The following is a 62,229-nucleotide window of genomic DNA, read 5'->3' on the forward strand; positions in this document are numbered from 1 at the left end:
CCTGTTAGACACTAATCCGAGGCATTTAGTTACGCTTTAATAAGATTTACCTTTTTTTAGATCTCTTTTCCAGCAGCGACTGCAGCAGCAGCAACAGCAACAGCAGCGCCTGTTGAGAATCAGCCTCTGGCGAAAGCAAAGCTCATGAGCCTCGCAGCTGCAGACAAAGCGACGCGACTTTTGCCTTCCTTCATGCCACAATCTGGTGGCAGCATCACTCATTCGCATCTAACTCAATGTGTGTGCTGCTAATAGAAATTCTATACCTAATGGATACTCAAACTCTGAGTCCAATTGTCATTGTCATTATCATTGTAGTTGTCATTGTCATTGTCATTGTCATTGTCATTGTCATTGTCATTGTCATTGTCATTGTCATTGTCATTGTCATTGTCATTGTCATTGTCATTGTCATTGTCATTGTCATTGTCATTGTCATTGTCATTGTCATTGTCATTGTCATTGTCATTGTCATTGTCATTGTCATTGTCATTGTCATTGTCATTGTCATTGTCATTGTCATTGTCATTGTCATTGTCATTGTCATTGTCATTGTCATTGTCATTGTCATTGTCATTGTCATTGTCATTGTCATTGCATTGTCATTGTCATTGTCATTGTCATTGTCATTGTCATTGTCATTGTCATTGTCATTGTCATTGTCATTGTCATTGTCATTGTCATTGTCATTGTCATTGTCATTGTCATTGTCATTGTCATTGTCATTGTCATTGTCATTGTCATTGTCATTGTCATTGTCATTGTCATTGTCATTGTCATTGTCATTGTCATTGTCATTGTCATTGTCATTGTCATTGTCATTGTCATTGTCATTGTCATTGTCATGTCATTGTCATTGTCATTGTCATTGTCATTGTCATTGTCATTGTCATTGTCATTGTCATTGTCATTGTCATTGTCATTGTCATTGTCATTGTCATTGTCATTGTCATTGTCATTGTCATTGTCATTGTCATTGTCATTGTCATTGTCATTGTCAGTTAGAAACTAACTCCAAACACAATCGAAGAGCTTTTCACACATACAAATTTTCCATGCAAATCTTTTCGCTTTTACAATCTTCTTTCACTAATATATTGATGCATGATTGTAGAGTGTGCAGTTAAGTCAACAACTTTCTCATTTCTCATTGGAATCTCGAGAATGCAGTGAAAGAGAGTCGTGGGTATTAAGTTCTGTTGAACGTGGGTCGTCGTTAGATTGGCAAATGCCAGAGAAATGCCTGTGGCTGGCTGGCAGAATGTATCTAGCGAGGAGTGCTGAACTAATTAATGCACAGCTCGAGGCATGCCTAGGGCTTCCACATACCACTTACCACTTACCACATGCCCCATGCCTCATTGAGGAGCAGCAAATTACACGAATTGCTTTTCGTAAAACAGTTGTTGAAACGAGACAAAGGCCAAAAAGCTGCAACTGCCCGAAGGGGGGCAGAGTCAGGAGAGGCGAAGCGCCTGCACTCAAGCTGTGCTCCACTCCAACAATGATTCGCCAAGATCCAGATCTTCACATTCATATCCACATCTATCCGCAGTCAGATGCGCAGCAATTCATTCATATTTGTATTTACTTAACCTGCCGATGATGATGATGTTGCCTGGAGATGCCTTGATGACTTGCAACTCGCACAGCACAGCAAGAGTTTTTTTTTTCTCCATATTATTATTATTATTATTCCCTTCTTCTTATGCTTTTTGTGTATGTGTGTGTGCGTGTGTATGAGTATGAAAGGCCAAGTCTCATATTTTATGGGACGCCCGTTGCAGTGTAAATGGAGTTTCGACAGCCTAATTGGAGATCAACGCAGTATAATTGTGTGGCGGCCTGGTTTGCGGCTTCATTTTCAGCCGCTGCCCGAGAACAGGTGAATGAATTTGTGACAGCAGCACAAAGGCAAATGATGTATTGATATCATCTGTTTGGGAGCACAAGCAGAAGCTGCAGCAGAAGCAGAAGCAGAAGCAGCCACCAGTCAGCAAAACCATCAGTCGAAACAGCGGCAGGACGTCTGCAACAACTTTTGACAGACATTTTCTGGTTGGCTTTGTTGCACGTCTGCCGGTTGCCCCTTGGGGAGACGACGCGTCGCAGCGGCAAAGCGGCACTGCGTCTGGCCATGCAAATTGAGCTACATACAATTGTTGCCTTTCTCTGGGTAGCCCATATAAATTAAAGTCAACTTTAAACCCATCAATGTTAAATGCGAACTATGATTAAATAATGCTAAATAAGAGATATGTATGTATACTTCACGCCCGACAAAACTGGAATTTCCATTTGATTTACTCACTCATTTAATGCACTAAAAATATACTGAAAAAAAATTAATAAAATTTAATTTGCTATATAAATACGCATAAAATATATTTTTGCCATACTTGCATTACTCATTCATTTAATTATAATTTTTAAAAATAAATAAAGCAAAAAATTTCACATGATCCTTCGAGCCGGATTTGAACCAGCGACCTATGGATGTCTACACTTTCAAGTATTACTCTCTCTACAGTCCACCGCTCTACCAACTGAGCTATCGAAGGTCGATGCGCAACGTGCGCCAAAACGCATAAATGAGCAAACGACGCGAATGGTGTTTATCAGCGAGCGAGTGAGTGAGCAAGCGAGCGAGCGTTGAATAAATCAAAACGTTTGCTAGTGTATGCTTGTGTGTGTGCGTGCGCTCTTGAGCGAAAGCTGGGCCAAGCGTGTGAGTGTGCGAGCGAGAGATAAGAGCTTTGCTGCGCAAGCAATGAACGTAGCAATGTTATTGTTGTTGCTGTTGCTTTTGCTGTTGCTATTGCTGCTGCTGTTGTTGTTTTCATTTTCGATTTGTCGTCTGTTATTTCGGTGGATCAAACAACGGCGCTTAGACGCGTAAACAAAGAGGGGTGCTGCATTGCTATCACGGCAACAATTAACGGGGCCACCTAGAAAAACGCTGTCCATGACTCATCCGCCACAGCGGCAGGCTGCGCCTGGGACTTCGCCTGTGGCCAAGCCAAAAAGTGAATCATGCAGCAAACACGCGCCCAAAGCAACAAGAAACTAAATCTTTAGAGCTGTGCCTTATCAGCAAGCAAGAGGCAGGTGGGCACGCACTTGGCTTCTTGGCCTGGCCTAGAACAAACTACCGCAGCGACAGAGGCAGCGGCGGCGCCTCGCAAAGTGTTCGCTGATAAGCGAGACGGCTCACACACGAGGCCCAGGCCCAGCAGAGGACAGCAGAGCTGAGCGGGACGGAGCGGGATACTTAACAAACCAATTAGGATGCCAAAAACACAAAAAGAGAAGGCAGCAAGTCATAAAACAAAGAACAAGTAGGCGTGAGCTGTGTGTGAATGGGACTGACCGCCAGATACCCTGTATGAGAGCGAAAGGAGACAGTCAACTACAATATGTATATATGTTGTTGGTCAATATATGTAGCTAGACAGATATCCTATATTACGTTACTACTAAGTGGGGTAAACTATAGTATTATTATAAGTACATACATTTATATTAATACATACAGATTAGTGGTAATCACTTAATTTATTCAAATATCAATACACACATAGAGACTAGAAAATACCCTGTATACAGATGTTAAGTATTTATTTTGTAGTTCGATAAATAGACACGATATTGCGTACCAAGTGAAACTCTGTATGTGAACTGGACTACACTCTGATATAAATTTGCAGCAACTCAGAATCTTCCTCCTTCAATATATAGTACAGGGTATCAAGTAACTAAGCATGCATTTGTGGCAATATCAGTTAATCTATATATGTATGTATATATAGAAGTATGGCCAGCGGAGCGAAAAAACTGACAGCTTACGGTTAATTACTGACAAAAACACACACACACATAGATATATATAAGGAAGAGGTACAGCTAAGCGCCTTGCGGCAATTTGTGTGATCCATTGAGCAAGGTATGAGAGCTAAAAATGAAGGAAATTCTATATACATACATATGTATGTACGTATATACATATATGTGTATATATGTGTGTGTGTATATGGCATATTGGATCGATTGCCCAAACTGTCTTGTTAGATAAGAAAATGATTGGCCCTTTCGAGCCGAGGGCGAGCGTGCCCGACGGGGGGCGCGTCCAGCGCATCGCCGGAGGAGAGCATAATTTCGGTCAGGTAACTAGTTATGTTCATAATTTTTTTAAGAATGACTCAAATAGTTTTGCCCTCGGCTTATCACGATGGAACGATCTAAAGAGTTTCTCTAGTTTTCCCTTCGGTTTAGCTCTCTTGATGTTGGTATCAATTTCCTGCGATGATTGAATGAATCTTTAGTTTTTGGTATGTGGGCGTCTTATCGCTTGGTCAAAATCTACAAAGAAAAAATTGCCAAGTTCCGGGAAATTTTCAAACACCTTCTCCTTCTTTTCTCTCTCTCTTTCTTTCATTTGCTGACAACATTTTGTACTTAGTTTTATTGTATTTAGCAACTAATCTGAAATTCCGGCTGCTGCGCCTCTTGCTCTGTTTGCAGCATCTCTTTAGCCGCTCGGGTGAGTCATTTAATTGAGCCGAAAATTGACTTTGTAGTGCACTACAGAGCCGGGATAAATTAATTTACCGAACCTTGATAAAAACGAAGAAGCAGCAACATAAGATGAAGAAGAAGAGCAGACGCAGTAAATAAATAAAATCCAATCATGACTCACACGGATTCAAAACTTGTCTTGGCTCATCTCTAGTCGACTCGAGCTGAGAATCTGTATACACGCTTATAAAGGGAGAAAAGTATATTAGCTTTGTGCGCGGTTCATCCTGACACATGTCCATAGAGCATCTAAAATACATATATGTATGTATATCTAGATATGCTAATATCGAAAGTTTGAAACTATTATTTATATTGATATTCTACAGGGTCCTAGGAAATCGAGACTAAATTAATTTCGTTTAGTTGCAGAAGGCGCTCCTCTAGCCTCTACGTTCCCCAGCTAGACCATTGAGTTACATATCCTTGAGGTATGTCGAAACGGGAATGCACCTACAATAACCACTTGGACACCGTGAGCAAGTATTATACAGTTGTTAATAGCCGGCAGAGACATTCCTACTTGTTGTTCTGAGATATTCTATAAATAGCTTCAAGTCGTTTTCCTTTCTATGCATACATACATACATACATACATACATACATATATATATGTGACAAAAACCTCAATTTACTTGTCTGGCACAATCCTCCTTATCAGCTTGCCATATATGTACGTATATATAGATAATCGAGTATACATAAATATAATAATCGCGTTCTTTTCTATAACAAATGTTGCATCATATTTAGATCGCCAGCTGATTGATTCGCGCCATTTGCCTTGATGTCTCTTTGTGCGTTGGTGTATTGGTGAATGCGTTTGTATTGGTGTGTTTGTCTATCGAGAGCTTTCATTGTTTACGAGGCGAGCTTTGAGCTTAACCGACTGCAGTGTGCATGTGATCCATGCGTGTGATCTATAATTAACTTATGGATTAACATATGGATTGAGTATGAGAAAGTAAACATGTCAATGGAACATGTAATATTATTTTCAAAGAACTTGAATTATGTTGTTTATATGTGTTTTTATATTTATTAAACATTTAAATTATAATTGATATACTACATTGAGTATTATAATGGAGTGTATATAAAAAATACTACAAATTAATTTTCGATTTTAAATTTAGTGCGAACTTCAAATATTCAAAATACTCTTATTGTTTTTCAACTTACACACATTTAAAGAAATTTCTTCAAAATAAATATATTATAAAATAAATATGTTACAAAAATACAATAATAAATTGCTAACTATTATTAACTATCTATTTATTATGCTCAACTTTTTAGGGGAAGCGAACATGCTTCTTGGCAACTGTTTGCGATTGAGCGGCACGCGTTGCGTTATTCGTCCGAATCCGAATATCAGTGCGAACATTTGGTGATTATTTGTGCATTCACAATAGTTTGTTTTTATTGTGTTTATCTGGAATGCCTGCGAGCACTCAAGTTCGCATGTACTCGCTATCATCTTATCGGCAGCACACGTAAAGCCCGCTGCTCCGGTAAGCGGTTAAGCGGGCAGCGGGCAGCGGGCAGCGGGCAGCGCTTAGCTTTTATGCTGCGATAAGCATTTGCATTCACTTTTGTTTAATCGAAATTGTTGTTGTTGTCTTGCTCTGATTGGTCTACAAATATTGTCTTCGAGGGCTATTTTTAAACCGAATTGGGTCGACCCCATATATAGACCTTCGATAGCTCAGTTGGTAGAGCGGTGGACTGTAGACAGTGAAGCACAGGTGATGTGTAGATATCCATAGGTCGCTGGTTCAAATCCGGCTCGAAGGATCGTGGTAATTTTTTTTTTTTTTTAAATTAAAAAGAGAAACGGAATAAAAGTAGTAAAGATAATGAGTAATTAGATGAAAGACATTTAAACAGGCGTACTAAATCACATAGCTACAGATATATATTATTATTTATAGCTGATATTGAAATCCCTTTTTACGGTTTACCATAAGATATACATACATACATATATTCTGTGTTTTATTGATATCTAATATCAATTATATAAATGTACTCGAATTTTACAACTAATTTAAATTGAATAAGCAAAGTAATATTTATTAATTATCTTAAACAAAATTTAACATTTCTAACAATAAATTAAAATTAAAAAAAAAAAATTAAATCCTTCGAGCCGGATTTGAACCAGCGACCTATGGATATCTACTTGTGTTTCGCCGTCTACAGTCCACCGCTCTACCAACTGAGCTATCGAAGGTACATAGCGAGGGGGGAATTTCGGCTATTGTTAAGCTACTCACCTCGACGCGCTACGAAAATTTTTCGATAACGCTGAACAGCGATTCGAAAAAATCTATTTATAGTAAATAAAAAGGCAGAGCGTTTAAATTGTTTTTATATGTTTTTTTAATACGATTTTTTCATTTATATTTTTTCAACTTTCTTCATCATGATCACCATCTTCATCATCATCATCAGCATTGTTTTTTAAATAAATAAAATAATAAAAATTTATAAGAAAATTACAAAATAAAATGGCGCGCTCCTCTATGCCAGGCGCAGTTACGTTTCGATATTTGCTTTTCGAGTACTTTCTTTTTTTCTGTTTTTGTTTCTTTTTTTTACTTCTTACTAATTTTTTTTTCCAACATGCTGCTTAAATTTAATAAATTAAATGCTAGATTAATTTATGTATATTTAACATACGATTATTATATTCGAGTTTAGCTTAAAACGCATAACAATAAACGATAGTTTTTTTTTCTTTTTCAATTGTTGTTTTTGTTTATATATTTAATTTAGTTTTTAGTTGTAGTTTAACTTTAGTTTTAACCTTTCATTTAGCTAATAAGTGTTTAGCTTTCTTTTATGATACAGTTTACTCTTAGTTTTGGGGAACGAACTTGAATACCTATATATGTATAACTATATATATAAACATATATATATTTATAATAATTTCAAGTTTTCTACTCTTTGCAGGACATTCTCGTTAGCCTGATTCGATCTTTACATACATACAAACATATATATTTATATATATTTAGCTTAGCATTAGCTTTTCTATACAATTTGTTCAATTCAGCGAGATACAAAAGTATCTCAGAGTGCGGTCTATGGCATTTTGTTTGTTGACTGCTGTGGGGCTGGGGCGTGAGGGCGTGGGGGCATGGTGGGGGCGGCTATTTACAGTTGTTGCTTGCGTCTCGGCGTTTGGCTCTGTGCAACATTTCCAAAGCCTGGCTGTGGAAAGTGACAGAGACGGCGGCGGCGGCGGCGGCTGTTGGGATCCTCGGAACCTCCGAGCCTCAGAGAACCTGGAGTCCTGGTAGGCCAGGAGGCTGGGGCTGGGGCTGGTCGGTCGCTGGTGGTGGCTGCATTTCGCTCTACATACAATTAAAGTCTACGATTTACACTTAAAATTCAAATATTCAGTCCATTTTGTTTGCGTTGTGTTTAAAGCATTGACGGCTTGGAACCAAACAGCATTTGATGCTCTCTCTCTCTCTCTTGCTCACTCACTTTCTCTCTCTCTCTCTCTTACTTTCTCGGCTTCTGCTCTGCGGCTTATCGACAGCCACAGCCAACAACTGTCATATCCTGATAGTTCTTGAGCACAACTGTCCTTTGGTCATTGAGATAGAGCATCGAGATGCCCTCCAGCTGCGTGGGTACACAGCACGCCTTTGGTACCTTCCCTGGATTGATATTATTGACTAAGGTCTGGACGACCGCGTGGTTTGTGGAGTTCAGATGGTCGGCCAGCGGAAACGGACACTTGCCGTGGCAGTAGTACGCATCGTAGCCGGGCGGCGCGACAATCCAGTCGCTCCAGCCCACATCCTGGAAGTCCACGTAGAGCGAATGCCGTCTGCAGGTCTCCTCGTGGTTCTTGCGTCGCGAGCGCCGCTGATGGCGCCGGTTGCGTCCGCCGCCGTTGCCGCCGCCGCCGCCCTCCCGCGCGCCCACGTCCCGGATCGAGCGCGACTTGTGCCGGCCGTCGTCCGTGTAGGTGAAGAGCAGCGGCTGCTTGTGCTGCCACTCCTCGTGCGCCTCGTCCGCACTGCGGCGTAGGCGCACGTGGTGGTGCGGCGCCGGCTTCAGGGAGCGCATCGTGCGCACCTCCACCAGCAGCCCGAAGTTCTTCTGAGGTGTTGCCAGCCACCGATCAACGGCCGGTTGGACATCGAGACTCACCGTCTCGGTGCTGTTCAGGCGCACGGTCTTCGTGTCCAACAGCAGGTAGCTCGGCTCCCGGTGGCCCCGCACGCCCACCCGCGTTATGTCGTAGACGAGCACCTGGTAGCGCGTCCGGTTCACCGCCTGGCTAACGCTCAGCGCTGATCGCTGCAGCTGCAGCTCGGCGGCCTTCAGCTTCTCCTCGGCGGGAATGCTCTTCACATCGAAGTGCAGCCGAAACCGATGATGATGTGGAAATCTATCGTCGATTTTACTATCTGCAAACGAAAGAAGAACGAAACGATGGAGCATTAGCAAATTTCAGTTATAGAGATATAGGCATAGATTAAAATTATTTTAGAAATATAATATATAATATATATAAGGCAAAATGTTATGAAAATTTATGGAAATAGAAGTAGAAAATTAGCATGGAAATTCAATATAGAAACTCAATTTTAAAGAAAAAAATATATAGATGTACACTTTAAAGATATATATAAAAATATTATACATTTTTTTTTATATTTAATATCGAAGCATAGAGTCATATATTATATATATAAAACTTCAGCAGTGAATCAGAAGCAAATCGAAAAGAAGAAATCAAGTGAGATATGCGAAGAAATGGAATTGAAATAGATAAAGAGTATTTTGGTTTAGGAAAAGAAGAAGAAGAACTATTCAAAATTGAGAGATATATGATAATGTCATGCTGATATTTGGACTTGATAGATATACGATACATATATGATAATATGTGTATAGACGTATGACAATATAACAAGAGTTCAGAGTTTGCCCTACTCAGAGAAATCATAAAAAACTAGTTTGAGAAACAGGAAAATATTTATACATGTCTTTAATCTTCTATTCCGGAATAAATATAGCAGAAAGCAGTTGAAAGAAGCTCTTGATGGAGATGAAGATGAATATATGAATATTATCAAAAAATGAGAGTATATTAAATATACAGTTATTGGATTAGAGTAAAATATAAATATACCAAGAGTATATACCGAAATATACTGCAATAAATACTAAGCAAATGTGAGCTACAACAAATTGTTACATTCCCATGGCAGGGCAGGGCGATTTAGCTTAGGCTCTGCTCTCCCTCCCTCTCGGTCTGACACTCTCTATCGACACCTCTCCCTCTCTCGCTCCCTCCCGTGGACGTTCGCTCGTCGTCTGTCGCCTACCTCTGTCGCAGCCGACTTTTACGACTGGCGCCTGCTGCAAAAGACCTGACCCACCCACCGAGAGCGCGCCGCCAAGGTGCAGGAGCGGTGCAAGGTGCAAGGTGCAAGGCGCAAATCTTAATTTGAATCGTGATGCGACGTAGGTGGAAGAAGCCGAGGAACAAAACCATCTCAAGTACCACGAAACAAAAGGAGGCGAACGAAAAGGAGTCGTAAACGCTGTGAGCCGCAGGACGAGCGACGAACCAAAACTCGAGACTCGAGCACGGCTTAGACACTTGGCTTTAAACACTTGGCAGTGCTACCTGATCTATTATATATACATACACCTCTCTCACACGCTCTCTCTCTCTCTCTCTCTCTCTCTCTCTCTCTCTCTGTGTCTATCTCCCTCTCACTCGGTGCTATCTAGCCTAACTGCTTTATTGTTCATCCCCTCTAATCCTGTGGAAAATAATGCGAAATACGCTTTAATAATAATTGTTATTTTTACAAACACAATATAAAAGCCATTTGGCGCATGCGCTAAACGTTCCGGGTGTAATTCTCTAGAAAAATTTCAAGGTCACATTTGGGTTAAGAGTTTGCGGCCAACAGCGCAGGTAATCCAGGACGCTGCGCGTGCGAAAGGGAGAGAGAGAGTGCGCACTAGCGTTACCTGTGCTCCTTTCTGCTGTCCTTTCATCTGAAGCTGCGGAATTTCCGCGTGATTTCTCAACGCTTGCGTGAATGATGAAACGCATGCGATGGATGATACCTGTAAAGGTGGCTCTGTCTGGTATGGCAGGTCTGGGCAGGTATGCAAATCGCTTAGATGAACTACAATTTCGAGGGAAAATCCTGGCCGTCGCTTCATTCGCGTTTCGCTAGCGGAAAGTACGCGTTGCTCAAATTCAGATCTTAAGTGCGGCCGCCAGTGCAAACCAACTGCCATTGCCACTGCCACACGGCGGGCAGGTGCAAATCGGTGGCACTACGGCCAGAGTGCACGCAATTCCCATATCCTAATCATATTGAGCTGCACTACTTTTTACATAGTCCAAGAACATCTATAGAATATTGAATAGATATTTATGCCAATGTCTAACTGTTGATAGGATTCATCCTATGCCTTATAAAGCTGGCTAAATTTGTTTAATAATTCAGGCGGAAATCTTAAATTCCTACTACATATTTTAGAGCAAATTCTAAACTCATATTTGCTGTTGGGACTCTTCAGTTACTTTATTTATCAATATATATTATATTCTAGTTTTGAGAATAGTTTTACTTCTAGAAACTTAAAATTTTAAGTCGGAAGGCTTCAGTTGATTATTTCTTAAAATATTCTGTTCTGAGTAGTTTCACTGGTTTACTATCCAGATATAAGTCTAGTCTGTTATCAGTTCTCAAAATAGCAAAAATATATTTATTTTATATCTAATAATTTTAAAAATGTTTTCATTTTCAAATTTGGATCAAATTTAATAATAAGAAAACCTGGCTCTGAGGCATTTAATGATGCAAGAAAGTTATCAAATATAATCTCCAAAATATAATGTGTATTTTATATTTAATTTATATTGTTTTCAGAAAAAAGTATATCAATTAAAAAAGTATTGAAAACTTGTTCAATAAATATTAAAAATTTTATAGAATTTAAAAACTATTTATATTTGCTTTAATTAAATAATATGGTGTAAAAATTTAAGATAAGATACAATTTAAATAAAATTAAATTTCATTAAAATTGAAATTTAATTTTTTTTTTTGTAAATTTTAATTGGTATTAATAAAATTATTTTAATATATTTTGAATCACGCTATAAAAAAATGAATTAAAATAAAATGAATTTAATTTACATATTTTCTATATAATACTTTATATATTATTAATGTTCTATTCTTTATGGAATATCTAATTATTCGAATTTTTTCGAGTCGAAAGAAATCAATTAATATAGTAGCATAATTTGTATAACAACATATTTTGAGGAAAAAATCTATTAAATGTGATACCAAGTGAAATTTGTCTGTATATTCACATTGCATCTGGGAGCATTACTATTATACTGGAAATCAACTAAAATATATGAGATCATGAATGTTCAGAGATGCCTCAACTAGCTATAGATTAAGCTCTAACTATCAGGTCAACTATTACATATAGTATATATGGTATATAGCTCTGCTTAAAGCCTAGCCAAACTGCAAAGCTCTTACCATACTCCCTCACTGTCTCCCACCCAAGTTAGATATGATAATTTATATATTATATCAAACATTCATATAGATAATCTGGAATTGAATCAAGTTCCATGCACTCACCTTTATGTGTAAAACTTCGGACAGTGTTCGCTGATTTGGTCAGGAGTCCCGGCTTGGGTATATTCACGGAATCGATTTCGTGTCCCATGATCTGGGCGTAGAGATTCTTCATGGCCTCCGGTATGATGATTTTGGATCTGTCGATCTTCGGCGGCCGCTTCATGTTGAACAGCGAGAGCAGGCTGTTCTCGATTTCGACTAGAGTGGATGGATCCGGCTTCACCTTGTCCTTGATGATCTCCTTGCTGCTGTAGGTGGCTGGCTCGTCCTCGGCGATGATTGCGTCCGCGATGCCCGGCACTTCGAACTCCCCCAGTACGGTGTCTGTGCTCTCGAATGGGGCGGCGTCAACTGATGCGGGGGCGGGGCCAAACACTTGTATGTGCGGCGCTGCTGTTGTTGTTGTTGTTGTTGTTGTAGTTGTTGTTGTTGTTTTTGTGTGTGTTTGTTGTTTTGGCTGATTTTTTGCCATTTTGTTAGTTGATTTAGTATGCTTATGCTGTTTATGCTTATTTTTGGAATTTTTGGAATATTCTAATTGGTCTGTTCTTGATTTATGCACTTCGTTATATTGTTTTAATGCAACGGCACTTGTCTGCTGTTGCTCTTTCATATTTATATCACTATCACTCTTGTTGTTGTTGTTGTTACTATTGAGTAGAAACTCATTGAATGGATTAAATGATTTAGCTAATGCTGTTGTTGTTGTTGTTGCTGATTTAGTATTGATTATGGCCTTAGTCGTCGTTGTTGTTGTTGTTGGCGCTATCGCTGCGATAAATCTGGTTGATATATCCTCGGTGCTAGCAACTTGAACGATCGTTTGAAAAGTCGCCAGCACTGCGAGGAGTAGAAGCCATGCGCGCATGGTCGCTTGCAACTCTGAAACGATACAAAAACATAGGAAATTTCGTTTAGCATTTGTCGATAGGGTTAAAAACGACGCCGGCAGCGCAGCCGGCAGCGCCAGCCACTCGAACTCAACTCACTCAACTTGTGTAGCGCGTGCGCCCTGCGCCAGAGCGAGATGACTATACCATGCGCAGAGCGCAGCACACACACACACACTCTCACATTGCGTTTGCGGCTGCGCGCTCTGAGCGCAGCGCAACGCCGTTTCGAGTGTGAGAGCGCGCATTGAGTGACTTTCGTTGTTGTTGCTGCTTGCTGTATGTGTGTGTGTGTGTGTGTGTTGGTCAGGTAGCAGCTTCCTTAAGCGCAGTTTTATGACCAGCGAAAGGTGCGTGCGTGCGTCCTGCCGGCAACAATGCGAACAAACTGAGCTGTGGCTCATTGGCTGAGGCACAAACACACACACACACACACACACACACAGAGCGAGAGTGTGAGTAAGTAAGAGAAAGAGAGAGAGAGAGAGAGGAAGAGTCAGAGAGAACGACTCAGTTTTGAGTGTTTTCTGTGTGGTGTTGCAATCGCGGCGGACATTGCACCTTTTCGGGCTGACACACGATCTCAGCTATGCAGCAGCGATTTGTGTCTACGCTTAGAAATTCAATACAAATCAAACATACACACATACACACACACACACACACCTGTTCGAGAGTGGGGTGTTTGGCGTAGAAATTAGAGAAACCAACGGGGCCGTCATAATTTTTCGTCATTTTTCAATATTTCATGTAAGACGAACTTATCGGCCCTTTTTTGATTTATACACAGGGCGGCATTTCAATCGAGTTCAATCGGACAATTTCCAACATTTTCACTATCTGAGTTCTTGGGGAAAATTTATGAAAATTATTTATTAAAAAGTATTTTCTATATAGATTTCTAGTTTCTTCTTATGGGCTATAAATTTGTTGAGATTTCTATCTCAAAGATGAGTCCCGTAGCCTGCCTAGGCGCACCTTAAGCAGGTCTACGTGCCCCTCACACACACACACACACACACACACACTCATCTACGCACACGAACAACAAATTACATGTTGTTTTTCACATAAAGATTAAAATCTTATCTAAAACGAGGCGGCAAAGGAATTTTCAAAAAACAAAAAAATTATATATATATATGTATATATCATAGAGTAAGAAGAAGAACATTTCGATTCGAATTAGTTGGCACACGCTGGGGGGTGTCTTTTATTTTGTACCTCGTCGAAGATCTTCGATAAGAGAGAAAAGGGCGCCCGAGGCTGAATGAAAATTTTCATAATTATGCATTAGACGTTTGACTTATCGAAATGCATTATGAAATTTTCATAATTTGTTTTCCCTAGTTTCTCAGTGTTTAATATCTTCCCAGAACAACTGGCAAAAGGAGTGAGAGCAGTTGGGTGAGAGGAGTAAGGGAGAAGGAGGAGTCGGCATACCTGCTGGCATTTCCGGGGGGTTTCCGCTATTGAGCGCATTGCTGGGCTGGGCTTTTCCCAGCTGTCATTCAAGAGCGCAAAAAAAAAAGAAAAAGTGAAAAAATTCGCCTAAGCATTTGACTCAAATTTCATCAAGTTTGAATTTTCCATAATTTTTGCCAAGTGACAAATTTTTTTTTAGTGTTTTCCGGTTGAGCAATAGATGATATAGTAGACCATAACTGTGTCACACTCACTCACACACACACACACACACAGCGCGTCAGCACAATATGCACTCAAAGATACAAAGATACAAAGATACATAGATACATAGATACAAACAGAAACAGTTACAATGAGGCCAGAGCCAAATACAATTCATATTATGTCTTTTGGCCGATAATTTATGTGCCAAAGGACACTCGACGTGTCCTTTGTGGGCATTTGCCGACACGCACTCTACGCACACTACGGCACTTTGTTGTCGGCCCAGAATTTCCCAGAATCCCGTTTGGGCATCTATTACGATTATGATATATTATGAGAGTCGCCAGCGTGAAAATATTTTGATCGAACTGCCGATATGCCGGGGGAATTCCACTAAGTTGTGAAATTATTCGATATGAAAGCAAGTTGGGAATCGTAAAATATTTGGGAATTCAAGTGGAAGCTGAGATTGCTGTTGTGACTGACTGAACAAAGAATCGAGATATAGCTTTGAACACCTCAATATTAAAAGGGAATATACAATAATGTTTGATTATAAATATATTCTAGGTATAACTAAAAGAGACTAGATATTAAAAATCAAAAGTTTTTGTTAGCTTTTAATTTTCTTCTCTTTTTTTTCCTTTTTTTTTTTTTTTTTGATAATTGCATTTACCTAATAAAAAACTTAAGAGAACGTGCTTAGTTGGAATAGTTTTTTATAGTGCATATACATATTATATGTAAGTATATATGTATGTATGCATATACACATATTAACTCTATAGTATCAGACTTGCAGCAGCGGTAAAACAAAGAAGATATAATAAATATTTTTATAATTACAAACTATATACATATATAATTTATCAATTGAAATTATAGTTTATGCGTTAACAGAAATATGAATAGTAAAAAAAATATATAATAATAATATTTAAATATTGCAAAAAAAGAAACTAAGCCATTAAAGATTCTATAGCGAATAACAATTATAAATAATGCTGCATTGTTTAACTTACTCAATTTAGACTCTTGATTAATTTAGTTACTAATTAATGGAATTATGATGAATTAAGGTAAATTGATGTAATAGATCAATCGAAGAAGCAATTGGAATATCTGAAGTATTTATTATACTTTATATATGCACATTTACTCGGAACTAATGAAATTGACTTTAGAGAGATTATAATGCTGACGCAATAATAGCCTAGAACAGTTAGATACTGATTAAAAGTGTAAATGTTAAATGTACATAATATATATCATCTATATAAGGTATATATGTATATCTGTAAGGCCTGACGAAGAAATTGAAGTTTAGAAATAAAGACATCGCTTTGTGATAAAATGTATTCAATTAAAATATAATTTATAGTAATTATTACGGCTTATTAGAAGGTTAATTTGTTAGCCCTGCTATATAACTGTATCACATAAGTATAAATATGTATATATAGAGAGGGAGATTTATGTGAATTTAAAGTTCGATTTTCAGTTTCTCATAAGAAACTCAAGTGATCTAAGTTATATCTACTCTTGATGGACTCTCCAACCTGGTCAAAAACCATCTATACATTGATACACTCTACATATGCAATTTACTTGGTATTTTATTAATACTAACTCTTTCGTATGCCTACGGCATCTGAGTGTAATGCACTCTATAATCGAGCACCTGTAAGAGTTATGTAAAACATTTGCCCTAACCAAAGTCAGATTCTTGTTTCTTTCTTTTCTTTCCTTTTCTTATTTTCCAATATCAAATGCAGCTCGAACCGAATATTTGGGTATCAAATGAAATTGTAGCACAGCGATTATGCACAAGGGATCAATGTGTGTGAGAGAGAGAGAGAGAGGGTATATACATATGTGTGTGTGTGTGTGTGCAGTTCTCACAGTTGGCAAAGTTAAGTGAAGTTTGACCTAAGCTTAAAGGCAAACAGCGTCGGGGCAGACACACAGCGAGGGCGTGTGTGCGAGTGAGAGGGAGTGGGAGTGGGAGTGGGAGCGAGAGGGCGTATGCGCCGTGTGTGAACCAAATGACAAACTCACCTCAGTCTTATAAAGTTTCCTATGTTTTCGGATAACTCGAAATCTAGCTTGAAGTGTGTTGATTCCCCTGCTCGATAGATATATCGATGTGTATTCATATATATGTATATATATAGAGTTATATGTTTGTATATATTTATTTATTTAGTTTTTCTTTGATTTCTTGAGCTCTGTATTAATTTAAGTAAGCCGCGTATTTTGATGGATTGCCTCGGCACTCGATCCCCCGGCGAGTCAGAGTCAGAGTCAGTTCCGCTTTTGACACTTGATAGATTTATGACAATCGCGTCTTATCGCAGCTGCGATTGTTGTTGTAGTGCTTGCTTTGGTTTCTCTTTTTCCAGATATTTGCACAATTTACAGCTGTTTTATTTGCTGCTTCTTCTTACACTTTGGCTACCGTTGCAGCAGCAGTCGAAAGTAACCAAGAAAATGTTTTGTATGTATAAATCACGCTTGCGTCAATATTTGATAGATCTTTGATAAGTCTATATGTATATGTGTGATACATATATATGTATGTATGTATGTATGTTTGTATGTATGTATGTATGTTTGTCTCTTTGTAAATCTCAGTTTGTGTTGTCTGCTTTTCGCTTGCGATAATTGTAGATGAAATAGATGAAATTCTTGTTGAAAATTTTATTGCCGCATTCGAGGCGCAGGCGCAGCCGCTGAGTCCACTGATTGTGTGTGTTTATTGTTGTTGTTGTCGTTGTTGTTGTTGCCAGGGCACATGACACAGCAGCTAAGTATCTGTTAGATACTTTAAGCATTGGCACTTTCTTGTTGTTGTTGATATTGTTTCAAACTTTTTTACATTCGATTTGCGCTTTGGCTTTACAGCGCATTGTTGCTGCTGATGTTGTTGTTGTTGCTGTTGTTGTAGTTTCTGCTGACGGCACAGTTAAGCACATATTTCAAAAATAGTATTATGCAAAATTTTAGACAAACAAATTTATGCCAAGTGAGAAACGAAAACTTTGCTGTTGCACTTCACATTTGAGATACTTTAGCTTTAGCTTTATCTATTGCTATATCTTTATCTGCAGCTGTATCTTTTGCTTTGATGCTTAGGACACACACACACACTCTGGCACACACACACACACTCGCACACACGCACTGCAAACTGTAATATTCTTTTGTTTGATCAAATTTTCACGCCAATTTCTTGTTCACAGTTTTTTTGTTGTTGCTTCATTTTCTTCGGCTTTTGGCGTCGGGACCAAAGTATCAATATTGTTTTCGACTCGATCAGCGCTGTGGAACGACTAACGCCTCACTGTCTGGCTCTACCTGATTCGAGTTACAGGTAAGACGCGCACACGAGCGCCGAGCCGAATGCATTCTTCGGCTCTCAGTCGACTCGCTTCGCTTCGCCTCGTCTCGTCTGGCTGAGTGGAAACGAGCGCGTCGCGCGCTCACTCGCGCGCTCACTCGCGCTCTCACTCATGCTCAAACTCACACACACACATACACACAGTCGCTCGCTCGCTCTCTGTGCCACTCTCTTTCGTCAGTGCGCTTTTTGGCTCTCTGCAAGTTTTACTGTTGCTGCCAATGATCATTACTTGATCGCGCATCCATCTCGCCTGAAGTTCCCTTTGCCACTGGCAGCCAGCGCGTCGTCAGTTTTTGCTTTCGTGCGCCGAACGAGTTCGTTTCTGTTCATTCTTTTTTTTTTTTCGTTTGCCAATTGAGCTAAAACTGAACAGAGAGCGTCCCACTCACACTCACGCTCACACTCTCACGCTCTCACGCACTCGCACTCTCACAGCAATTGAGTCAATTGCTGGCTCAGCTCTTTCAGCTTGAGTCTGAGCTTTTCTCGAAGGGTGACTTATAAGAAAATGGACACCTCAAACCTAAGCTAAGGATTTCAACCATGCGGAAACAAATTGAAATAAATATTTACTTAAAAATCTTGTATCGAAGATAATAAAATATATATAAAGTTTACGTTTAAATAAAATATTCTCATTAGCTGAGTGCGTCTAAAATGAATTCTGTTTATGGCTTAAACTATAAATGATTCATTTTAAGAACAATAAAGTTTCGTCAATGCTGCACAGCTTGATATAAATTCAATTAAATATTAAAAAATTATATACTATTGCAAATTGCGGCGATAGATTTTGTTTGAATATGAACTATAATATATGTATTAATTTTTATATTATGTGTTCATCATTTAGTTGAGTTTTTAAGAAAATATTTGTAGTTACTTTTTATTCATCATTATTAATATTTTTTAAAATACTTATATATTTAAATTTATATTTTTATTAATAAAAAAAAAAATCCAAATATTTAACTTAATTTCCAAAGAATTCATTTTATTTATTTTATTTTTATGTAATTTGTTGTCATTTATTTTATATTCATGTTGAATCTGTTATGAAATTCATTAAAAAATTATGAACATTTAAGAGTATTTTGTATTATTATTTTTTTTTTTTTTTGTTTTAGTTTTTATACAAAATTATCAAAGATATTTTAAATCACAGTCGAGAAATAAAATTTATGAAAAATGTTTTAGATTCGTTTATCCTTGAATTTTGTAATATAATTATTTTATTTTTTATTTTTTTTTATGTCTGCATTTTTGTAGTTTATTTATATTTGCCTCTGTATTATTCTAGTTTATTTTTACTGTACTCTGAAGCTTTTGTTTTATTCTCTACTTACTTTGCCGGTAAATGTGAAGCTTTAACAATAAACAAAGCGTTTCGCCAGCCAATGCCGTGTTGCACAGGTGAGCATCGAACAGGGTAATAAAGCGATAAAAAAAAGCAGAGGAAAATAAAACTAAACGAAATGAAATGAAATTGGAAATACTCTTCGCTCGGGGAGTTGCACGCGCGCAATGAGCCGAGTATAAAACCAAACTGTCTCGCAATGCGAGGCGCACAGAATTCCTGGGGCCAGGGCCAGCCAGGGAGGGCCCATGCCAGATCGTGATCGTTGCCGATACGACACGGCACCAGGTGCGAGCGAGAGGCAATGCACACTTTTTAGTGCACACACACACGCACACACACATGCAGAGAGAGACACTTGAGTGTGTGTGTGTGCGTGTGTGTGTGTGTTTAGGTAACGAAATCCTTAACAACAAACACAAAATGAAATCAAAAAGTCAAGAATTAGTATAATTTTATTGGTTGGCAAGAGGTAAAAAGCAGCAGGGCCGAAATGGAATGACACTGGCCATCTCGCTCGCACTCGAACAGCTGAACGGATCTAGCTACCAATACAAATGCAAACAGTTAAATGCATTTCAACTGCCTTTTGCCTCGCCCTTCTGCCGCTGCCTCTCTCTTCTGCCTCTGCCTCTGCCTTCGCCTTTGGCTTTGGCTTTGGCTTTGCCTTTCGCCCGCTGTTTGTGGAGATGACTTGACACACCCGCGACTCGAGGCAGCCAAAGTGACTGCCACAAAAGGTTGCAGCAGACCTCGTTTGCCGTCCTCGTCATTGTTGTTGTTGTTGCTGTTGTTGGCCAGCAGGTGCTGCAAGCCAGCCAAAACGACGCTGGCCAACTTGGCCCTGGGTAGGTGGAGCCGCCTCTGCCTGTGCCTTTGCCTTGCCTTTGCCTTGAACTGAGCGTCCGACCACTTTTTGTCTTGGCTGCTTTTTCTCTCTTTTGGCCACAGCAAATGCGGTTTCTTAATGGATTTCAGAGTTGGAAAACGAACAACTAATAAATATTTACTATTTGCTGTGCATGTAATCCTACAAGTTCTTCATGTATTTATGTTGCTTTATATGTATATCCCATTATCTTTGACGTATCTAAATTGTTGTTCTTGAGTGATGAAGCCAAGGAGGAGACGGAGTGGTTGATTAGCAATGGTAATTGAACATAATTGATATTGTCATTATTATTATCATTATCGAAGTCATGAGTATTTTCATTATTATTATCATTATTAAAGTCATAAGTATTTTCATTGTCATTGTCATTGTCATTGTCATTGTCATTGTCATTGTCATTGTCATTGTCATTGTCATTGTCATTGTCATTGTCATTGTCATTGTCATTGTCATTGTCATTGTCATTGTCATTGTCATTGTCATTGTCATTGTCATTGTCATTGTCATTGTCATTGTCATTGTCATTGTCATTGTCATTGTCATTGTCATTGTCATTGTCATTGTCATTGTCATTGTCATTGTCATTGTCATTGTCATTGTCATTGTCATTGTCATTGTCATTGTCATTGTCATTGTCATTGTCATTGTCATTGTCATTGTCATTGTCATTGTCATTGTCATTGTCATTGTCATTGTCATTGTCATTGTCATTGTCATTGTCATTGTCATTGTCATTGTCATTGTCATTGTCATTGTCATTGTCATTGTCATTGTCATTGTCATTGTCATTGTCATTGTCATTGTCATTGTCATTGTCATTGTCATTGTCATTGTCATTGTCATTGTCATTGTCATTGTCATTGTCATTGTCATTGTCATTGTCATTGTCATTGTCATTGGCATTGTAAATTATTTGCAATTATGTAATCTTAGGAGCGTTAACTATTTAGAATTTATGAAGCCAACCTCCCTAAATTGTAGCTATGTCTAGAGCAGTAACATTGATCTGCTTAAGTGCATTACTTACACACATATACAGTTCTTTTTCTGTGTGTGTGTGTGTGAGGCACTCGTTTTGTGTCTTGAAAATCTTTTTCAGCCTCGTCTCTTGCTTTATATCTTTTGTTGCATCTTTTTCCTGCACATATGCTGCAACTGCAAAGCTGACTACGTGTCCAGGGTTCAGTGTCCAGTGTCCAGTGTCCACTGGCGTCGCTAATGATCGCGACGTCTGGCAACTTAAGCGTTGCCAGACATTCTGGCTTTGCTGCTGCTGCTGTTTCTGTTGCTTCGAGGCTCTCTCTGGGCGACTGGCGCCAAAGGCTGCTTAAGTAGCTGCTGAGCATTGTTCGCGCTATTGTCCTGGCTGCACTTGACGTTGTCTGTGGTCAGCCGGGCGAGCATCAAATTTCCGCAGACAGATCTATGACCAAGCCGGAAGAGATGACAATGCAGCTCTCACAAAACGAGACGAAAAGCAAAGGCACGAAAAATAAGGAGAGAAAGACAACAAAAAAGAAAAAAGCCGACGCTGGCTGTCGACGCGTTGGCTGCAGCGCGTTGGCTGAGTGGTGCCAGTGGTGCTGGTGGTGCTGATGGTGCTGCCGGCGCTGCTGGTGCTGCTGCTGCTGCTGGTGTGATTCATGCCGATTGGCGGATGAGCCGGCAAGAAGAAGCACGCGCAGAAGGCGGCTCCAAAAACGCGCGAGATCCTTTTGTATGTTAATCGCAGCCAACACGTAGACGCCCTTACGCCACAACCGAGTGAGTGTCTGTGTGAGTGTGAGTGTGTGTTCGCTGCTCCTCCTCGTTTTATGTGTTGCTGCTTCTTTTCAACTTGTTATGCTTCTCTCTGTGTTAGCCCACTCTCACTGCATTCGGCAGATCTACAGATACTTTGCCTCCCGATCTTCCTTCTCCTCACTTTGTTCTTCTGTCTCGCACTGTCGGCGCTCAACTTTTAATGGCATTTAATTACCTTTTGCCTGGTGTATGTTCTCTGATACCCTGTAAACGCTTCTGAAGAGCAGGCCTAATCAACAGACTTTTTATACCCACTTGATGACATTTTCCATTTTATTACAGCTTATCGATAGGATATCCGTAATCATTCATTAGATTTTGGTAAATCATAGACAAACCTATAGGCATTTTCTTGAAATTATCGATAAAGTATAAGCTTTCATCGATATCTACATATATCTAGTTTTTGCTATCAACTTTCGGAATCATAAGCTATCTGAAACCCCTATCAACTTGAGCAATGATCGATAGCTATCGATATTAGGTAGCTGTCTGTATCAACTCCTAACAGGGTATCTTTCGCTACATAAGTCACTTCCGCTGCACAGTTAACTCGCTTTGGTTTTTGCCTATCTCACGCCCTTACGTGGTATTGGACCACCTGAAACTGAGGTCCAGTCACAACAGCGCGGCCCGTACCAAAAAATTCCCATTAAACATTTCGTACCCTTGGCCTATCTGCAGTTACCATCGGAAATTCGCTGCAGCCCGGCTCTTGGCCCACACGGATCGAAGCGCCGGCGCTACTTTCACTCCCAAAAAGCCGACAACTGTTGCAGTTACAGCAACAACTGTTGCAACAACAGCGGCAGCTAAAGGAATTCATTATCAGGCTGCAGGACGACGGCTGAAGGATTCGGCTTTGGCTTCACAGTCGCAGCTTCATTTATCAAGTGCCGACCCGGACGCGTGTGTCATTTATAACGTATCCTTGGCAGGCCAAGCAGAGGCCTAGGCAAATGGAAAATGGAAAACGGAAAATTAGGAAAAGGGCTTGACACAGTTTGGCTTGGCTTGGCGCACAGCAGGACTTTCAGACTGTTTCTGATCCTTTTCTATTTTTTGCCAACGCAACGGGGGCGTGCGATAATTGCTCTCAGACCAGAGCACCGAGAGGGCGAGCAAGAGAGAGAGAGAGAGACAGAGGAGAGTGATAGAACACAGTTTGGACTGTAGACAACCGACAATAGGATTAGTCTAAAGTTGACTAAGTGAAGAAAGAGAAAGAGGATGAGGAAGTCTGAGCACTCACTTATAAGAAAAATGAATATTTGTCATATGGGAATGTGAATTATTATTTCAGCTCGAAGCTCTAACAACATAGATATGATATAACTCTATCTAGGTTTCAATAAATTTTTATTATTCATTATTATGAGTTTCTCATCGGGCTCTGTTCAAGTGCACAATTTAATACCTTTGTTTCTCCATAAAATATTGAATTAGGTGCCGTATAGTATAGCCAATAAAACTATTGAGAATCAACGTCTGCAGCTGTGCAGCTGTAGAAATTTCCAGAATTACATTTTTTTGCACCTGCTCAACTATTGATATCGTACCAAACGCACTCTATAGGTCTAAGCTCCAAACGGTTTAGCATTCGATAAACTATCTGTCTCATTGTATCATGCCAAATGTAGCTGTATTCCAGGACTATATCAAATTCATCTGCATGTATCTTTTTCTTATACTATTTATCTATAAATTTTCGCTCTTTAGATTCGCTCTGTATTGATGGGGTTACCAATGAATCCTTTCCTACAAATGTTAAGCTAGGTAGTATATCTAAATCATTGTGTCAATCCAAATGAATTTGTACCTTTTTTATGTTCTAAAGGTATCTGCATCTGAAGGTCACACAAAATGTATCTTTTTTAAGTACAGAATATACAGATTGCTTTTGTATCTGTTTGTTTATGACAGATTGAAATTATCTTTTTCTCAATGAAAATATATATAGATATATCAGTTTACCTGAAAAAATGAATATGTGCCGTATAAGTAAAAAGATTCATCTTTCTCTGTTGCCGGATAAAAAATAGAGCAATACAGATAGTATAAGTATCTGTATCTTATAAACTGAATTTTCAGTATCTATATCTATCTATATCTATCTAAATGTACAATAAGTATCTGCATATTATATAAGAAAATTGTCTAGAACTCCACCATTCTTCCAAGCAAAGACCATATAGTTTAAGAAGTTAGCAAGACATGATATATATATTTCTAGAACCATACATAAAGTATCTGTATCTAAATTACATATGTATCTCATTCTAAATCAAAATGCAGCTGCACCTTTTTCTCAAGCTAAATGTAAATATATCTATATTTTTCTCAAGCTGCATCAGTATCTTGTATCTATAACTATACAAGTTCATCTGTATCTTTACTCACACAAAATTCATATTAAAATATTTTATTATATATAAAATAAATATTTGCATTCGATATTTCAATCTCTGTAACTAACTAAGAGGTATCTCAATACTCAGCCAGACTGTATATGCCTCTATATATATACATCTTTTTAGCCAGCGCAAATGTATCTGCATCTGGTTTACTGTAAAGTCGTCAGCTAATCAATTATCTCAGCAGCCGAAGAACAAAAGTTGGCAAACAATGCGACTGGCACGTGGACAACACAGCGACAGCGCCTTTCACTGCCGCCGCTTGATGGAAAGGTGACAGTCAGGGACTGAGACAGAGGAGGAAAACATGAGAAGAGAAACAAAAGCAGCCGCAAGACAGGAGCAGCAGCAGCAGCAGGAGCAGGAGCAGGAGGAGGAGGCGGCGGTGATCGAGTTTGAGTTTGTCTTTGAGTTTGAGATGAAGACGAGGGCCATTGTGGTTCGACTGGATCGATTGTGGCTTGGCTTTTGTTCAATTAAAACGTTATTATTGTGTTGATTGACTGATTGACTGACTGACTGACTGACTGACTGGTTGACTGTCTGACGACGTTGGCAACTGGCAACTGGCAACTGGCAGCGGGCAACTGGGGACTCAAAGTCTAAGTCTGCGTTTTGTGAAAGCTGATCCTGGGCTGGAAAAACGTTTTGTTAGCCCGAACGCAGTTCTTTCAATGTAATTTGATGCTGATGCACGTACCCTCCTCCGCGTCCGCATCTTGTTGTCATTGTTGTGCGTCTGTCTGAAAACGGTTTTGTTTGTTTATGCCCAAAGAGCCGGCCATTAGAGCCGGACAATGCGTGTAATGCGTTGATTTATGCATTCGAGAACGGAGCGAGCTGAGCGGGGAGCGTAACTCAATACAGCCAGCCTCATATAATATCAATAGAGATAACCCATATAAATGTTACCAAAATATATGTCTTGGCCTTTTTTATTAGCGCCACTTGGTAATTGTTCTCTATAGAGTGATAGAAAGAGAGTGAGGGAGGTGGAGCGCGGCCAGCGGGTGGCTTCCTCCCTCAGTGCAGTCAAGTCCAAGTTTAAAGTCTTTGGCCATCTGGGCAATTCACTGATGGGAAACAGTTTGGATTCGAATTAACACAGCGGGAGCGGCCCGCATGTGCATTAAAAGTCAATTGCAATTAAGTTTTATTTCCCTCCCTCTCTCTCTCTCTCTCCCCCTCTCTCTTTCTCTCACTCTCCTGTGCATGTGTGAAAATATCAAAGGTGGATCGTGACTGCGGCCACCACAGTTCAAGTGGTTACAAATCAAATCGTGTTCGCTGGGCTAGCGCCATCGATAAAACTTAATGGCCGCCATAACTGTTAGTCCTAATGGAGTGCAGTTACACGGTCGTGCACTGAGAGAAATTGCGCACGCTTCAAGTGAATCAAAGGCAGAGTCAGTCTTAGAGAGAACTTGAAATGATCATTTTCATATAATTCATATATTTATAATTAATTTTTATAAGAATTATAAAGTAGCCTTAATAACATTATTGTTTAATTATTGTCAATAAGTGAAGCATATAATCTTTAATATTTATTATTTATCATTTATATTATTAAATATGCTTTAATGCTTTCAATCGATACAAAATATATTTTTTTAAATTAATATATTATTTTTATATTTTTTTTTTTATATATTATATTTTTTATAATTTATATAATTATATATTGCAGACGAAATATTCGCCAGTTGAATTCTTATTTTCTTAAACATTTTTACACACTCGATGATATCAGACTATATTTGAGAAAATTGAATAGAAATTCATTGGAATAGAAATAATAATATGAATTCAGATCATCTACCAAAATATTCTCGCCTCTCGTTTTAGGGATTTCCCAATTCTTTTCTACTGTTTACTCTCACTTTCGCTTTTATCTGTTTTCATATTTAAAATGATTTCTTTGTTTATGTTATTTACAATTAAGATTCCTTATAATTATTCATGTATGTTTTATCTTAACTTAATTGGCTCTATTAGACTTATTGTATTTTTTATATTTTTTTTTTAAGCTTTACATAATATTTCATTTTATTTAATTTATTTTGTTTTATTATATTTTATTTTTATTTTATTTTTATATATTTATCATTATCATTCATTCATATCATTTTATTATATTTTATTTTTTTAAATTTATTTTCATACATTTTTTAAGTTTTCCATAATATTGTATTTTATTTTATTTTATTTTATTTTACTTTTTATTTATTTTTATATATTTTTTAGGCTTTACTTAATTTTTTTTATTTATTTAATATATAAAAATGTATTTTTTAGACACATTTAACACATTATTTACTTCAAATGTATTATTTAAATTAAATTTTATTGAATCTTAATTTCTAAATATTCAAACAGTATCCAAAATTTCTCTCAGTGCACTCCTACCTGATTCGAATGCAGATTGAAATACAGTTTTGTGATTTCGATTTCGGTTTGGACTTCGAGATTCGGCAATTGCCGCATTCAAGACATTCAAATTTATTACTAATTGGGTGCGAATTGGCGGCAAATGGTTGTTGTTGCTGCTGCTGCTGCTAGTTGTTGTTGTTGTTGACTGTGAGTGCAGCATGCAACATAATCGAAACGGGTGCTAATTGATAGGCCTTTGATCTGAGGCCAGCTCACGCTCACTCGCTATTCACTATTTATTTACGGCAATTGTTAGCCCAACAACAACAACAACAGCAACAACAACAATTGAAAATCGGGAGCATAAAACAAACAAATCGCAGAGAGACAGACAGCACTTTATGTAATCGGCCATTCAGTACACTTTCAGCTCTTGTTTAACCATTTCATGCTCATCTCATGCTCATCTCATTTGTTTGCTGGGCTGTTAGCTGCACATCAAAATCATCATTAGCACTGCAACTGCAACTGCAACTGCAACGGCAACTGAGAATGTCAAGTGCCACAGGGGAAACATCAAATTTTATGATTTCATAAATATTTGGCGCCTGCCAACGGCAACATTAACATCATCATCATCATCATCAACATTAGCATCATCATCAAGTGAATGTTGCAATGTTGTTTATATAAACTTTCCAAAGAACACGCAGCACATTAATTTACATTGTCTTCGCACAAGCGTAAACATGCTTGCAGCCACTGTAAATACATTCCCCTATCTATCTATATCTCCATCTCTCTCTCTCTCTCCCCCTCTCTCTGTATATTCTCGTTGTAATCGTTGGCGCAATTATCGACACTTACATCAATGTTGCTCAATATTTATTGTCGATATTTAAATTTCTTTTGCTTTATTAATTTAATTGCTCGATTATTGTGTGAACATACACATTTATAGACACACATATACATATACTATATATATATGTATATATAGTGTAGTTCGTATAGCTCCTTTAGTTTCGTTCACGTGTGCGCCTCAAGCCATCTGGTTGTAAAAATGGTTCAAGTGCGTTTTAAGTTCAATTTTCATTAGAATTGGCATTCATAGACATTGCCCAAATGTCTGCGCCAATGCAGTGCGCAGTGTTGCAAATGCATTGCTGAAAATTCAGTGCAGTGTTGCAAGTGCATATAAGAGTTTGATATTCGATTTTACAATTTTTAATTTAAATGGGACACTTTATTTTTAATGACTGTATACAAAGAGTACAGTATATTAAGAGTACAGGACACATTGTACTTTTCTACTTAAATATAATTTTATAATACGTACGGGGGAAAAATGTATATGAAAACCCCAGGGGAGAGTTCGAAATTCATTCCTTTGAATAAGGCTAGGATTGGAATATGAGATGGATTTGTTTTATACTATTTTGTATGGCACTAAGAATAGATCAGAACAGAGATACCAACAATCAGACTTATTTAAGCCAATTTATGTTTACTTCGAGCCTATTCTATATGTTAGACCAATTTATTTTAGTACTACAAATGTTCAATATTAGAAAAAAAATTCACAAATTTATATAAATTATAACAAATATTTATATCAATGTTATTTACACATTTAAATTTATTTTTTTATCTGTATTAACAAATTAATTTTAATTTTTGTCATTTTATTGAAGTGTTGCTCAAATTAAATTTTTTTTAAATTATTTATTTTTATTAAAAAAAAAAAACAAACACACCAAATTTGACCTTTTGAGAAAACCAATACTGTAAAATTTAATCAAAATATATACAAATAAAATTTAAATTTAAAACTAAAATATAAAATTTAAATTTAAAAATAAAAGTAAAATTTATATTTAACAAATAAAAATGAATAAATAAAAAAGTAAAACAATTTTTAAGAAAATATTAAAAGCAATATATTTGTTTATATATTATTATTTATTTATATATTTATGTTTTGATTTATATATTTATTTTATTCTTTTTACTCATTTATTATTTTAGCAGTCTATCTTGATTTCCTATCCTTCCATTAGACAGTCAGCAAATTATACATATATATGTACATATATATATTATATTACAATTTACAATTATTTACTTCCAATTACAATGAAATGTGGTGCAAATTGTTGAAGCCTTTTTCGTCGTCCGCTTCTTCTTCTTCTTTTTCTTCAAGGCTGGCACATTCCAGACCCCGTTAGACAGGAAGTAGTTGCCATTTGGCGTCTTCGGGCTGAGTTAGCAGTCAATAAAGTAAGTTATGGATGCAGCACGCATCTATTTAAGCCAGACCAGGCAGATGCAATAGATCCGCCAACTTTAGTGGCGAATTGAGGAGATGCTGCAGTCAGCTCATAAAAAGCTAAACTCGCGCCAAATCCAAACAAATCTAGCAGCATATCCATTAAATAGGAGAACAGATCGAGTGGACGAGAGGGAAGAGGGGGGACACAGGTAGAGTGCCAACATTGTTGCACAATGGCTGTTGCCAAGATGATAAAATCATTGAAGAATCTGTCAACTTGTCGCCATAAATTCACGCCCAGCCACAAAAAACCAGCAGAGAGAGAGAGAGAGAGAGAGAGAGAGAGAGGGAGAGAGGTGCAGATAGCTAGAGAAATCTTGGGAAAATGTTGAGAAATAGTTTACATAGAACTCGGTAGTCGTAAATTGTAAACAAAATTATTGCAGCGATTGCCAAATTAAGTGCAAACCGCAAAACTGAAATTCAATTTGCAATTTTGTTTGTTTGTTTAACTCGCTGCTGCTGCTGCTGCTGCTGTTGGTTGAGATACTTATGCGGTCTAGAGTTGTTGTTGTTGTTGTTGTTGCTATTTATAGTTGGGGCACGAAAAATCTGCAAATGTTGTGCCAGCCAGTTGTGCGGCTGTTTATTTATAAGCGCATGTTTGACATTGAAAATAATTTATAAACTTTTCCACAGCACAATTTATGAAGTGCCCCAGCTCGTGGCACGCCTCCATGTCCCTCCCGCTGCCCCAGTGTGGCTCATTATGAATGCAATTGCGTTGCAGCAGATGTTGCACAGCATTTAACTGTAGACCAAAAATGGTTAAAGCCATTCATTGACGACGACGACAGAAGCCGTTGGCCAAAGAAGCCGCCTGATTGATCAGTATGCAACATGCTTGAGCAGCCGCAATGTTGCCGCAACAATGTGGCCAAAGCAATTGTTGCTGCTGCTGCTGCTCGCTCCAGCTACAAGATGTTGCCAGCTGGCATCTTGTAATGCAACGCATCACAATGAACGTGGCTTTTACAGTGAATGGCTAGCTGGCTAGCTGGCTGACTGGCTCCAATTCCAATACCAATACCAATACCAATTGCGACTCTCTGTGCCCACAGTGCGTATGAATGGACGAGTCGCGACGTCAGCGTCATCTGCTTCTCTAATTTCGCATGCGCAGTCGCGCAGCTTCGCCTCATTGCCAGATCGCGTGCATTGCACATATATGGCAGACGGGCGCGCATGGCGCACGTTTTAATTAGGATAATGAGTTGTTTCCGGGCCAGCATCAACGCAGACGCACTGCAGCCCCATTGACTAGACTCCAACAGCAGCAGCAGCAGCTACAGCAGCAGCAGCAGCCCAAGCTCTCCATAAAAGGCTCTGAGGCGCTGCCTGTGCTGCTGGCCTGTGGAATTACAAATCATTGTTGGTTTTAATTAAAAATTAATAAATTTATGAGTTGCCAGCGCATTAGCCATGCCAATTGACTGGCCAACAACTGCGGCCAACTGCGGCCAGCTGCCACTCAGCCCTTGATTTATGACTTGTTGCTGCTGTGGCATGCCACAACAAACAGTTCAGCAGCCGCATAGACGCGCAGGCGTCGCATCGCTCTCTAGGCTAAAGGCCAAGTCCTGCCACACACACACACACTTCAAGCAGCGCCGACAACTGCAGCTGAGTGATGCGCCCTTCGCGCACGACAGTTGACTAATTACTTTGACTAAACATTGGAGAAAATGCCTATTTTTGTGGCTACAAGAGTGCTGGACTAGTTAGCCTGACTCTACAGTAGTCAGTCGATAACAGCGACTAAATATAAATTTAAAAAATTCCAAGTTTGTTCAATTCTTAATTTAAAAATAATTTGCAATCATGATATTATGATCTCTTGCTTTCAAATACAATTTAAAACCTCAACAATGCGTTATTAATTCCACCGATTCAATAAATATTCTAATAAAATTATCATTAATATAAATATTTTTAAATATAAAATATTCGATTAAAAAAATTAGTAAATATTGAATAAACAGAAATGTAAGCATTTATTTATATTTTTAAATTTATATATTACATATTTATTATATATATGTGTGTATAAATACATATACAGCTGCGAAAAATAAAATAGCACCACTTGCATATTCAGAGTTTGAGGAGTTGTCCTGGACACATTTATCAATGATTATCATATATTATATTTTAAAATGATTATCAATTGATGTAAATTTTTCACGCACGTAAGCAGAAACCAATTAGTTATTACGGCATATCAAAATTCATATCAAAATTTAATATTATAAATCTTAATATAAATATCAAATGATAAAATATATCTATCCCAAAATATATATTATTCGCATATAATAATTTTATATGAACCTTATCCATTATTTATGTTTTTTATTTATTTATTCACTTTACATTAATTTATTTTTATTTTATTTTAATCATATTTTTATTTATTTTTTATTATTTATATTAATTTTTTATTTATTTATATTAATATAATATATATTTTTTTTTTTTTTTTTGCATATCTTTAAATATTCCAAGCTTTAAAAATGCTAGCCCTAAAATGAATTACTTCAAGCAATTAATTAGTGAAGCTTAATAATAGCCATAAAAAAAATAATAGCTATAACATATATTATATTTAATAAAATAAAATAAATAGAGCAAATAATGTACAGATTAAATAATTTCTTGCTATAGATAAACAAATTAAATTGATATACATCGATAAATTTGTATTTTAATCAAACAATTTAATTATTACTTTTTTACTTTATTTAATATTTATTACTTTGTATATTACTTGAGTATTTGTGCGACAACAAACCTTTCACAAGTATTCAAACCGCTTATTATCGATAGTTAATCGATAGCTCGATAGCTGCCAACAAATGAGCCGCAACAATTAATTAGTGACGATTGAGTTGACTCCTTCAGGTTTCCCGCTAAATTTGTAATTAGCATGTGACTTTTATCACACACTCAATTCTGTTTGTGTGCGTGTGTTTGTATTTGTGTCCATGTGTGTGTGTGTGTGTGGCAGCAGCAACAACGTCGGTGGGCTGGCAACGCGGCAAGCCGCCCAAACAAATACCAAATATTAACGCAGCGCATTTCAACGCGCTTGTCGCCCGGCGCTAAGTTCCCGCCGATCGATCGATAGATAGATAGAGCTGGCCGAGCTATCGAGCTGAAGGATCGCTCGGATCCACTCAGCTCTGCTGATGTTGTTTAATTGCCTCGCTGACAGACGCACGCATGTCAGGCGAGTGCCACAGAATCAAAGCGAATATTGCAGGCGGCCCGCAAATAGATACAAGATACAAGAGACAAGATACAGCAGCAGCAGCAGCAGCAGATGCAGATACTTATAGTAGTTGTTGTTCTCCTTGTCGTTGTTGTTGTTGTTGTTGTTGCGTTTGCGTTAATTTTTTGTTTATTAGGCGGTAAATATCAAAGTTGAGCATAAATCAAATTCCAGATACAGCCATAGCCATATAGCTATAGCTATAGCTACAGCTACAGGTATAGATACAGATACATATATGTGTATTTAGATACAGCTTGCTCTTGCATTTGTTGTTGCTCTCTAAACTTTTTAATTTTCGGCTGCGTTAATTTGTACGCTCCACAAAATGCAACTTGTATCTTGTATCTCACGGTCTGTTTGTTTGTTTGTTTGTTTGTTGTATCTGTATCTGTATCAGTATTTGTAGCTGTAGTAGCTGCTGGCGTTTCTGTTTGTTTGTTCACGTTGTAGCTGGGCCTACGTTCAATTTGGCTTTTCTATCTCCCTCCCTCTCTCCCTCTCTCTCTCGCTCTCTTTTCGGTTTCTGTTTAGTTTCAATAACCATTTTCCAATTAACACAAAACGCGTGTTTTTCACCTTAATTAATACAAAACTTTTTATCAATATTTGCAATAAAAATCAATCAGCAGCATTTGCAATTAATCAACATCAAAAGGCGGCAACAGGTCCCAGCGCGCTCAGCAGACCCCAAAATATACACAACGAATCTTGTTATAAGTAGCCGCAGCTAATGGCTATATCTAGAGCCGAATTCGTATCTGATAGATACACAGATACAATTAGCAACAGGCCAAACAGCTTCGCGCATTCATTCGGGTGTAACTGACTGTGCCCAATACTCGCTCGCTACTAAAGTGAATCAACAATGAATAGATGTTTATACTCATGAATATGGCTTGGAGATCTATTTATCGAATTGACCCAAATTAGCAGGATTCGAATTGGTCAGCGACTGACTATCAAATACTCACTCAGAGGAGAATCTGACCATATATTTTATTGTTCTATCTGCTCAGCTGATCCATAGTTATCCAAGACCTTATAGGACTTACAATTGTGGAGTATAGAAGAAGTAAAGAAAGAAGAAGTCATCGAGCGTAACTGACGGAGCAATACTCAATTAAATTATTAAAAAATTACTAAAGCTATTTAATGGATCATAAGTCTTATAGATCTAGCAAAAGAGCTGCTCAGCTGTTAAAATAATATAATAAAATAATATAATATAAAGTTTTGCCTCTTTAAGTATGTATTGATCTATTGAGTAGATGAAATAATAATATAATAATAATATATTTTTGCCCCTCTGTATGGGTCGATATATAAAGTAGATGAAAACGATTTTCATTCTAATATGTTCTAGTTTTCTCTTTAGCTTACAAATGAGAAAATTATATTTTGCTTAAAGTCAAGTATACATACTTATATATATAACTATAATAGATATAATAGATAAAGTATATGCATATAATATTTCTAGTTAGATTCTAGGAGATATAGAAAGAGCGTATGGTAAAAATCCTTTATAAGACTCAAATACACACAACTCTAAAATCATATAAAATCATATATTTTTTTCGAATTGCAGTCGAAATCAAGTTATCACTAATTCGTGTAACCTTACAGCAAACGTGACCCAATATACCTCTTTGGTTTTGGCCCACTCGTATAGTCAGAACTTGAAAGCAACAACAATTAAATATGGCCAACAAGTTGCTGCCACGCGTTTTCATTTTGGGCATTTTCCGTGGAAAATCGTTTGTAGTTTGGTGCTCGATTGTGACCTTTGATTTCGTTCGCTTCGCTTTCGATTCCTGTTCCAGGTATTGCCTCAGTCTATTTTGTTATATAAGCAATGGACTGTGGCTTTCAAGTACATTTAAATTATTATCGGAATCGCGATTCGAATGAATATTTTGTGAATACATTTGCGAAGAGATTTTCACGAAATTTACGAGTATTCAATCAACCTTGTCCGCTTGCCAGAGATTCTGTCTAGCACAATGTAGTCTGATCTGAATTATGGCCAGAGCTTCTCATGTTTATTTTCACTTAGATTATTTATGTTTGCTCCGCGTAGAGCGCCGAGTGCCGAGTGCCGAGTGCCGAAGGTTACCCAAGAAGTGTTTCATGTTAGAACTTACGATATTGCCAACATATATACGATATATAGAGCCTACGGCTCTATTACCAAACCAAACGCTAGCAATTAGCCTGAAGTTAGTTTGCCCCGAAACATAAAGGCATAAATTTTGGAATTGCTCAATCACTTATGAAAAGATTTTGCAATTTCGAATTTCGGACTGATATAAAGTATTGCCTGTTATAGTATTAGAAAAATTGTTTTATCGAAAAAACAAAACAGAAGATTTTACTAGGCTGCACCTTAAAATCTGTAATAATAAGAGTATCTATTAAATTATATATGTTGAGATGAATTGATCTAACTTTCTTAAGTTTAAGATTGAAACAATCAATTCAATATTGAAGCAAAAAGTTGAAAGTAAAAAGTTGTAGATTGAGATGGGAAATTGTAAATTTAAGATTGAAAATTGAATTTTAGCAGCATAACTATATACTACATCATTAAAGATTTAGGAACTTTAATATAGACAGATGAATAGGATTGGGTATATAGATTTAGAGATTTAGAATTGAAATCAAAATAATTAAGATTGAAATCTGAAGACGTGATAAAATAATATACAATATATATAAGACCACAATCGCTCAATCGTTTCAAAGTTCAACCATATTTTATGCAATTTGCCCTCATTGATTCTTGACATTTAGCCGATGAAATGCAAAAGTTGAGAATCGCTGATCGGACCGGAACGGAATGGCTTGGTCTGGTTTGGTTAGTCAGTTCTGGCTGACCATTAACGGTGGAGCGTTGAAATCAAACCAAGTGCATTAATTTATTGCGGAGCAAACAGATTGCCACGCAAATCAATGCAATTTACGGGCCATGAGAAGAAATACAAAAGCCGGTGCTCGGCTCGGCGTCTGCTTGGATGGCATTATCAATACAATTTGTGCGTTACGCCTGAACGCGCAGCGCAGCGCAGACGGTACCGCCCCAGCACCACCTCATCGCCAGCTCATCGCCACCTCAGCACCGCCTCCGCACCGCCTCGGCAACAGACTCGCAACAGCCTCAGACAGAGCAGCGGCCATGCTCGATTGGGCATTACAGCAACATTTGCAGCCAAAAGTTTGCCGAGTGGCGCTCGTGCGCAGCCTGCTCCTTCCCGGCCAGCGGGCGGCGGGGCCTCATGATGGCGGGGCCTCATGCGACTCGGTCTAAGGTCGCCAATGACAAAAGGCAAATGCCGCACGCAATCGTTTGGCTTGGTCTTGGTCTTGGTCTAGCAGCAACTGGGCATCATGCCACTCCCGACCCGCAGTCGTGCCCTGGCACCCCCTCGAGCAGCACTACCTCGCTTCTGGGAAGCTGTTCGCTATGGCGTATACGCGCACTTAATATTTATTGTTTATTTACACAAGCGCATTAATCGCAAAGCGCAAACGCGCCAAAAAAGATTCGCGCAATTGCCAATGCGCCGCGTAGATCCCGAACAGCACCCCCACCCCTACCGCAAGTGTCCAGCGACCTCTTCAACTATCAGCTTGCAGCTAGAGGTGTGTATGCCCCTAGCTACCTCTTGGCATAGCTATCTTCTGTTAGCAGCGATTTTTCTTGAGAGAGTGAGGGAGACAGAGAGAGTAATAGAGACAGAGAGAGAGAGAGAGGGATCGTATGTAGATATCATAGACAGACTTGCGCTGCATGGTGGTTGCTAGGCGAATTTTCAATATGCTTAACATAAATATTTCATTATATATAAATCAATAATATCTATGAAGAGGCTAAATATAGATAAGTACGGAGAGACAAAGAGATAGGAATTGAGAGTATATATTTTAGAATAATTGAACGGATATAGTGAGAGATGCAGAAAGGAGAGAAGAAGAGAGAATGACAGTGGGATAAGGGAGTACGAGAGATAGAGACGGAATGTGAACGATAGAGAGAGGGGAATGGAGAGAAGGGGGCTGGAGAATGACCATAGACAATTGAACCTATGTGAGAGAGAGTAAGAGGGAGAGAGCGAGAAAGAGAGACATAGAGAGAGCGAGTGAGAAAGATAGTGAGAGAGAGAATGAAAAAGAGTAAGAGGGATAGAGAGAGATAGAGAGCGAGTGATAACTGCATATAGAGTTGCAGAGACAGAGAGGGAAAAACATAGAGAGAGAGAGAGAGAGAAGAGAGAGTGGGACAGAGGGAGAGAGAGGAAAATTTATGTAAGCTGAGAGAATTTAGGAAAGAAGACGTAGAGTAAGAGACAGAGAGAGAGAGAGAGAGAACGATACAGTCAGAGATATAGACAGAAAGGTAGATTGAAGAAGCCAAAGTAAGACAGATACAGGAAGAATGATAGAGGCACATAGAGAGCAAAATGGAGTACTAAGAAGACATTGACTGCTCGTACATACACTGAAGTACTTAAATAAAATATTTCCGTCCAGCATACTCAGCATGATTAATAGATCTGTTTACCCATACAAGTCATTAATGCATTTGAACTCTCAATATCGAACTTATCGAATTTCTATTATATCATAAATGGCGCATAATGAATTCAGCTAAATCGACTTATACTATAGAAATCGATCAGCTTGCACATACGAATATTTTCGGGATATTTGCATTCAATAATTATGGGAGCGTAAATCAAGTTTTATCAGCCTGAAACCCATAGAATCTCTCTTAACGAGCTGAGCGCGAACTAATGAGCGCCAATCGAAATGCGATGCATCAAACATAAAATGCGCATTTCTCAATTGCGACGTATGTATATTTTTCTGACCCACTGTAGCACAGTGTTGCTCTGTGTGTGCGTGTGTGTGTGTGTGCATTTGTATTCTTTTGGTTAATTTGGCTTTTTGCGTTTCAATATTTAGTTAGAAAATTTTGTTTTGTTTTGTTTGGTTTTTTTTTTTTTTTTTCTCCCCACAAGCTCATTTAATTGGTAATTTATGGTTTGGCCAGCAGCAGCTGATAGAAAAATTTTGATAATTGCGCTGATTTGTAGTGCGTGCGTGTGCGTGTGTGTGTGTGCCTTTGGCCAAATCAATTTTTGCAACTTTGCTACATGATGAGAGCGCTTAGCCAAAGATAAATAAACAAATGCGAGTGCGAGCAACTTCTAGGCACACACACACACGCACACTCACACACACAAAGTAGTGCTCGATACTTGAGAGAGACTTTTCCCACACAGAGCCCAGTCTGGAGATGCTGCTGCTGCCGCTCGCTCTTGAGCCTGAATCATTAATTATGCAATCAGAAGTAGCAGATAGAGCGATTTATAGGCATAAATCACACGCTCATCGACCCGGCGACCAGACTAAATTTGCATAATTCCCGTGAAAACGCTGTTGGTCGTGCCCGAAAAGATTACAAAAAAAAAAAAAAAATTATGTAAAAATTTTCAGGCAAGAGAAAAATTTGTCTTATAGGCCGAGGGCAACTATTTGTGAGAAAGATGGAACGCTCAAGTGGCTTAATAGCTGGAGAAAACAAGTGAAGTTCAACAGTTTGGAGAGCACTCGAATGCGCCAACGAAAGAAAACACTCCATGCCAGGAGGCTTACGGAGTTTTTTTAGTTTAGGTTTTTATTCGTTTTACGTATTTCGTTTTAGATAGGAGCAGAATAGCAGCAAGGAAAGAGGAGCAGATCGAGAGAGGAGCTGGTGCGGCTGGAGGAGGTGCCGCCCGTCAGCCTCCTAGCCATGGCCTATTGAAAATGAAAATAACTTAATGCAAAGTAAGCGGCAGCAAAGGCAACAACAACAATAACAGCAACAGCAACGACAAGCAACAACAGCGTTCAACTGTTCATCGAGCAAACAACAGGCAGGCAACAGCTACAACAACAACAACAACATTTAACATGGCCACAACTCGTTGGCTTCGTTGGCTCTTAACGAGGCCGACATCAAACAAAACGTTGACCAGAGGCTGTCCAAGATCGGGGCAACGGAGTCGAGCTCGATGCTATGCAAACAATGCTAGGCTACAAGGCAAGTGTGTGCATGTGTGTGTGTGTGTGTGTGTGTATTGCTAACATTTCATTCAACATGCGAGACACACCAAGGCGCAGCCTAACAAGAGCGCAGCAGAGCCTCAAGCAAGCTCGATCAACAAATACCCTGGCTTAAACGTATGTAAGAGTGGGTGATATATGGAGAGTTAAAGAAGCTAAAAATGCATATGAGAAGATTTAGGTAAATATTTGTATATTTTTTTTATATTATTGAATTATTTTTATTGACTATTTTTATTTATGTTCAGGCAACCCTTAAAAGTATGAGATTATGGACAAATTTGTACAATAAAAATTGCATAAAAATTCAAATTTTCTTAAATAATAAAATTATAGCAAAAAACATCAAGATTTTTGAATAATAGTATGAAAAATTAAATTTGTTTAATATGCAAAAACAAATATTTTTTTTAGCATGTAACAGATCAAGATTTCTTAAAAAAAATTATTTTGAAGCAATAGAATGCAAGGAGAAAACATAAATAAGGTAGTACAGTCTTGTTCCGATAATTCGGAAGGGCAGGGGAATAAGAACTTTTTGCGAATTACACAAAAATTCAAACTATCGAGAACTATCGAGAACGTTTTTTTTTTCAAGGAATAGCATATTTTCGATTTACCTTGATTTTTTATTTAGCGTGGTACAAATTATCGAGATTCTAGTGTACAAAAAAGTATTAAAATATATATGAAATATACCGGAAATGAGACTCTAAGCTCATGATTTATAAATATTAGTTATAGTATAATAATACAAATTATGATTCAATACAATTTGTAAAGGTTTGCATTAGATTCGACTACACTTTCACACAAAATATATCAGACTCATGTTCTGGAATGACAGACAGAAGATTTTCCATTTTCAATGAATTTAGCTCCCAAAAAATAATGACTTTAAAGTGATTTATTGCATTAAAGCAATATTTAATTATGCCCATGTTTCATTTCATGCCAATAAAACATTCCCCATTCTGCTCAAAGTGTTGTCTGCCTCATTAGTCAGCTAATATACCTCCTCATGCATGCACCATCGTTAGGGTATATTCAACAAGACGCTCAACTCCTCTCGCCTTGCTGGTAATGTGAAAAATTTCTTAGCCAAATATTGACCCGGCCAGAAGCTGCTGCCCAGAAGGCCCAGAAGGTAGTAGCCCGAAGGCAGTAGCGCCCGAGGGCAGCTGAAGCTGATGAGGTTGATGATTTTTCAATTTGGGTTTTGTAGTTTTCCGCTGGTTTTGTTGTTTGTTGTTGCTGTTGTTGTTGTTGTTGTTGTTGTTGCTGCTGCTGCTGCCGATGCTATGGGAGCACTTTAAAACAGTTCATTTCTTTTGTCAAGGCCCTGGTGCCGGGGACGTGCGTATGTTTTGTAGTTTTGCCGCAGCAAAATATTTGAAGATGTTTAGTGATTTGCTGTTAAGTCGTGGAGCAGCCATTGCCGTTGCACTGGCAGCCAGAGCAATCGGCTCTGTTCTGGCCCGGCCAATGCCAGGGCCAGTGCTCGAACTTTGGCCACGTTCGCTTATGAATGATGACAGCTTTAGCTGCCGTTGCCGTTGCCGTTGCCGTTGCCAATGATCAACGATGGCCCAGAAGTGCGACTGCCGCTGCCGCTGCTGCTGCTGCTGCTGCTGCTGGCCGTTGTTTGTTTATTTATTTGCTTTTAGCTGTTAATAATTTATGTAAGACGCGGCCGGCTAACGTGTGGCCACTTGGCTAATAACAAACACTGCGCGCGGCCCGTTCGAGCAAGGCGAAATGAATTCGAGAAAAAGTGTGTAAAAAAATGCATCAGTTTTGGCTGCAGCCTCCACTCAATTAGCATTGGTAATGAGCTTTTAAATGCATTTGTCGAAAGTGTGTGTGTGTGCGTGTGTGTGTGTGTGCCGGCATAAGCGGCGTATGCGTGATATTTGTTATGCCAATCGATCGGCCTTTGAGTGCGTATCGACGGCTCTAAGTAAGTGGCCCACACTTTTGGCTTTTGACTTTCTTTTCGTGGTGAGAAGAGGATTTCTGTCATCAGTGGACTCTGTACAAACAACATGGCTATGATAGTTGTCAGTTTCGAAATAACCCAGTGATTATTAGTCTACTTAAGATCAATAGTCATAGGCTATATAAGCTCCATGTATGATTATTATATAAGAATATTAAAACAATATTAAACGATTTATTTATGCAACACATTAAAATCTCTTTGCTATATTATATATTATACTATCGTATATATGTATATATATTTTTGTATTATTTTTTATTATACTATCGTATATCGTATCGTACAAATTAATTGAAAAATTGATTATAAGTTTATATCATAATCACAAATCAAAATTCTGAATACTTTTTCAACAGAGCAAAATCATGAATGAAACTGAACTTTGAACTTTGTGTGGAATTCTCAACAAGCCCCCTCGATTTGTTAGCTCTCCGATTCTATCCACCTCATTTCAATAATAATTTATGCATAGCTCAGGCAGTTCAGAATAATCTTTATCGCTCATATCGGTCAAGTAAATAGCGCTCAAGTGCTCCACCCACGACGGCCTTCCCCACTTAAATGGGCTGCCTGATCGATTTCTAGTGAACACAAAACATCAATTCACTCGACAACTTCGCCCGAAAGGCAACCAAAGTATTTGAAGCATTCAAAATTCAAAATTCCATAGACTGGGACACGTAGACAGAGCTGTTTGTTTACTCTTGCAGGTTCTGAGAACAGGCAATATTAATTATATTAACGCATTGCCAGTTTTTCCGCAAAGCACACCCGAAAATAAAAAAGAAGAGCAGCGGCTACACCCACCTACAAATCGCACTCAATTTTGCATACTCACAGCTACTTGTGAAATTAATTTCCTCACATCAAAAAAGGCAAAAAAAAAAAAATATCTAAATACAAACAGAAAAAAAATCATTGCTAAATTTTTGCAATGCCTACGTGAGAGAGCGCCCAGAAGTCTTGGGTACACACATTGCTAAATCTTGTTTAAGAATTCCATGGACCCAAAAAGAAAATCTAAGACCCACAAACAAACAAAAAAAAAAAAATGTTTTAAAAAATTGCCGAGGCATCTAAATCTTCTAGAAATTTAAGATCTCAACTAAACAAATATTTATTATGTTTGCATAGATTTTCTTTTGGCATAAATATTTCACTCACAGACTCCAGAAGCATCTTGATTTATTTATGTTTTATAGGTCAAGTCTAGAGTAAATCTTGTACATATAAATTTGTACAAAATTCTAAAAGCTATTTTCAGTTATTTCTAAAAATATTTTAATATTTATTTAACATATTTTTATACAATAAAATTAATTTATAAAAGAAAATGTTCAGCAAAAATCTTCTTAAAACTAAAAAATTTATTACCTTTATTCCATTGTAATCTTTGAATGGTACTAGATATACCTTCTTATATCTACTTGTATAGCTAGATAGTTCTAATCTTGTATTTACAACTTTTCGATCGATGTCGATGTAATATAATCGCTAATCACACATATCGTAATACTAATTTGAAATTTAATCTTGTTCATCTTAATTTTACTATATACACAATTTAAAAAATAAAAATTAAATCCAAAATCATGTTTACAATATCATATTAAGTTTTGTTTATAAATTTGGCTGGCTAAATTTAAGTATTTATTTTATTCGGAATTCCAAAATTAGTCTAGAAAATTATTTCTAGAGCTGAGCGCAAATCTTAGAAAGAAATTCAAAATGTGGGAGTTCCAAAAACCAGGGAATATATTTTAAAAATATTCGATTATTTCTTATCAAATGATTTATAAGTCTACGGGGACAAAATATAATAAACCTGCAAAACTCTAAGATCAAAATACTATTCAATACCCGAGCACTCGAAAAGAGTGTAATATATGTTGTTGTATTTGTTCGCCTTACAGACACAGATACATACATACATATATCTACTGTGTGTATATTTTTAGTCGTTGATAGTCTACACGACTATATTTAGTTCAAATTATAAACTAATTAGCTGCACTAATGGATAAGTGTGTTGCCATATTATGAGCGTACATACATACATACATATATATATATATGTATATCTATATCGAATTGTGTATATATGTCTGTAGAATTACAAGCAAACGGCAAACAACAAAAGGGAAAACATAAGTGGAAAACAGACTGAGCAAAAAAGAAACGAAAAAAAAAAACAAAAAATAACAAGAATATGTAATAAAGTCGAAAATCGTTCGAACAAGTGGCAAACAGGGAAGTCTGCGGCGGTCTTCCAATAAACAAACCGAACTGCCAAAAGAATTGCACATAGCGTACTTAAAACATAAACAAAGCGATGCCAACAGGTGAGGAGGGGAGGGGGGAGATGGGGGGCCGAGGCAGGCAGTGTATGGCCAGGCAGGGAGAAGGAAAGGAGAGCAGCCATAAAAATTTCAGAGCTACTCGAATCAACAGCAACTTGTTTTTCTACCGCTAGACAAAAATGCCAGGCACACACACACACACACATGCAGACACATATGCATATGTGTATACATGTAGATAAAACAATATAAATATATATGTATAAATTGTTACGTATGTATGTCTATAGAGCGCTGAGCTCTTGCTGTGATTTTTATGCACAACAAGCTGCAGAATGATGCAAAAAAAAAAGAAACAAAATAAAAACAAAACTCGAGAAAAAATCAATTTTTAATCGAAACGAATTAATGAGCAGCGCAGAAAGCAAAATAATTTTTGTGTCGAAATCGTTAAAAGTGCGCGCGCCTGTCGAACGGCGGCTCGTTGATGATGTCCTGCGGCGCGCCGAGCAGATACAGATGCAGATACATGCCACAGATACAGATACAGATACAGATACAGATGCAGAGATACAGCTGCTGTGGCTCGTTTGCTTAACCTTGACCACTGCCCAGCTGGACGGCCAGAGCCAGAGGCAGCGGCAGGGGCAGGGGCAGGGGCAGGGGCAGGGGCACACACTTATGTGTCTACATAATGATGATGTTGCAAGTTTGCCAGCCACTTGCCACTTGCCACTTGGCCACCTGTAAATGTTTCTCTGTCTAAATATTTAGCTCCTCGATATGCAAACTTTTCGTATTCTGTTTTTCTGATTTGTTGCCCCAACGAAATTAAAAGCTGTTGGCGCTCGCTTCTCACTTCTCGCTTCGACACTAACCTTGACCAAAAACCAACAAAAAGCAACAAAAAATACAGAAAAAAGGAAAAACATATTGCATACATATGCGCGCCTCGCCGGCCGGCAAAAGCTCTCCTATATATATTCTATATGTATGTATGCATGTATATAGAGCTATATAGATCGTTGTATATCTGCTTTGGGAAGCTGCGTGTTTTATGGCCCGAATTTATGTTTGGCGATTAGCATTAACAAGCGCAAATCGCATAGCGCAATTAACATTTCAAAGTACATATTTCAATTATTATAATTTATCCGTGAATTTGGCCATCGATAAGTTTTTAATGGCCAGCCAGCTATAGGGTCATAAAAGATCTGCCATATATCCCATACATGCGAAAACACAGTCTAAATATTCAATAATACTTTAGTTTATTTTCAGATCATTTTATATTTCGAGTGATAAGAGAGAGGAGTAAAATTATTTATTTATATAATTATATATAATTTTTGTTAGTTATACTAAATCTACTATATTGATATATACATCAACGGAAAGGTAATTCTTCATTTCTCAAGTTGAAAATAATAAAAAAGCCGAATATTAATGTTACCCACTGTATATGTATGTATATAAATATATTTCCATTTTGGGTTTATTTAAATTAAAATTCAATTTAAGTTTCCTGTGCCGCGTTTTATTTTGTTTGGCTCGAAATGGACTTTTATGACTCAATTAATTTACACCTGAACGTTGTTGCATGAAAATTCCAAGGTGAACTTTTGGTTCGCCCGATATAGTAGTTCCATTTGGTGGTCATGGCTGGAGCACGCGGCGCAGCTGGCCAAAAGTTCATTTACCTGGGCGAAAAACCTTCACTGAACCATATAGATGGTGTGTCGATTAAATAGCTATAAAAAAAGGTGTTCTATACTTAGTTGGCTTGGCTTTTTCACAATTTAACTATAATTTTAGTTTTTGTATATTTTCTAGAATTTTCAAATATTTATTTCTATAATTAATATTGACCTTTAGTTAAATTTGAATAACATATAAGTTTAGCTGAAGATATATTTATATATTATATTTACAACTTTAAAGATCTCCTCTGAAATTCATAAGTTTTCGCTTCTGGAATGTGCTATAAAATCAACAGATGTTTGCTATAAATCGTAGTGCTATATATGTATATACATATCTTACATACATATATTATGTATATACATCATATACATTTTACATATATTATGTAGATTTAAGTACCATCTATGATATATACGTTTAGAATCATTTACGCTTTATAATGAAATCAACTTTTGATTTCACAATTTTCACCGTTAAGGAAAAGTGCTTGTCATCGTAGTTCCTCAGATTTCGTACATCTAATCAATATTTTCATTATTGAGAATTAGAAGGAAAACCCCGCATATTGAGCAAACGCTCGTAAAATTTGCCAGCTAGATGTACTCTAAAATTTTCCATCAAGATAGTATGGATGGCTTCCTGGAAGGCGAAATTCGCTTGCAATTGGGCCATAATACAATATTGTAGCTGCCAAATGGATAAACACAAATGATTTTCGGCTGAAATTGTTTTCGTTTTCACTGAGCACACTCTCTCTCTTCTTCAGCTACTGCTTCTTCTTCGTCTTCTTCGTCTTGTTCGATTTGTGGAACAAGGTTCTTTGCACAGAAGTTGGCTGACAGCTTCCTTCGGGCTGATGAACGGCAGCCGCTTTAGCTGATCTTCAAATCGATCGCATTAGTATCTTTATCATGCATGTCACGGCCACAAATTGCAACGATCCATCAAATGAATATCAGTTGGCAAGCGAGAGGGACAGAGAGACAGACAGAACGAGCGATAGAGCGAGGGAGCGAGGGAGATGGCAACCAGTTAGCCAGCCAGTCGGGCCTGGGTGGTAACTATATCTGGGCTTACGTATCGTATCGTATCGTATCGTATAAGGCTCGCTCGCTCACTCGCTCGCTCGATCGCTCGATCGCTCGATCATTTGTTAGTGGGACGCAAAGGTATTTTATTTATAGCAATGCTAAAATTAACTTTTTGCGGTTCACCAGCAAAATGTGCATTAATATAGAAGCAAATGCAATCGGATTTAACTGGTGCAAGTGCTTGTAAATTGTTCACATTTATTTTTTTATAATCCAGTCTATGGGGTAGCTGCACTCACTCAACTTGTTTAGATCCATAAAGATTCCTAAGCGACATTCTTCAAAGCTGTCAGAGCTTGAGCGAGTAATATAATAAAAATTCTTTATTTATTTTTACGTTGTATTGATTTATGTAAATGTATTTATTGCATACTTGTATACTCTTCAAATATTTCGAGTTATTCATTTTAATATAAAAAGCGCAAAATCTATTTATTTAGCAGCATATTAAAGTAAGTTTATTTTTAGAAGTATATCATAATTAGTACAAACAAAGTTTTTAATTTTAAAATAAATTCGTTTCTAATTCTATATGCTTAAAAAGATAAAGAAATGCATTGTAAGCAGATCAAATGTAAAATTTGTAAAAAATTATTAAGTAGATTGAAAACTTCAAAATTTGTGCGGAAGATATTTAAAAATATCGTAAATAAAAAATATTAAAATTAAATTATCAATAAAAATATTTATATATTCATTTCTATATATTTCTTGAATAAATGCAAATAAAAAATATTAATAAAAACTAAAATGGTTTATTTACATATATTTATATTTTCTATATTTTTTTTATATTATTATTTTTAAATATTTAAATATTTTTTATATTTATAAAATAGAAAATGAATATTTTGTTTAGCAAATAAATACCAAAGAGCTGCTGATTTACTCTGTAAATGTTATACAGCTGCAAGATGATGTCATTAACATTTGCCTATCATGTTAACTAACATACACATAACATTTATTGCATTTATTAGGCATTTTATGAGTTTCATATTCCAGCTGCAACTCTTTTCAAATGAATGTCTTTGGTATTACAGGGTATTTGCCAGTCGACTCTTCTCTCGCATTCGCCCCGCCACACACTTTGATTGATTTCCATGCAAATTTGCTGCCACATTAGTTTTTATTGCAATTTCTTTGGCAAAACGAACTGTTGACTGCAGTTGCAGCCCAACTCGACTCGACTCGACTCGACACTCTACAGCCACTATGAATATTCATATACAATATTCATATAGGGGCTGACTTGGGGTGGACGAAGTTTTCACTTTCAAATTTGCCATTTGATTGACAGTCGTGAGTTTAGCGTTTTGTTTTTGACAGGCGACACATAAATGAAGTTTAATTAAATTAGTTAGATTATGCCAAAGGAGGCAGCTCCAGCAGCAGGGTGGGTTAGGGAGACGAGGCGACAGCTGGGGAGCTGGGTAGCTGGGGAGCTGGGGAGCTGGGGAGCGGGTAGCTCTACTGCTCGTTGCAAGCTAAATAAATAAATAACCAATTTTTAATTGAATTTCTACCTACATTTTTAACCTGTTTGACGGCATTCCGGGGCAATCAACGTCGTTGTTGTTGTTGTTGTTGTTGTTGTGGAGTAGTCGTTGTCGTTGTTGATGACGCTCGTTGTTGTTGTTGTTGTTGCTGTTGTTGCTATATGCATAGTGGTCGCAGTTGTTTTTGTAAATTGCTGCTGCAAACGGCGCCGCCTCAACAAACCTCGTGCTGCTTTTTCATCTCGCTGGGCAACAAAGAAGACCTTTTGCAGCGACAACGCTGCCGCGACGCCGGCAGCGACGCTGGCATCGGCATCTTATCAGGGGCCAAGTTGCAGTTTCGTCTTCGTCGCCGGCGGGAGACTGCGAGGCTGGCGCTGAACTCAACTGCAGTGATAGCTCTCAGTGGCTGCAACGTGTGTCACTAACTTAGTCACTCACACACACACACACACACACACATGTATGTAGTGAAGTGGAGGCTGTGCGTGGCACTTTCTTGTCTTGATAAGCGATTTGCATCAACGAAAATGGAACGTTTTAGAGCTTTGCTCTGCTCTCGATGAGTGAATGCACCAAAGGATGTTGACTTGTCACGCACACACACACACACACACACACATACACACTCTGTGTGTGTGAGCGAGAGCTGGAGAGAGGCTGGTAATTATGATGATTGCAATAATGAAATTCATGCTGCAGCTTCAATGCTGAAACTCTGCCATTTAATAGTTTTAACTTTAATTTTATAGCAAGAACATGATATTTGATTTATTTATTTGTGGTTGCATTGCAAATAAATATGACTGGCATTCTCTGGCATTTTCGTCAACCTAGTTTCAACTCTTTAAATCCAACCGAAAGTGGTTCGAACTGGCGTATCTAACTAACTGTGAGGGTTACGCTTTATAAACTGTAACGCTGTCACTTACAACGACAACAACAACAACAACAACAAGCATCTATACTAACAACAACAACAAGTTGCTTGTAAACGTGTTTTCAAAGTCGATTTCTTGTAATCCAATATATGAAGCAAATGAAGAGCTCGTTTTTCTTTTCATTTATTTATTTTTGATTTATTTGTATTTTTCTTTTTTTTTTTTAATAATTTTTTGTGCTAATTGTCTGAGGCATGTTATTGATTATATATCGAGAGATGTTAAAAAATTGTAATATAATGAAACTGAAAAGCTGTCTAGCAGAGCAGCTGAAGAAATTAACATCAATTTGTACTATAAATATGTTTATAATATGTTAATATATTTTTAATATGAATAAATTTTTCAAATTGGTTCTAAACATTTTTTCTATTTTTGCTAATTTATTTAAATGCATTTTCTGGTAGTCCTTTTTTTAAATTTTTTATTTTATATTTAAATAATTTTATATTGTAAATATGTTTATAATATATTAATTTATTTTTAATATGAATACATTTTTTAAATTGGTTTTAAGAAATTTTTCTATTTTACTAATTTATTTAAATGCATTTTCTGGTATTTCTTAAAATTTCTATTTTTAAGTAGTTTTACTAATTTATTTAAAAGCGTTTTCTGGTAGTTCCTAAAAAGTTTTTATTTTTAAGTATTATTTTATATTTAATAAAATTGATGTTTATTTAAAATAAAAGCTTTAGATTTAAAGTAAAATTGTGCATTATTTTTATAAACAACAAAATTGTTAAAATGTATATATTAAACATAAAAGATATATTATACATTTAATAATTTAAAAAAAAATATATATATATACCTGTATAAATTTTAGGAAAAGTAAAAATATTACTAAAAAATAAATATTTAAAAATTAAATTAAATTTTTAAAATATTCATAATTAATAGAAGTTTTAAATCATTATTAAATATGTTCATGAACCGAACTTTAACAAACATAAACTCAAACATATAAAAAAGAAAAATATAATAAAATAAAAGCTTAACTTAAATTGAAGAATGTTGTGTGTCTTACGAACAATTATTATGTAATAAAAACGAGAAAAGCTGCTTTTAAAAGGCATTCAAGAGTCTTTGCTCACATTTAATGGCTTTAATGATGTGCTCACATATTTTGTCACTGCGGCTGAATGAACTCAGCTCAAGGTGACAAATTATTCGACAGTCAATTAAAAGTAAATGCAAATGAAAATAATGTATGTATATAAGAATATCAGCTGTCAAGCAAACTAGTTTTGTTCTTTTTTCTATCTACAATAAATTCCTGAGCGTATACGCTGCGTATGCTTAATATGAACTTGATATAGTTTTGGGTCAGTTGGGCGTTGCGTTCGCTTGCGCCATTTCTCCGCTCCACAGCGATCATATTGATATGCAGATAGACTGTACGTCTGCATCTATTATATGTACATATGTATATATACAAATATGATTTATCATGTCTGACACTTGGGCCAAACCACTTGTCAAATGTAGTCGGAGCAATGGGAACAACAACAACAACAACAACAACATCGATAGCGACAACATGCTGTGATTTTAGATAAATTCATAACTCAAACTCAACTTGTCTTGCCTTCAAAGTTCAAATCACTTGGCACACACGCATATATGCACATATACATGTATATATATATATATATATATATATATATATATATATATATATAAATATATGTATATATGTATGTGTATTTTTCTTATTAATTATTTATTTATGCATTATTTTTTGCGCGCGTTCATTTCGATAAGCTTCCAATGGAGACACAATTTACATTTACTGTTATGCCGCATACATAGAAAGAAACAGTCTACGCTGAAAGTCTATGTATATGCAAGAGCAACTATCAAAATCAGCTGTTGGCTGCGATTTCGTATAACGAACTTGAAATTTGCTTCATGAAAAACAGCAGCAAAATAATAAAACACAGCTCTCGCTTGCTCTCTAAGTCTCTCTCTCTCTCTTTCTCTCTCTACTCCCTCTCTCTCTCTCTCTCTCTCTCCTCTCTCTGAATACTTAGAAGCAGGCGGCACTTAATCAGCACAGCCTCCACAATGGACCCTCAAAGTTTCCAATGGCCCGTCTGCTCTGCCCAGCTGCTCCCCTGGCCCCCTTTATATTTCTTTCTTCGTGGCTGAATTTAGTTCAGCGTAGTTTGTACTACTTACATACATATATATACTATATCTATATTTATATAATATATTTGTGTCTGATAATCGACAGGCGACAGGAAAACGAACGCAAGCGCGAGTGAAATACTCGAAGGCCATTCGCTTGCTACAGCCACATCGGCTTGAGGTTGAGGTTTGGAATCTGAGCTGCTATTAGCTAACTAGAAGATGATGATGATGATGACGATGATGATGAAGAAGAAGAACATTGGCACCGTTAGTGTAGCCACAATTTTAGATAGTAACTGTAACTGTATGATTAGCGTGTATTATATGACCTGGTAACTGACAGATCGATAATCTATAGAAGGGAGCGGAAGATTACGGAAGTTCGATTCAAGTTATATGATATGTATAGATAGATATGTACACATATATGGAAAGATATATTGATATGATTATAAAATCTTTTCAATTAAAAATCGATTAAGTTAGGAATGAGTGCTTCGATATCAAATTAAGAGAGAGAGAGTATATATCTAAAATCTATGGATCTATTTTCGATAATTATAAAATGATGACTTGGCTGCTGGTAATAATAAATGTTGTCAAACATCTTATAGAAGCTCCAGTGTCGAGAAAGTTCTTTGACTGCGTTTGTATAATCTAAGATCGAATTACAAGAAGATCATTTTATGCTCAATCATACATATCTGGAAACTTCCTTATAACATTTATTGTTTAACAAACTAATGAAATATCAAAGTTTCACTTTAAATATGAGTATGATAGTTATTTTAAGAAAACCACTCTTAATTTCTATGAAAACATAGCTACAAACAATTCCTATCTGAGTGGTTATATACATGAGACATGCTTATCCAAGGCGACTTATATGGATAATCATTCCATTCTCTAATAATAAATCTGAGTAAGATAATGGAAAATCCATTATACTACTTATACGTAAGTATATATTGTCTATAATAAACTAGATATTGACGTGTTCACAAATTCAACTTAAAAAGTTTTGAGGAACTAAATCTCTTAGAGGCAAACGACCTTCACTCAGTCGAAATTCTATTTGATTATTATATCCAAGTTTAGGTTTATCGTGTGTGTAAATTTTGCATTAATTAGCAGAGTTATTTACTTATATGCAGAAGGTCGTTGAAATACAGCAGATATGACTTGACATGTCGAGCTGAGTGAATCAACAAGTGAATCACTGGTCAGAGATACGTTGCACAGCACTTCAAGAGTTTCACAACACTTTTCGCTCCCTACTCCCTATCAATTGTGACCCAATTGTGTTGGCAGCGTTGCCACTTTATGAAATTTCTTTTTACAGTCGAAATTCGTGCATTTGGCATATGATTCTGAGATATACATATGTACGTATGGATATGTATGTTGGCTTAAAAAGAGAGCATCTACACGGCGTTGCCATCTTATGCATTCCTATTTTCAAATAAGAATGTTTTTCAATAGACGTTTCACTTTAAAACGGAATTATGGTCTATGTTACATGAGATAAATGTATTTTTTATATAAATGTTTAAAGTGAAATATTGCAGCGATGCCACCTTATACATTGAGCATTGAGTTTTGCTTCCTTTCTGTGAATTTTTGTAAGGCATTCATATAAATTATCCTTCCATTCATTACACATAATCATCATATAGAACATAATCATTGCTTGAGCGTTGCCACCTTATATATTAAACGATTTTCTGTAGAAATCATTTTGTATATGATTTTTCTTTATACGACCTTATGAATAATTATATAGATCCGAATATGATATTATGTATATATTATCTTTATTATGTATTTTTCAGATTTTATCTAGAAATGAAATCTAAATTAATTTAGTCAAATATCTCCAAATGAATTCCCATCAAATATAAACAAAGAGCTGCTGTAGCGTTGCCACCTTATGCACTCGCCCCACAATTTCCAGCCGAACTCGACAATTTTCTCAGCACTTTCAACCGGAACTAGCGTCAGTTCAGCTGTGTGACACACACACACATACATACACAGCATTTATATATAGATGTGGAGCACTAAATGAAATCGCACTGGCAACACCCGCGCCTGCTCAGCCCTCAGCCAGGCGAGGCTTGCTTAATTCAAGTACATGCGGAATGCAACTTGCAAAAATCTTATATTGTTTTTTTTTTTTTTTTTTTTTTTTTTGCATTGCATGGAAACGTGATAGCAAAAGTTGTTGTTGTTGTTGTTGTTGTTGTTGCTGGTGGTGTTGGTGTTGGTGTTGGTGCAGGCCAGTTTCGGCTTGGCTGGCTGCAGTAGCCGCATCTGCTTGTGGAATTTATTTTATCGTTAAGAAAATGTGTGTAAAAATAAGTGAAACTATTGGAAGCTGTTGCCGCTGTGCGCCTGTCTCTCTAGCCAGTCACAGGTGTGTGTGCAGGTGTGTGTGTGTGTGTGTGTGTGTGCAGTGTGACCAGTTTGCGTGTGGGGCAGCTAATGCCTCCACTTTTGATAAAATGTTGGACTGGCCTAAGCCAGTTGCTGCTGCTGCTGTTGCTGCTGCTGCTGCTGCTGCTGCTGCTGCTGCTGCTGCTGCTGCTGCTGCTGCTGCTGCTGCTGATGACCAGTAGCCACTTACAGCTGCAGCAAATTATTGCCGCATTGCTGGCTTGTTGTTATCAGAGGCAGCAGCAGCCGCAGCAGCAGTAGAGTAATTCGCAGTAGCCGCACCACATCGCACCACATCGCATCGCATCGCATCGCCTTGTGATTTGCCTGAGCCACATCAACAATTCGAGCCACAATTCAGAGCGAGAAACCCGCTTCACAATTTTGTTTCTGTATTTTTTTTAGTTTTCGTCGCTGTTGTTGTTGTTTTTGTCGAATTTCAGAAAGTGGAAGACCTTCGTTGTTGCCGCTTGCCACTTGTTGTTGCTGCTTAGTTTGTTATCAGGTTTGCGGTGTTTCCTACCCCCCCAGCACCTCCTCCTCCTCCTTCACCTCCTCCTCCTCCTTCTTCTACGCGTCAGCTTCATTTGTGGCTATCAATTTCACACCTAAGCCAACAAGTTTCTAAAAATGTGTGCGTATTTCTCTCCCTCTCTCTCTATCTCTCTCTCTCTCTCTATGTTGGCCAAACAATCAAAGCCAGCAAACAAAGTCTCTCTCTATCCGTCTCAACGTCCGTCTCTCTTTATGCATAATGACAGTTATAAATGGAAGAGCACTTAATAAATGTCAAAGGCGTACAGCGATTAGCATCGCAAATATCGGGGTAATACGATAGGGCCATCGATTCAGTGAGTCGACAAAATGTGGAGCATGGCCCATGGCCCGCTGCCTGAGCTGGCTGGCTTATGCAATGCTAATCGAGAGACAGTTGGGCCTGTGATCTCTCCCTCTCACTCTCTCTCTCTCTCTCTCTCTCTCTCTCGAGGCGTTGGCAAATCCATAAATAAACCGATTTACAATAAACCAATAAACACACACGCCCAAACGCGAGCCAGTCACATGCAATTATTCAATTAACCAAATGGCGTCATAAATTATCGCGTCTATCGACCACGATACGACACCGTCTGACACTATCTGGCTAGGGCCGATCGTTACCTATGTACTTGCCCAGTGCCCGAGCCCCAGACCCAGCAATGGCCAATGGCCAATGGCCAATTGAGGAATGTCGCACTTTATGAATATGCAGCTCGTTTATGACACTTGATTCACAAAACCACAAAGCGATAAAGCAATAATAAATGAAAAAAATCCCTTTTAACGGAATTTGAAAAACAATTAAGCAATGTATTCAATACAAGTTTCTGCTAAAAGCATTTCTGAGAGCTGCTAATTCTTGAGTGTATTCTGATTTCGCATTTATTTTTTAGCATATAAATTCAAGTTGAAAATTTAATATATTTCTGAACATCAATCAAAGTCCGGAAGCTTGAATTACCAATTCAACATTATAAAAATGTTTTTAAATAAAATTATTTAATTTAATTTATTACAAATTAATTCTTGACACATTTCATATTTCTGTTTCTCTCTCTCTCTCTCTCTCTCTCTCTCTCTCTCTCTCTCTCTCTCTCTCTCTCTCTCTCTCTCTCTCTCTCTCTCTCTCTCTCTCTCTCTCTCAGCAAAAAAGAACCTATACGAATTGTATAATATTTATTGGTAATACAGAAAAATAGACTTTTATCCTTAATATAGTAAGAAAATAAAGAAAATAAATTTTTCTTGATTTGTAGATGCAGCAGATATTTGGAATTTAACTTTAAAAAAAAAATCATATTAAATTCTTAAATATGTTTTTTTTTTAAATGCTAAATAAAATAAATAAATAAAATATAATTTAATGTAAATTTGAATAAACCTGAATAAAGCTGTTTTTTATTTACTTATTATCCATTTTTTGTTGATTTTTAATTTTTTAGTTTTATATTTTTTTTTAATTTTTTTAAATTTATTTATTTAATTACTTTTTTTAATTTTTTAAATTTTTTAAATTTATTTATTTTTTTTTTATTTATGTTTTATTTATTTATTTTTTTTTTTTTTGCATTATATATCTTCATAAAATTATTTTATTATCTTGCATGTAAAATGTATATAATATTTAATATGGAAAAGGCAACCAAGTAGATTTTTAAATAATTGCAGATTCAAACAAACTAAAAAAAAAATGATGATGCTCAGCCTAGAATTCGATTTTAGTATAGAAATCATAAGAACTAAAATAAATTGCTTTCATGAAATCAAACAGAAATAAACATATTTACATCTATGTATGCATTTTTATATGAATATATATAATACTATTTTATATATTTGCATATATAGTTGCTGTAGAAAGTAATGGAAAACCAGTTCTAGGCGCACACAATAAATCTCAGTAAATGGGAGCGAATGTTAATAACTTTTCCTACAGACCTTTGATCAAATTCTTAGCTCATTGCGAGTGCTCTACGCAGAGCGGATTCAGCGTAAAAGATAAAAAAGTTTGCTAAACACTTTGTGCACGAAATGAAAAGTCAAGGGCTTCGCCTAACGTCAGATGGATATGGAAATTAGATACGCAGACACCATGTCGTATGCGCATTATAGCAACTTGCATATACAATGTAAATATATACATATATACTCTGGTATATAAGGAGTGCGATCTTACCTGGTGCACCTGCTGCACGTCTTAGAAACGTTTCAAAATCCACAAATCCTTTGGCTGCAAGTGCAACAACAACCAATTCTGGCAATTCACGAACGTTGCATACATTATATTCGGCTGGACACACATGCGCATATAATGCTGTTATCGATAAATGCTCCGAAACTGCTGCAGATATATGCTATATATACATATACATACATATATATCTGCTATCAATGCATGCTTTCGATTTCTTGAACACTTGCACTTCACATGTTGCCTGCACAGTGGGCTATTTGGCTCGAATGGCTAATGACAGAGGGCTGCACACACACACACACACACACACACACAAGCGCACATCAACACACACACGCGCCGAGTAATCGATTGCGTTATCGTTATCGGTATCGGCATTGAGCGACGCTCACAATCGCGGAACTAACGCGACGAGTGACGCGACGCGGCGACGAGGCGAGGAGGCGCGGGCTGATGGGGCGTGGTTGGGGTCGAGGGAGCTTTCGAGTCTTGGAAGTTGTTTACAGTTCTTGAGCTCAGCTGCTATCTACAATAGCTGCTGCTGTTGTTGTTGTTGTTGTTGTTGTTGTTGTTGTTGCTGTTGTTGTTGTTGCTGCACAGCTTTAACTTTATTTACAGCACGCGAAATATTACAGCCAAAAAAAAAAATAAAGAGCTATACATTTATATACACACACACATCCAACTATATACATGCGTGCGTGTGTGTGTGTGTGTATATATATAGATGTTGGCCAGATATGCAGATTTATGTGCTGGGTCTGCCTTAACGAGTTAGATCAAGTTATGACAAGCTGCCGCCGCAGCTTGTTGTAAATTGTAAATTTATTTTTTTTTTATGTGTTTCTATATACATATATGCACATATATACCACACACATATAGATATATATATATATATTATTTTTTGATCGAGCTTTCGAGTTGGCGACAACGACGAATCTTTCGGTTCCGTACAACGAGCGCTGAGCGCAAAAAACTGAATGAGCGTCCAAAGCGGCCGGGCAAGGCAAACAGGCGGCACAGAGCCACAGAGTCACAGAGACAGCAGCAGCAGCCGCAGCAGCAACAGCAACAGCAGCAGCAGCAGCAGCGGCAACGGCAGCGGCGGCAGCAGTAGCTGTGTCGAGCTAGTTAGTTACTTAGTTTGAGCGCGTAGTAGTGAGAGTCGATCGACACACACACACACACATGCACACACACACATGCACACATATACAACTTGTTTAAATCGCTCAAGCTCAAGCGCCATTTAAGTTGAGTAATTAAAACCAAGCAGCGATTTGCATGTGTGTGTGTGTGTGTGTGTGTGTGTCTCTGCTTATACTATGTAGCAGTGTGTGTCTGTGCCTGTGCGATTAATTATTAATAAAGCCCAAAAAGCAACAACAACAACAACAACAATAAACAAACAAACAAGTCCGACTGTCCAGCTATACGACAATTACAAATATTCAACTCTCTCAGCATGGCTGAGCTCAGCTGCGCGACTTTCTTTGCCCGAGCTCTCTGCTTGACTTCTCCCTCTTCTTCTTCTTCGTCTTCCCCTTCTTGCTGTTGCCAGCTGCTGCTGCTGTTGTTGTTGTTGTTATCGTGGTTGTTGTTGATTTGGTTACCGAAATCGGCATCTCAACTGGTCTCAGTCGCCGCATTCACGACGCAGTGCAGAAAATGTAAATCTAAATTGATTGCAAAATGCTTAAGACTGAGCGTATTCATTATACGCCATGTGAATTGAAGCGAGCAGCGTTGCCAGACTGCTTTCTATACAGTGTGAATGACAGTATCGAAGGAATTTCTGAAAAGTGTAGAAATTATTAACAGAAAATTATTAAAAGTGGCAAAATAAAATTAAATATACAAATAATAGATACACAAAAAACTATAAAAGAAAATTTAGAATATACATATATAATAATCTGGGATCATTTTAAATAGATTAAAAAATAAAATAAAAATAAAAATAAAAATAAAAATAAAAATAAGTAAAATAAAAAAAAACATACATTATATTATATATTATATTTTGTATGTACAGAGAATGTCATAATAATAATAATAAAAGTATTTATTTAAATATTTAAAATATATTACATTAGGTCTAGAAAATAATTCTAAAATTTAATATATAAATATTTAATAAATATATGCAAAGGATATACAATTTTTAATAAAAATATTTCTGGAAATTATTAGAAATTTATTGAATAATAACAGACATTAATTATTAATATTGTCAATAAAATTTAATTATTAATTATTATTTTTATTATTGTAATAAAAATTTAAAGATTAAGTTTATTAAAGTATTAAGTTTGTATGAATTTAATTTATATTTATATTATTTAATTTTAGGTTTCTGTAGGCCATTTCTTAAAAATAATGTGAATATTTGTTATAATTTATTTGTGCTAATGCTTAATGATTTATTGAAATTTATTAAGTTAAGTTATATATTTTCCCTGTGTTTTTTAGCTCACATCAATGACATAAAATAAATATACATATATTGCTATATAGATTTATTGAATATTCGATTTTGAAGCACAAAACTCAAACATTGTTCATACGCCCTGTTGACAGGCGAACTCTCTTGGCCATCTGGCAACGCTGTTGGCCAAAATAGTGCCTGTTGTTGTTGCTGTTGGCAGCATAATTAAAATATTGCACTTGTTACTTCTGCCAGCGCCAGTGCTGCGTGTTGTCGTCGTTGCTGTTGCAGCTGCAGCTGTTGCTGTTGCTGTTGCTGCTGCATGCTGCTGTAGTCTTGCCATGCTCTTTCCGCTGCATTGTTTTTGTAGTTTTTGTTTTGTTGCACAGCACAAAAACATCCAAACTGAACGTTGTGTCTTGTATTAAAACTTGTTCATTGGAATTTTCTAATAAATCAATAAACGCGGACAACACATTGTGTTGTTGCTGCTGCTGCACTGCACAGAGTGCGGTGGTGCGAAGATGCTCTCGAAAGGGGCGGCAGGTGTGCTCAGGCCGTGGCACATAGCTGCCAGCCAGTGCAGAGCCTCTGCTTTAAGCCAACTTTGAGATTATGGCAAAGCTTTTCCGTTGACAGCAGCAACGTAATTGCAGCTGCAGCAGCAACAGCAACAGCAAGTAGTTGCAACACTTTCACGCATTGCATTTCCGGACAGCCAATGCTTCCGAGGAAGTAATATTTCAAGCCGGCGCGACCAACTAGAGCTTACTGCCTATAATTATGTAATTTTCTATATATGTATATAGACACATATATGTATATATAAATCTCTGGTAAATGAAGGCAAAAACGATTTTGAATTTTGTTCGCTTTTTTTCTATATATACATGTATTTATTATTATTATTTTTTTTATTAATTTTTTATGAGCTGCTTTGCCTTCCAACGCGCGCAGCGACAAACAAACAAAGCGGAAAAACAACTTTTTGCTTTAATTAAATTATTATGCTGGCATTATAAGTTTTTATGCCAGGCTTATAACCTGTGCGTTTTCATAATCAGCAGCAAGACTTCTTCTTCTTCTGCTTCTTCTATTTTATTTTTGATTGTGTTAACCAATTTGATAAACAGCAAAAGTCGAACTAAGACAAGAAAAAGATCAAATGTTGCTGGCAACATTGCTGCTGGCAGCAATGTTGCTAGCGCTAGGCATGCAAATGGGCCAAATCGAAAGCCGCTTCGTTCGTCACATTTTTTCGCATTGCTGCTGTTGCTGTACGTTTTTTTTTTTAATGTAAATAAAATGGAAATTCCTTGGCAAAGAGCAGATTGCAAACAAAATGCAGGCAGGCGCGCAAAAAAGCTGTAGAACAGCTCGGCTAGGCACTTGTTAAGATGACTGCCTTGTTAAACGAGCCTGCAACACCCCAACAACAGCAACAACAACAACCACAACAACCACAATAAACAATGTTGCAATGCTTAATTATTTCAGCGGCAAGGAATTCCTCGACGCAAACTTGAACTGCTTCTGCTGCTGCCGCTTGCTGCTGCTGCCGCTGCTGCTGCTGCTGCTGCTGCTGCACTTAAGTGCGGGTATTGCGGCCAAGCGTGCAGCAGGCAAACGCGATTGTTGCCAACACTTGAGGTCGTCTGCTAGGCACACACACACACACACACACACACACATGCGTACAGAGACTATGTCTGAGTTGCTGCCACAGCTTCAGTCACATTGGTCAACGGCACCGACGCGTCTATGGCCATGTTGCCAGTTGTGGTTGCATCTTCTTCTCTGAGCTGCTGCTGCTGTTGTGGCGCACCTATTTGTAATGCATTAATAGCCAAGAGGCAACAACAGCAGCAGCAGCAGCAGCAGCAGCAGCAGCAGCATCAATTGCCGCTCAGCTCAAGCCAACAGATTGACATTAAGCTGCCTCTCTGGCTCCGACTGCGGCTCTGTCTCTGGCCATGAAGCAGATGCATTTGATAAATGGCAGACTGCACATTAACACTGCCACAGCTGTGCCACGCTAATAATCCATAAATCGTTAATTGGTGCGCTGCCAAATGGCGTTAGATGAAATGCATATGATTTATTCCTCATCTCCCATTCTTCTTCCATTCCCATGCGCTCTTCGTTTGCTATCTGAAGCTCTTGAAGCTCAGCTGCGCTAATCAGCGCCAAAGGCTCTTTAATTGATTACAAATGGAGGAGAAAGGCAAATATGATTTCTAAAAATTCATTTCAATTACATGTCATGGTTATTCATCTGCTGAAACTTTATTGCGAAACTTGGTCGTAGAAAAATCTTCTATATTGCATTAAATATTTTCTTTAAATGAATTGAACTAGTTTATGATCTGTATGCAGACGAGGGTAGTCTTATAAATTGATAAACTACATTTTATATATACTATATTTTAATTAGAATAAATTCATTTCGGCTATAATAATAAATTTAATAACAAAATAAATAAATAAATAAAAAAAATTGAAATATACTACATATTAATGAAATAAATAAAATGAAATAAACTCATTTATGATAAATTTTATTAATTAAATAAATAAAATGAAATAAATTCATTTATGATAAATATTATTTTTAAAAGATAAATAAAATTGAAAAAAAAAAAAATTAATTTAAAAAATACAATTAAAAAAAAAATAAAATTGTAAAAAATAAAATTTTAAAAAATTTTTATATATAATTAAAAAAAAATTAAAAAATAAAAATTTCAAAAAAATCAAAAAAATATATATATACCACATATTAACATTAATTTATTTCTGCTGTGAAAAATTATGAAAATAAATTCTACATTTTGTGCTCTATTCAAGATGCGAATTCACCCTAAAAATCTGAAATTTATTGCAATTATTTTAAGTTCAATTAAATTTTGTTAAATTTTACTAACATTTTGTATTTTCAATAAATAAAAGCTACTTCCACGATTTAAAATGCAAAATAAAGAAGTAAAATTCAGTTTGAGCTGGAAATAGAGCTTCAATAATTTCATCAAACGAAATTTTCCACACACCCTAAATCGGAAATAGGAAATTGAAGTCCGTGTAAAGCCGCTCGACACTCTTTAGCATATTGCATGCATAAACTTGATTAAGCACAGATTCCTCACTGCCGATATGCCCCAGCGAAGCTGTCACATCGATTTGGTCGGAGTTTTCAGTGGAATTGGGCTGCAGTTCAGTGCACTTGAGGCGATGGGGGTTTCTTTTAATTGCCAAATATGGGAACAGGGGCTGCCAACCCCCGACAGATGCTTCAAATTAAGACATTCCATTGGCACATCATGGAACGGGCATGAATCATGGCCAAGCCAGAGCAATAATTGTATGCAAATTGCAGAGAAGAGACATGTGACAAAAAAAAAAAAAAAAAATGATAATAAAATCATTAATTGAACTTGCGAGTGAGATGGCGAATGCGATGCGAGTGCGATGCGATTGCTTAGGCAATGTGCTCATAGATACGAATATGATTCCATTTGGCACTCGGCATGAACTTTGCCATTGTCTAGACAAATTAAGCACAGCCTCACAAATTGTGGGGATGCGCAGCGAGCGCAATTTACACAGAATTCGATGTCTCAAGCTGCTGCTGGCCCGGCCACGTGGCGTATGCGCAATGTGTGTGTGTGTGTGTGTGTACGCAATATATGGTATGTGTGCGTGTGTGTGTGTGTGGCGTCGTCAGCTTGTCTGGGCACAGCTGCTGTCCAAATGGATGTGATGTCATAAGTCAACCACTCAGCTGCCCCAAAAGTCTATTTGATGTATAAATATAAGAAGAGTATGTGCGTGTGCGTGTGCCTGCCTGTGTGTGTGTGTGTGCATACAAAGATCTGATCTGATCGGATCGGATCGTTAATTAAAATTGCCAGCGTATGCGAGTACCAAGTCCGAGTACTTCATTAGCCACGCAGTTGCCACGCGCAGCTCTCCAATGCTTAATTAATAAATCAACGCGACACTTGCACTCAGCGGCAACAACAACATGATCTTCATACTCATCATGATCATCGTCACGATCATCATCATCGCAGCAGATGTTCAACTCGCTCTGAGATTGTTGCCAACAAGGCAGACAAATTGACGCGACATTCCACAGCAGCTGCTGTCAAAGTTTGCCTTCACTTCGACGCGAGGGTTGACAGGCCACGCCCCATTTCCGACCCCCTCCCCCACCACTACGCTTCTAGTGT

The 62,229-nt window shown here is 37.2% G+C and overlaps 1 protein-coding gene and 3 non-coding genes across 6 annotated transcripts; 1 reads left to right on the forward strand and 3 right to left on the reverse strand.

Moving 5' to 3' along the window:
- Positions 1-2,462: 2,462 nt before the first annotated feature.
- TRNAY-GUA (transfer RNA tyrosine (anticodon GUA)) lies at positions 2,463-2,561 on the reverse strand. The gene is made up of 2 exons: positions 2,525-2,561; positions 2,463-2,498 (listed from the first exon to the last, which is right to left on the reverse strand). It is a non-coding gene; the product is annotated as a tRNA-Tyr (tRNA).
- Positions 2,562-6,272: 3,711 nt separating this feature from the next.
- TRNAY-GUA (transfer RNA tyrosine (anticodon GUA)) lies at positions 6,273-6,372 on the forward strand. Its single transcript has 2 exons — positions 6,273-6,309; positions 6,337-6,372. It is a non-coding gene; the product is annotated as a tRNA-Tyr (tRNA).
- A 346-nt stretch (positions 6,373-6,718) lies between these two features.
- TRNAY-GUA (transfer RNA tyrosine (anticodon GUA)) lies at positions 6,719-6,811 on the reverse strand. The gene is made up of 2 exons: positions 6,775-6,811; positions 6,719-6,754 (listed from the first exon to the last, which is right to left on the reverse strand). It is a non-coding gene; the product is annotated as a tRNA-Tyr (tRNA).
- A 125-nt stretch (positions 6,812-6,936) lies between these two features.
- dpp (decapentaplegic morphogen) lies at positions 6,937-56,222 on the reverse strand. Of its 3 annotated transcripts, none has more exons than XM_018099030.3 (3): positions 55,552-56,222; positions 12,243-13,124; positions 6,937-9,011 (listed from the first exon to the last, which is right to left on the reverse strand). In XM_018099030.3, the coding sequence occupies exons 2-3, from the start codon at positions 13,108-13,110 to the stop codon at positions 8,122-8,124; spliced, it is 1,758 nt and encodes a 585-aa protein (XP_017954519.1). In that variant the 5' UTR covers positions 13,111-13,124; positions 55,552-56,222; the 3' UTR covers positions 6,937-8,121. The 3 variants fall into 3 exon arrangements, with proteins under 3 accessions (XP_017954519.1, XP_089114712.1, XP_017954518.1); XM_089258586.1 differs by lacking the exon at positions 55,552-56,222 and adding an exon at positions 19,514-19,981; XM_018099029.3 differs by lacking the exon at positions 55,552-56,222 and adding an exon at positions 16,823-17,240.
- Between the last annotated feature and the right edge of the window lie 6,007 nt (positions 56,223-62,229).

Source organism: Drosophila navojoa, chromosome 3 (assembly GCF_054131105.1).
Source record: "Drosophila navojoa isolate 15081-1374.11 chromosome 3, UAZ_NAV_1.0, whole genome shotgun sequence".
Classification (NCBI taxonomy): domain Eukaryota; kingdom Metazoa; phylum Arthropoda; class Insecta; order Diptera; family Drosophilidae; genus Drosophila; species Drosophila navojoa.

Excerpts from the sequence above, each read along its gene's own strand:
- dpp (XM_089258586.1), bottom strand. The coding sequence starts at position 19,868 with ATGTGTGTGTGCGTGTGTGTGTGCACTAAAAAGTGTGCATTGCCTCTC. Across the intron at positions 13,125-19,513 it reads GCTTCACATTTACCGGCAAA|AGTTGCAAGCGACCATGCGC; the intron begins GTAAGTAGAGAA and ends GTATCGTTTCAG. Across the intron at positions 9,012-12,242 it reads CCGAAGTTTTACACATAAAG|ATAGTAAAATCGACGATAGA; the intron begins GTGAGTGCATGG and ends TTTCGTTTGCAG.